At 38.9% G+C, this 72089-nt stretch overlaps 2 protein-coding genes across 5 annotated transcripts; one reads left to right on the top strand and one right to left on the bottom strand.

Annotated features, from left to right (window-relative positions):
* Window positions 1-4916: 4916 nt before the first annotated feature.
* On the bottom strand, window positions 4917-11871 carry Clec4e (C-type lectin domain family 4 member E). Its single transcript, XM_085839595.1, has 6 exons — window positions 11736-11871; window positions 10917-11012; window positions 8413-8499; window positions 8189-8340; window positions 7442-7557; window positions 4917-5667 (listed from the first exon to the last, which is right to left on the bottom strand). The coding sequence occupies exons 1-6, from the start codon at window positions 11770-11772 to the stop codon at window positions 5511-5513; spliced, it is 645 nt and encodes a 214-aa protein (XP_085695721.1). The 5' UTR covers window positions 11773-11871; the 3' UTR covers window positions 4917-5510.
* A 13670-nt stretch (window positions 11872-25541) lies between these two features.
* LOC110288140 (vomeronasal type-2 receptor 26-like) lies at window positions 25542-71574 on the top strand. 4 transcript variants are annotated; one of them, XM_085839957.1, is made up of 7 exons: window positions 25747-25849; window positions 26751-26871; window positions 27002-27249; window positions 32680-33489; window positions 62835-63059; window positions 64512-64635; window positions 68929-71574. In XM_085839957.1, exons 3-7 carry the CDS (start codon window positions 27037-27039, stop codon window positions 69819-69821), a joined length of 2265 nt encoding a protein of 754 aa, XP_085696083.1. In that variant the 5' UTR covers window positions 25747-25849; window positions 26751-26871; window positions 27002-27036; the 3' UTR covers window positions 69822-71574. The 4 variants fall into 4 exon arrangements, with proteins under 4 accessions (XP_085696081.1, XP_085696082.1, XP_085696083.1 ...); XM_085839958.1 differs by lacking the exon at window positions 25747-25849 and adding an exon at window positions 31588-31639 and having other exon boundaries at window positions 26848-26871; XM_085839955.1 differs by lacking the exon at window positions 26751-26871 and having other exon boundaries at window positions 25542-25849; window positions 26952-27249.
* The last annotated feature ends 515 nt before the right edge of the window (window positions 71575-72089 follow it).

The raw sequence follows: 72089 nt of genomic DNA, 5'->3' as shown, positions 1-72089 counted from the left end.
CATAGTGGCCTACAGCACCAACTCTAGGGTATCTGATACTTTTTTCTGGTCTACACAACACAACTTCTGCTTATACGACATACACACATGCAATACACACATGTACACATACATGTGCACGTGTACACTCATACACACACACACACACACAAAATAAATAAACAAACATTTAAAAGAAAAATACTGTCTTGGTTTTGTTTGAAATTTGATTTGTTAATATTTCCTTCATCTGAGATGAGAATTTCCAAGGAACAACCTTTAAATTTTTCTTCTCCTCATCCCCTTGCCCCCATTTTGAAAGAAAACAGTTACTTTGTAATTTTGTTAATGATTTTCTGGGTTAAATGTAGAACATTAATGTTTGGTTCAGTGTGACAGTGTGACATGTGTTTGGTGTGTGTTTGTGATAATTGGTATGTTTAAAAGAAGTAGAACTAAGTACCTTTACATTGGGTTGGACATATTAATTAAATCATAAAGCACAAGAGAAGTTGAAATAATTTTATGCATTAATGGGACTTGTATATTTAATAATATCCATTTTAATGTACCAGTCATATACCTGTCTATGATGAAATCCAGTTGTTAATAAAATATGATCCTCCATTATTTCCTTAACTGTTTCTGCAACTGTCAACAGTCTGTTTCTGCTGCTAAGAATGATCATTCCCAGAGTCATAGAGCTATCACCATAGCTTGGGCTCCCAGCCTCCTATCTGGATGAAAAGAGCAGAGTTTTCACATTCCCACATTTCACTAATAGGAAATCAACACACACACACACACACACACACACACACACACACACACTCACACACACACATTACAGTGTAAACAGTAGACACATTAATAAAAACACAAAGTAACTACAGTTCATGAATGTAAACATATGTAGGAGGAGTTGGACATTGTGGCCATTTTGGCTGCTACCTGCCCCAACTGCAGTGAATAACCTCCCACCTGTGGGGAGCCATTCCAGGCTATAAACAGGCCAGCCGGATGGAAATCTACTCCAGGCAGTAAACAAGCCCATGTTTGGTGGATGGCATGCCCCTAATCCCTGATTGGCTGAGCAAGCCTGCCTGGTGAGGTCATGTGACCTGTGGTGATTGGTGGGGGTGTGGTTGTGGCTGGAGTGGAGAAAAACACTTGTAACCAGAGAGGCTGGGGGATTTTAAGAAAGAAGCTGCCTGAGTAAAACTGCATTAAGAAGAACTGGTGGTTGCGTCCTACTTGCTGGTCAGTGGGACACGACACCCACCCACACTCTAATAAGACACTTGGTCAGCTCAGTGGGTCACACACAGGAAGAAGACAGGAGAGTGGGAGAAGGACTAATTAGCAAGGATTCTAGATGGAGAGGAAGGGGAATGAGAGGAGGAAAAAAGGTGTGGAAAAATGACTAAAATTATTATAAAATTATATTTTATATAAAATTATATATAAAATCATATTTAATTATAAAATATTGTATAATTGTATGAATGTATGAAGCCATCAAAGAGGGAAAAGAGAAAGGTGAGAACTGAGAGAAGTCTCTCTTCCTTTTAAGTCTCATGCTCTAGGTCTCTAGAGTAATTCCAACCATCAGGTTTGGTTTCTAAGATTTCTTTTCTGTGTTTTAAACATTTTTTTCTTTAGAATTCCATACATGAGCACTGAATATCCACATGTAGAAAAATGAATCTAGACATGTATCTCTCACTCCACAAAAATCAGTTCCAAATGGATCAGAGACCTCAACTTAACTGGCACTTCAAAATTGCTACAGCAGAAACTGAGTAGACTTTCAAGATATAGGCTGCTGTTCAAGGTGTGCTTTCATACTCCTGGACCTAGACGAACTCCCTTTGAGTTTTTATTTTCTCATCATTTATATCTAATGCTTAAAGTTTTAGGTGAGGGAAACTGTATTTTTCACCACTAGATGTAAAGGCCATAGATGAATCCTTGAGGACAGATTGCTATTCCCTGAAGCTGTGGGTGTCATCGGATAACACTTGGAAGCTGTCCCAGGATTTTCCCTGCTCTGCTGCAACAGATCTACATGGTTTTCCTAGCAATATATTTGAACAGTGCCAGGGTTTGATTCATGGTTTGGTGTTTTCTCATTGTTATACTAATTTTCATATAATTACTTCCATGTAAGGGGTTGATACACTACCTGAGAACAATCGGAATTCCTGTATCTAAGAGGATAGATTACAAGAGAAAGACATACACAAATAAGTTTCATAAGACACAAGTTTATTCAGAAATAAAGAAATGGAAATCTATGTTTTGTTAAGTCTGAAAAAGAGGTGGATAATTCTGGGGGTGGGGTAAAATGTGCAATTTAGGAAATAAACCTATGGCTAATAAAGTAGGAGAACTTATAAGGCCTGTGCAGTCTTCTTACAGGGGTAGAACCCTTCACACCTGAGAATCTTGAGGGGGAAAAGGGGCGGAGCTCAGGGTTATGGTTTCATTTAGGGAAGAAAGTCAGGTAGAAGGCAGGCACGACCACCCAGCTTTTGCTACCTTCTGACTTTCCAAGGTGTCATACAGTACTTCTTGCATCAATCAAAATTCACGTATGGTTTTCTAGAATGGTAGTTAATGTTCATGCTAAGTATTTCTCTGACTGAAGAAGTTTTCCATCCATACATCTTTGCACTCCATAGAAAAATTTCATAATGAGTATTATAATTTTTACTAAAATTATAAAAGTAGTATCATCCTGAGAGAAGTAACCCACACATGTTGTGCACTCACTGATAAATGGATATTAGCTGAAAAGCTCCAAATAACTTAAATACAATTCACAGACCACATGAAGCTCACTAAGAAGGAAGACCAAAGTGCAGGTGCTTCGGTCCTTCTTAGAAGGAGAACAAAATACTCACAGGAGCAAATATGGAGATAAAGTGCAGAGCAGAGACTGAAGGAAAGGCCATTCAGTGATTGCCTCACCTGGGGATCCACCTCATATACAGTCACCAAACCTATACACTGTTGTGGATGCCAAGAAGTGCATGCTGAAAGGAGTCTGATATGGCTGTCTCCTGAGAGGCCCTGCCAGAGCCTTACAAATACAGAGGCAGATGTTCGCAGCAAACCATTGCACTGAGCGCGGGGTCCCCAATAGAGGAGTTAGAGAAAGGACTGAAGGAGTTGAAGGGGTTTTCAACCCCATAGGAAGAACAACAATATCAACCAACCATACCCTCCAGAACTCTCAGGGACTAAGCCATCAACAAAGGAGTACACATGGCTCCAGCTGCATATGTAGCAGAGGGTGGCCTTGTCATGCATCAGTGGGAGGAGAGGTCCTTGGTCCTATGAAAGTTCAATAGATGCTGGGCCTGGGAGGTGGGAGTGGGTAGGTGGGTGAAGGAACACCCTCATAGAAGAGGGGGAGCGGGATGTGATAGGGTATTTCCGGGAGGGAGGGAAACCTGGAAAGGGGATAACATTTGAAATGTAAATAAAGAAAATCTCCAATTAACAAAAAAGTAGTAAAGTGACTAGTCTTCAAAAAGTTTGGGCCATGAATGTTGTATTCAAATTCCTTTTTTTTCCCCCGAGACAGGTTTCTCTCTGCAGCCCTGACTGTTCTGGAACTCACTCTGTAGACCAGGCTGGCCTCGAACTCAGAAATCTGCCTGCCTCTGCCTCCCAAGTGCTGGGATTAAAGGCATGCACCACCACTGCCCGGCTATATTCAAATTCTAATGGTGTCTTTTTTGAGGAATATGTCATTGAGAATATGAATAGTTTATTACTCTATTTTTGTGGCTAAAGTTGTTTTTCTGTAACCTAATGTACAAAACATTACACTTTTCGAGTTTCAATTGGATGATTCCCCACCTGTCCAATTTTCTGAATAGGAAATTTATGTTAAGATAAATTAAACTTTTCCCGGCCCAAGATAGTTTTGGCTCATGTTTCATCACAGCAATAGAAGAGTGAAAAGATCCAAAAGTTATCTATCATGATCACTTCAGTTTCATCCTAGAGATGGAGGGATGTCACAATATATGCAAGTCAACAAATGTAATGAACCATGCAAATAAACCCAAGGACAGAAGCCACATGGTCTTTGTGGTTTCTTTGTGTGCCCTTTGATGGAATTCAGAATCTTTTAATATGAAGCTCCTAGAGATTCTAGGGATACAGAAGAGATATCGCAATATAATAAAGGCAACATAAAACAACCCAAATTCCAGCATGAATGGCATGGAGCTCATGAAATTCCATCCCTAGCTGAGGTTGGTCAATTGGCTATTGTTGCCTGCTGGAACAGGTGGAGTGTGGGATGTGGTTGCCGAGAGGCTATGGTCCAGTAGAAAGACTTATACTCAAGTGCATTCAGGAAGCACTGAGTAGATAGAGTAGGTTTAAAACAAAGAGGAGCACATGAAATTGGGAGGGAAAAGCAGTGAGGTGGATAGGAGCAGGTTGTAGTGAGGAGAGTAAGGATGGGTTCATTAAAAGTGAATTATATAAATGCACAAAATTTTCAAACAAAAATAATTTTAAAAAGAGAAGTCAAATGTGTGGTTGTAAGATATCTTTGTGTTTAAAATAAGGTTATCAATTTCAAAATCAGATTGTTAGAAAGTCTAATAGAAGTGCTTGTAATGAGTGCTAATATGCCAAATTAATTTATTTAGTTTAATTTTCCTACTCAAGGATACATGTTTATTACAATGTGTGACTGCTGCTGAAGGTTCCTTTAGGGCTTTGTCTGGAAGAAACATGGTCTATATTGACAGAATATCATGCAATAAATGCAGTCCTGAGACAGAAAAATGTGAAAATGAATTTTAAAGGATAATTTCACTTTGAACCTACTGAGCAGATTCTACTTGCACAGTAGATACAAGTACAGGTGAAATCCAGTTGATAGAAGAGAACACAGAGAAAATGGGGGTCCAGGAAGTGTGGACTAGATCACAGTCTGTTAGAAACTGAGGTTTGACTGGCCTTTCCATATGGAGATGTCCTCGCTGAAAGCCATGCCGTTCTCCCATGCGGCAGGTAAGTTTGAAGACTCAAAGATGCATCTTCCTCACTGTTGGAGAACACAGAAGTGATCTATGTACCGATGGTGTGAGGAGATAAGCTAGACCCAAGGATGTAGAAAGAAGAGGATGACGAAGTGACCATCAAAGTCTCTTTCTACAGACATGTGCTTTCTACCTGTTCCTTCATATCAATTCTCATGAGCAAGACCGATGTGCAAGACAGATGTGAAAAGGAGAATCCCTTTCTTCTTGTTGCGTTTGTTAGAGAATTGATCTGTACAGTCTAAAAAGAGGACTTTCAGGTTATGGCGAGACCATCAGGCAATGCCATGGGCTTTTAGCAATGGGAACAAGTCATTTTACTTATGTCCTAGTAACACATAGATGTGCAGCCCTTCTGATGCCTGATGGACATTTTCTCGTGCTGGATTTTGGTTGTTGTTACATTCACTCTTGTTCTTCTTCATGCATGTAAGCCATGTCCCTTGTATTCCCTTGCACTTAGTCCAAAGGACTTATTTCTGGCATCTCACAAATCCAAGGCATACTGTAGAAACAGGGTATATCATTCCAGTTCTTCCTGGAGTTTGAAGAGTCCCTTATGGTGGCGCAGTCCTCCACTAAAACTATATTGTTGGGCTCCCCAGCATCCCAGAAGCTGTGAAGGAAAAACACAGGAGATCTTAAATATCAGAAACAGCAGGCTTAACATAGCAAACAACTTACATGTTTGTTATTTAACTATCATTTTGGGAGATGGAAATTATAATCTCCATTTTATCATTGAGAAAATCCATTTGCCTATGTCATCAGATGGTGGGACATTACTGGATTTCTATGCTGTTATGCAGATCTGTAGATTTGAACTCATAAAGGGGCATCGTGGTGAGTACTGCTGGCCTGGCATATGTGCTGCCTCTGTCCTTCTACCTCACATCAATATTACTTTTACTGCTCTGCCAGCGTTTGTTTTCCTGAGGCATCCTTCCTGTACAGCAAGCCACATCTTAGGTTTTAGGGCAGTCAAGACCGTAAATTCATAGCTGCTGCTTGATTTCAATGAAGACAAATAGTGAAAACCAACTGCAAACTCTAAAACTTGGTGTAAGGGGGGGAGAGAGGGAAGGGTCTCGGTGGGAAAAGGGTCAGGGAGGGGAAGAGGGGAACGGATCAGATATTGGGTGGGGAAAACAGAACTGAAGTCTTGAGGGCAAGCAGAAAGAATGGAAATAAACAACCTTGGGAGGTAGGAGGACAGGGGAGGGGGTAGGCCCTCCAGAATGTACCAGAGAGGTGAGAATCTCTCAGGATTCAAAGGGAAGGACCTCAGACAAAATGTCCTATAATGGGGAGAAGGAACTTGTAGAGACCACCTCCAGCAGAAAGACAGAACATTAAATCAGGGATGGGGTTGCCATCTCACAGTCAAAAGCTCTGACCCAGAATTGTTCCTGTCTCAATGAACTGCAGGGACAAAAATGGAAAACAGGCCAAGGAAAAGGAGGTCCAGTATAAGGCCCAAATTGGGATCAGCTCATTGGGAGGCCCCAAGGCCTGACATTATTATTGAGGCTATGGTGTGCTCACAAAAAGGGACTTATCATGGATGCCTTCTGAAAGACCCAACGGGCAGCTGAAAGAGTCATATATATTCACTGAACCAATGGACAGAAGCTGCTGACCCCAGTGGTTGAATTAGGGAAAAGGTGGAAGAAGCTGAGGAGGAGGGTGACTCTGTAAGCAGACTAGCAGTCTCAACTAACCTGGACCTCCGAGATCTCTCAGATACTGGGCCACTAACCAGGCAGCATATACCATCTGATATGAGGTCTCTAACACATATATTGGGTCTGGGTTCAGTCAGAGAAGATGCACCTATTCCTCGAGAGACTGGAGGTCCCATGGAGTAGGAAGGACACATGGGGTGAGGGGTGGGGTAGGTGGGGACATCCTCATGGAGATGAGGTTGAGGGAGGAGGTATGGGATGTGGAACAGTTAGAAGGTGGACCAGGAGGGGAATAAAACCTGGACTATAAAAAAAAAGATTAAATAAAAATTTTCAAAAAGTAAAAAAAAAAAAAAAGTAAAAAAAAGAATATTATGTCTTTTCCAAGTTACTATTTTTCCATTTTTTTTCTATTTTAGGGCAAAATATTCCATTTTACCCTTTTAAAAATCTGCATTGTAAGTCAACGATTCTTCAGTTCCTTATCATTTTCAGCTAATATTTCTCTTTCATTCTTTTGGTAGTCTTAGGGAATGGGAAAGCTAGAAGCCTGTACCTCCCAGTTCCTTCTTCCTGCATCCAGTGTCACCAGTGATGGATCTGAACTTGCATCATTGTAACAAAAGCCAACCTGAGCATTTCCCTCAATATGTTCTCACTTTAAGGTTATCTAATGAGACAATTTTCCTGCAGAACAGTACTTACCTCAGGGATTCTGTGAAAGGTGTATCATCCACCCATCGCCACTGACCCTCCACCACCTGGTCTGTCAGTCCAATAAAAAACTCTTTCCTTTTAGGTTTTGTGCGAAAAAGGAATTCCTATGGAAGACGTAAATTAATAATAATATATATTATTACTAATAATAGATGAAATCAAGTCTTTTCATTCTGAGGAAATGTTAAAAGTAATTAGTTTTCAGAAGAGGTGAAACAGAATTGAGACTAGATCTGATAAGCATGCTTAAAACTTTAAGATTACTGAAGGCTCTCTATTAATTTTTTTCATTGTGAGAAGCTACAAGTAACAAAATTCTACAGATGAAGACCTAAGTTCTATGAGATTCTTAGTAATTCATTCAAAGCTACTCTATTGTTAATGACAACCACATATGATGTATCTATTTATCATGAGAAATTAATCAGCCTGAAGACAACCTGTATTAGATGTTTGCCCTCACTTGTACAAAGTATCCATCAACAAAATATTGTTCTAGAGGTAGATTCTTACTTTCCCCTCCATTCTAGTTAATATGGGAACTTCTCGTTTAAATTATCATTTTAAAGATTGTAGCAATGCTGAGAGAGAATGTAAGTCATGTGGAGAAACAGTGACAGGGGCGCATTTCAGCCCACACCATTGGCAACAATTGCAGCTCAAACATCACAGGTTCAGGTGAACATATCTGAAAAGATCATGGCATCAGCACTGAAGAGTTTGTTGGCCAATTACCTGCTCTTCCTGTGTGTTGATAACAACCAGGTGAGCCCCCATGTCTGAGCAATTCCTTAAACTTGATGACCAGGTCAAGGTTGTCGTAGAGAAAAAGTAACAACTAGATTGATAATGTTTCCAGTTCAAAGGACAGCAATTCTTGACTGAACCTAGGAGGAGAAAGGCTTCAGACATTGCCCAGAAACTTTGCTAATGATTCTGTGTGCTGCAGATGGTTATACCTGATGCTTCACTGTAGCAGGAAAGCTCCTTAATATTTTTATGTGGCTGTAAGTTCTGCCTGGAAATTTGAGAGCTGCGATATGTTACTGTAAGAGGAAAGGGAAGTGGTTAATGCTTTGTGTCCTTTTCAGTGCTGAAACCCTTGCCCTCATGTTTTATGCTCATAATAAAACAGCCAACAGTGGTCACAATGTTTCCCCCTATCCCCCCTCCATACTGGGATGCCCTTCTTCAAAGAAAGAGTAATTCATATTTGATGGCTTTCCTAATTTAAGAATAAGCTTTATTTTTGATACATGTTTGCAGTACCTTCTGAGTCATGTCTAATCATCTAAACCTTCCATCCATAAAGAAATTTGTTGTGTCCTCATCCTGACCAGGTATCTCAACTGCAGGTTAACATTTCATAGAGAAGGCTGACCCAATGATAGTGGTCTGAGAGGAAGAATTCAAGAGCACCAAGGGAATGGAAAATATACACTGCAAAAATGTATAGAGATGACTGAAATTCCGTTATAGTTGAGTTTCTGGCTTAGGAAACAGCCTAGGGCTTGAGGATGGATAGAGAGAAAATTGAGATAAAATGATGCTATACATCTGGTCAAAAAACCCACAGCAGGGGACATCATAGTCCCTAACTGAGCCTATGAATACCACTACTAAACTAAATCACTGGTTCTCAATCTGTGGGTCTCGACCCCTTTGTTGTTGGCTTACCACATATCTTGAATATCAGATATTTATTTACATTACTATTCATCACAGTATCCAAATTACTGTTACAAAGGAGCAACTAAGTAATTTTACACTTAGGGGTCACCACAACATGAGAAACTGTTTTAAAGAGTTGCAGCATTAGGGAGGTTGAGAACCACTTAGCTGAATTAATGTGGAGTGTGGGACCATGCCATAAGAGAAACGGTATGAAACTGGTGAGGTAGAGCATATTTAAACCCTGGAAATCTCAGAACTTGAGAGTGTCAGGAGTAGAACTAGCTCCTTCCCTGTTTCCATGCCTGCTTCAGGGCCTGTAACCAGGCGACCCTCAACCACATGGTCAGTCATGGACCTAGAACACATCTCCATAAAAATGAGGCATCCCAGAAGCCATAGCTTTCAGCCAATGACCTTTTCCTTCCCTGGATATTTTCATGCTCTTCTCCAAAACTATATAACCCTTGGCTCACCCTGAATAAAGTCTATGCATTCAAATCCACCTCCCACAAAATACTGACAAGCTAAGATTGTCTCAGAGAGCTGCTTCATTAAAGATGTCAGACCCATAACACTAAGATTCTTAGCAAAGGCTTTCTCCACGCACACATAGCCGACTTGATCCCAACCAGATGGGGATCCTGCCTGTTCCAGACTCTGCTTCAATCTTTCAGCCCAGTCTGCAGCAGCGACTGATAGGGCCAAGGGAAGAGGCAGACTGTGGACCCCACGCTTTCAGGATTTTGCCCGGCCCTCTCCAAGCCAGTGTACCAGCAGCATCAGGACACCTTGAGGGGAAAGGTGGAACCAGGAAGCGCAAATTAATATAGTGTCAAGTTGCCATTTATATATTTGTGTTTATGTCCATAGATGAATAAACACAGCGCAGCCTCCATCGCAGAGCCTGTCATGGTGGTGACTGGCAGAGGATGAAGAAGTGCAGGACTACACAAGGTGCTGAGAATAAATAATGGATAGTGTTCATCTCTAAACCAGATATTAATCACCCATTTTATGGTGTTGGGTACACTGCAGAAGAGGGAAAGAATGTAAGAGCCTGAATAAAAGGAGAATAGTTGGGAAAACGGCATCTTCTGGACAGGACTCAGCTATTACAATCACAAATCAACAAGGCTGTGCTGGGTTTGCCTAAGAATGGTTGGAGAAGGGTACGACGTCCTGTTAGAGTGTTTCCTATTGATAGATTCAGGGAGTGGGGAAATTGCTCCCTTCAATTGTGTACTCTGAATGACCCTATCATTCTCCAATGGATGCCCTCCTCCAATGGATGCTCTCCCCCAATGGATGCCCTCCCCCAATGGATGCCCTCCTCCATGGATGTTCTCCTCCAATGGATGCCCTCCTCCAATGGATGCCCTCCCTCTGTGATCATACAGATGGCCTACGTTAAACCCAACTAAACTAAACCAAACTAAACTAAACTAAACTAAACTAAACTAAACTAAACTAAACTAAACTAAACTAAACTAAACTAAACTAACTAAATTAACTAAAAGTCATGAAACTGAGAAAGGGAGCAGGTGGGATTAGAAGTGAAGGGAGGTACATAAGAGAGGGTGTGAGAGAAAGAGTAATCGGAAAACCTTATATACACGTATGAAACTGTTAAACAACAAAATCGGTCAAGAATAATTAAATATAGCATACACAAAACTTTATAAAAACAAAACCAAAACTCCTCTTTATAGAAAAAGTGATGCACCAAGCAAGAATCTACTGCTAGTATTTGCCATGGAGACACAGAGTGAATTTGATCAGCAGAACCCACCGACACATCTAGTGATGAAACAGCCACTGAGAAACAGGATGGAGGCCCCGGCTATCATCCATGAGAGCACTTGGGAGTTTTTGAAGCATCCTTTCTCTGTAGGAAGAAGAATAAAACACAGTGGATCTTCCCAAAGCAATATACAAAAGAGATTTGAGTTGACTTTATCTTTACTCCTTCCTGTTTTCATTGCCTATATCTACCAGTCCCCAGGCTTGCCCATGCATCCGTGCCCTTTGGAGACTGCTGGTCCTCACCCCCAGAGCTAACAATCCAGGCAAGCTGTGTGGAAGCCTCTGCTTCCAGCCACTGCTAGCCTGGAAACCACACTTTAAGAAGCTCTGAGCTTTTCATTTCTACTTCCCTCATTTAAAATGCTTCTGCACTTTAAGGACTGCCCTCTGTGCTTCCTCCCTTTCTTCTCTTCTCATCTTACCTCACTTTCTCCCTTTGCCATTCTAGTCTTTCTCCTGCTGGGCTCTTCTCAGCATTTCATTTTTAAGCTTTTTGTAAATTAGACAAAACATTTGACAGCCATGCAGTGAGTACTTTTTTATGCCCGAGATACATTTTACAGACAATTCGAGTAAATTCCACAGAAGTGAAGGACTTGCTCAAAGACATTCAGAGTATCACAGAAGGTAGAAACAGTCAACAGGCAGGCTCCCCCCACTTCCCCCAGCCCTTTCTCCCAGACTCCTTAGCAAGAGCTCTGACCTTTCCTCTCTTCTGTTTTGTTTCCACCTCACTAAGTGCTTTTCTATCACTCTAGTCCTTGGCAAACTTCTAAGAGAGCCAAGGAGGATACCCAGGTTGTACCTGTGTGGTGGGATGCAGGCAATTTGGTTGAATTCATTCTTCCTTTTTCCTGCCTTTCTTCCTTTGCCTTCTCTTCTCAGTTTAGAAAGAGCCCCTGGAAAGTGAGTCTTGAATGGTGAATCCCTAGCCCTCTTTTAAAAAGTTCAAGACTAACAGACCCGGATAGCACGGTATGTCAACTTGCTTTATAGATGTGCAATTAAGTCAGAATTTCCTCTCTTGCACAAGGACAAGGAGTTTAGTGGACACCATGCCAATTCTCACTCCAGACCACAAAAGAGGAAATGATGAAGTATATGCTAAACAGCAAGAGAACTGGCAGAGAGGCCTGAAAAAGATATCTGTGTTATTTTAGTTGGTAAAAGCCTTACTTTTCTCAAAGTCTAACTTGGTCCCAATTTTCCTTTGGCACTATGTGCCTCAGTACCACATTCTGAATTCTGGTTGTTTTTTGTTTGTTTGTTGTTTCTATCAAGTATACATTTGTTCACAGACAGAGGCTGAGAGCCTCTAAATTATCTCCACCCACACCGCACAGCTGGGAACATAATGTGCATATTTACAAGTTAGTAATGAAAGTTTTCTTTAGGTCCTTTCTGTTCCTCTTCCTTTACCAGCTCTTAGGTGCTCACTGTGTGGACTCTGACCCCTTTACCAAGATGCTATCCACTGGACTGTTTCATAGATCAGCCTCACATGCCTTTGTGAGTCAGTTCAGTTTCTTAAACTGACACACAATGTCTAAGGACTCATTAGGTACTTTAATTCTATTTTTTATTTATTTGGAAATTTTAGAGGAGGAACAGATTTGAGTGTCAGCAGAAGCAATTTCAGTTAGACAGAACTCAGTGTTTGTCTGGAATGTGAGCTTGATATAGGATGTCTTTCCTAAACTTCCCACAAGTTTTCTAAAGACTCTTCAGTGTCTGTAAAAGTCACATTAGTATCAGCTGTCTTGAGGTTATGAGTGTCAGGAGATAGAAGTGCTACACATATGACTTGGTAATCCCCATGCTTGATGAGCCAGATTGCCTATGTGCTACACAATATTTTTTGCCTCAAGGAAACTTTCTATTATTTCCACAGATTGGAAATTTCCCTCAGAACTTTTTATTTTATAGACACATGGATTTTTTTCAAGTATCTTGAAGCATATTTTAAAATTGATATGGCTTGGTTGAGTTGTCACTGAAATTCCATATGTAAGGCTCTGCTCCCCAGAGAAGAGGCTTTGTGGATGTATAGAGATGAGCTCTTGCGAAATGGCCATAGCTTCAGTGGCTTTGAAAGAGTCTGAACTATTTCAGTCTTCTATGGTTTCTTGACTTCTATCATGGTGTGCCATCATTTCCAAGATCCAAACCACAGGGTTACCAAATCCTTGACCTGATACTCCAGACAAACATGCCAAAAGAAAACTTTATTTCTGTATCATTGGTCTTTTGTGTTTCAAGATTCTTTTTTTAGGCTAGACTAACTTTTGAAACCCATAAGCAAGGTAGGTTTTGTTATTCTCTAGGTCTTTTTCCTACGTTTTTTCCTTCAAAGTCTAAAAGTTTTCACTGTAGAGTTTTATGTTTGTTTCCTTGGTTGAGTTTATTTCTATGTTTTTAAAATTAGTTATTTTCTTTATTTACCTTTCAAATGCTGTCCCCTTTCCTGGTTTCCCCTCTGAAAACCCCATCCCTTCACTACTATCCCTGCTCACTAACCTACCCACTCCTGCTTCCTGATCCTGGAATTCCTCTACACTGAGGAATTCATTGAGCCATCATAGGACCAAGGGCCTCTCCTCTCATTGATGAACAACAAGGCGATCCTCTGCTACATATGTGGCTGGAGCCATGGGTCCCTCCATGTGCATTCTTTGGTTGGTGGTTTAGTCCCTGGGAGCTCTGGGGAGATTGGTCAGTTAATATTGTTGTTCCTCCTATGGGGCTGCAAACCTTTTCTGCTCCTTGGGTCATTTCTAATAAAAAATTAAATAAAAAATACAGAAGAAGATTATTTTACTGCTTTGGACAGTTATTTTATAGGGTGTAGTTTCCTTCCTGTTTTGGAGGTTTCCATTTATTATGCTTTGAAGGGCTGGATTTGTGGAAATATATTGTGTAAATTTGGTTATGTCATGGAATATCTTAGTTTCTCCATCTAGGGTAATTCAGAATTTTGCTGGGTATCTTAGCCTGGGCTGGCATTTGTGTTCTCTTAGTGTCTGTATGAGATCTACCCAGGATCTTCTTGCTTTTATAGTCCCTTGTGAGAAATCTGGTGTAATTTTGATAGATGTACATTTATATGTTACTTGACATTATTCCCTTACTGCTTTTAATATTCTTTCTTTGCTTTTAGCATTTGGTGTTTTGATTATTAAGTGACAGGAGGAATTTCTTTTCTGCTGTAGTCTATTTGGTGCTCTCTAGGTTTCTTGTATGTTCACGGGCATCTCTTTCCTTAGGTTAGGGAAGTTTTCCTCTATAATTTTGTTGAAGGTATTTACTAGACCTTTAAGTTGGTAATTTTTGCTTTCTTCTATAACTATTATCTTTATGTTTGATCTTATCATTGTGTCCTGGGTTTTCTGGATGTTTTGGGTTAAGACCTTTTAGTATTTTGCATTTTCTTTGACTGTTGTGTCTATGTTTTCTATGGTATCTTCTGCACCTAAGATTCTCTCTTCTATTTCTTGTATTCTGTTGGTGATTCTTGCAGCTATTACTCCTGATCTCTTTCCTAGATTTTTTTATTTCCAGAGTTGTCTCCCTTTGTGATTTCTCTATTGTTTCTACTTCCGTTTTTAGATCATGGATGGTTTTGTTCAATTCCTTCACCTCCTTGGTTGTGTTTTTCTGTAATTCTTAAAGGGATTTTTGTCTTTCCTCTTAAAGATGTTCTACCTGTTTACCTGTGTTCTCTTGTATTTCTTTAATGGAGTTATTATGTCCATCCTAAAGTCCTCTATCAGCATCATGAGATGTTATTTTAAATCCAAATCTTGCTTTTCCAGTGTGTTTGTATATCCAGGACTTGCTGTGGTGAAAGAAGTGGGTTCTGATGATGGCATGTAGCCTTGGTTTCTGTTGGTGAGGTTCTTGAGTTTGCCTTTCACCATCTGGTTATCTCTACTATTAGTTGGTTTTGCTATCTCTGGCTGGAGTTTGACCATTCTCTGGGCCAGTAAGCCTGTGTCAGCACTCCTGGGAGACTAGTTCTCTTTTGGTGGAACCTGTGTACAAAGGGCTGTGGAATAGCCTTAACTCTGGGTACTGATGCAACTGGAAGGATCTTGTCCCAGCTGAACCCCTGTTCCTGTGCCCTGTGTGCTCCTGGCTTGTCCTGCTTTGGACAGTTATTGGACAGAAAGTGGCAATCTCACCTCTTAGCCCGGGAGTGAGAGCCCTCCTGGGAGACCAGCTCTCTCTTGGCATGATCTGTCTACAGAGGCCTGTGGAACAGCCGTATCTCTCTGGTGCAGATGGTGACTGGAAGGATCCTGCCCCACTATTTCTATGGTTTTTTTGTGGTTGTTTTTTTCTCTCCTCTGTCTTTCACTCTTGCCATGTGTGATTATTTCCTATGTTATTAAGTAATTTGTGTATGACTTAAATTTTAGTATTTGTCATTGTCAATTAGGAATTCTTGTATGCCTATCATTTTGATGAAAGCGTTTATCATCTCTATTAGTCTTTTGGTAGATGCTTTAGAGCTTATGTGTAAAGTTACATTACATACAGCTAAATATATTTTGATTTCTTTTCATACACACACACACACACACACACACACACACACACACTCTTTCATTATTATTCTAGATAAGACTTCAAGTACGATATTGAATAAGAGTGGAGGGAGTAAACTTTCTTACATTGCTTCTGATTTCAGTAGTAATGATTCATCTCCAGGGTGTTGCCTATGGGCTCATCACAGACTTTAATCATGCTGATGGGCCTTCTATTCTTAGACTCCTTCTGGCCTTTGCAATGAAGAGGTGTTGGGTTTTGTCAGAAGCCTTTCTTGCATATAATGAAATGATCACGTTATTCTGTCTTTGAGTCCATTTAGCTGACTAATTTCATTCTTTTGATTTTTGCCTGTTGATTCATCCTTGCATCTTTACATCAAGGCCATCTGGATTACCATGAATGATCTTTTTTGCTATGATCTTAAATTTTGTTCCCAGGTATTTAATTGGTAATTCTTGCATCTATATTCATCAAGACTATCAGACTCTAACTTTCTCTTTTGGGGTGTCTTTACCTGGGCTTGTTATTAGAGTAATGTCGTCTTCACAAAAGGTTTTGAAAAATATTCTTTCTCATTTTATTGAAGTAATTTGAATAATATTTTTCATCAGCTATTCCTTGAAGTTCTGGTAAAATTCTACAATGATCTGTGTGGTCTGAAGCTTTCTATTGCTTGAGAAGTTTGTTATTATTAGTAGTATTGCTTCAATTCTGCTGCTGATTATAAATTTGTTTATTTAGGTGTAACAACAATATGAACTAACAAGTACACCCAGAGCTCATATCTCTAGCTGCATATGTAGCAAAAGATGGCCTAGTCGGCCATCACTGGGAAGAGAGGTCCCTTGGTATAGCAAACTTTATATGCCCCAGTACAGGGGAATGCCAGGGCCAAGAAGTGGGAGTGGGTGGGTAGGGGAGCAGGGTGGAGGGAGGTTATAGGGAACTTTCGGTATAGCATTTGAAATGCATATAAAGAAAATATCTAATAAAAATCATAATAAATAAATAAATTTGTTTATTTACTTCTTAGTTTAATTTGAGTATGTCATATGCATCTAGAAATTTGTTGGGGTTCGGCCTCAACACAGGATCAGAGTTCTCAACTAGAAGCAGGGATATCTGGAAGGCGCATAATAAATATACACAGACTGCTTTTTGAGTACAAGCTGACAGGCAATTTTTTAAGGCTTAAAGTTTCTCTCCTCTCTTATTCTCTGCTCTCTTTCTCTCTTGCTCATTTGCTTGCAGCTTGGGGATGCACACACTGCATTCTGCTGTGCATCCTGCTTTTCTCCTGTGCACTTTTCTTGAACTCTCACACTCATACACACCTCTGTGCATTCCTCTTTCACTCTCACACACTCTTCACACACATCTCACACACACACCACATGCACTCTCCTTCCACTCCATACTCTCCATACATGCCTCACATTCTCTCTTCACTCACTCTTCATATTCTCTTTTCATGCTCACTCCCCTTTTTCTTGCCCTAGTCTTTTACCTCCAAAAGCAGGTAAGAAAAAGACATTATATAATCATTGCCAAATCAAATTCAAAACAATAACCACGTCCCACAAAGAATCAAGAATTACAATTGTTCCCCAAAGTTTCAAGCTTCCCTATTCCAAGGCCTATAGCCAAAATAATAATAATTGCAAACCTATCATTATTTAAACTTTAACTTCAGTGCTCAGAGCTCCGAAGCCAGCTACTTGCATTTTCTTGTGAATCTCTAATGACAAATGACATGGAAAAAGTTGCCAGGCAGTGGCCAGAAAGAATCAAGTTAACCCTTAACTCAATAGTTCCATTAGCTTTTTGCTTCTGCACAGTGCACACAATGACTTTCCTAACAGTCCCAGGGTTTTGACTTAGTTTTACCAAGATTTTACGTATTCTATACTTGTTTATTTAGGAACCACTTTTAAATGTTGTGCAAAACTTGTTTCATAATTTCAATAGTTTTTTCTTTCTTTCTTTCTTGGGGTTCAGGAAGGGGATAAATTCTGTTTTCTCAGCCAATCTGCTAGTCTGTTTTTTTTTTTAAATTAGACAATTAAGACTCTTAATGTTCAGAGATATTAGTAGAGGATATGAATATGTTTCTGTCATTTGCTGATTTTCTATTGTTTCCTTAGAGCTATTTTTATTAACTTTACTGATAGTGTTTATTTATCCCCAGGATCCAGACTGAAATAATACTTCTACAGTCCTTATTATGGGTCATAAATTCTTATCTATTTTATCATACAAGGTTTTAATTTCCCCTTCAAATATAGGGCATTGTTGGGAACAAAAAAGAGGGAGGCCTGGAGGGGCCCAGGGGAAGTGGGGGAAGGGAAAAGAGGCCTCCGCCCCATCAGATTTTCCCTATTCTTTGGTCAGTCAGGTGTGGGAGGGCTGCTACCTACCCTATCCACTCATCCCTGGGTGAGCATTCTTCTATCCCACTCTTCAGGGGGTGCCAAGGGGCAGCCCTGTCTGGAGACCCCCTCCCTCGGAGCTACCTTGCTAAAGCCCCAGGGTTGCAGGAGAGAAGGAATAGAAGTTCCCAACGCTGACCAGAGTGCATAGCGGACCTTGATGGAGCAGAGACAGTCTATGGTTTAAGAGCTTTATTATAGAAATGCAGCAGAGAGGGAGAGGGAGAGGGAGAGGGAGAGGGAGAGGGAGAGGGAGAGGGAGAGGGAGAGGGAGAGGGAGAGGGAGAGGGAGAGGGAGAGGGAGAGAGAGAAAGTAGGAGAGGAGAGGAGAGAGGAGAGAAGACAAAGAGAAAGGGAAGAGGAGAAAGAAGTGAGAGAAGTGAGAAGTAAAGGAACAAAGGAGTAAGAGTAAGAGAGCGAGGTGGGGGCTTAATAGCCCTTTTATGATCTTCACTGTTGCTAGGTAACTGGGGGGGGGGAGTTTAGCCTGAAAGTCAGAAGCTTGGGCCATTGCTTACATGACTATTGACCATGCTTCTATTGTGGGGGCTATGGTGCGAGGTAACTTAGGCAGGTGTCAGAGTTCCGGGAGCATGAGTGAACGCCTACCGTGTCATGTAGGTGAATTATGACCAACAGGGTTCAGACCTCAGCTCGACTGGAGACCAGCCTGCAATTCCCCACAGGGCATAGTTTTACTATGCATAAAACTCAGGGTTGGCAGTTGTGATCTTTCAGGATTTAGAAAACATCGTTCCATGCTCTTCTGCTTTAAGTATTTCTAGTGAATATAAGGTCCGTTGTTTTTCTGATGGCCATGTACTTGTTAGTGACTGTGCCTGTGTCTGTCATAGTTCCTAATGCCCTTTATTTTGTATTTCAAGTATTTTAACTATACTATGTCATGTGAAGTTTCTTTTCTGGTTCTGCCTATTTTGTTTTCTGTTGACCTCTTGTACCTGGATGAACATCTCTTTCGGTGGTTTTGGGGACTTTTTTTTACTATGACTTTAATGCAAGTATTTTCTGTGCTTTTGCAATGGTATTATTCTCTTCTTTTGTGTCTATAATGTGAAGATTTATGATTTATGGTGTCACAAAGTTCTTCCACATTCTACACTAATACATATTTTAATTTGTTGTTGACAATTACTGAATGAAAATTTTCTCTACCTTGTCTTGTAGGTCCTGATATTCTCTCTTCAATACCATCCACTATATTAATGAGGTTTTCCACTAGGCTTACAGAGTTTTTTATTTCTAACTTTATTTCAACTTAGCTTTTCTTCAGCATTTGTATTTCTTTATTATTAACCAAGGTATCAGGACCTAAAGTCAGATACATATACATCAGAATTTTGATGACAATAACAAGCATGTTTGAGAGAGAAATAAGTAAAACAAACTTTCTCACAATTCTTTCAAATTAAATGTGCTAAAATTTTGGTAATAAAGGCACTAGAAGCAGTAAGAAATAGTTGTGAATTTTTTTTGTTTAGTTAATTAATTATTCTATATCCCCATCACAGTTTTTCTTCCCTCCTCTGTTCCATTTCATCTCTCCACCTCTATTTACTCCTCCTCTATTTCTCTTCAGAAAAGGGCCAGTCTCCCATGGATATCAACCAACCATGACATATTTAGTTGCAGTAAGACTAGGCACTTCCTCTTCTATTCAGGGTACACAAGACAACTCAGTAGAGGTAAAGGGTCACAACGGCAGGCAACAGTGTCAGACACAGCTCCTGCACCCACTGTTAGGGGTCCCATAAGAAGACCAAGCTACACAACTATAACATATGCTCAGAGGTCCTAGGTCAGTTTCATACAGGCTCCCCAGAGGTTGGTGGTGCAGTCTCTGTGAGGCCCATATTAGTTGATTCTGTAAGCTTTATTGTGGCATCCTTTGCCCCTTTGACTCTGACAATCCTTCCTTCCCCTCTTCTGCAGGATTCACCAAGCTGCCCCTAATGTTTGGCTGCGGGTCTCTGCATTTGTTTCTATTAGTTGCAAGGTGAAGCCTCTTTCATGACAACTGGGATAGGCACCTATCTATGAGTATAACAGAATATCCTTGGCAATCATTTTATTGTTATTGTTTTTTTGTTGTGGTGGTGATTTTTGGTTTGTTCCTTTGCTTGTTTGTGTTGCCATTTGTGTTCGATTCTATCATGGCCTTCTAGGCTATACAGTCTCTTGCTCTTGGCTCTCCGGGAAGTGTCAGGAATGGGCTCCATCTCATGGCATGGGTCCCAAGCTGGACCAATCATTGCTTGGCCTCTCAACAATTTCTGTGCCACCTTTACCCTAGCACATCTTGTTGGAAGTTGGATGGTGTCCAGTCCCTCTGCTAGCAATCTTGCTTCGTTGGAGGAAAGGTATGTTTCATGCCCCCATATCTCTCATTGCTAGGAGTTTTAACTACGGTCATCCTCATTGATTCCTAAGAGTTTTCACTGACCTTGGTTTCTGGCTTGTCTTAGAGACACACCTCCCCCATCCACTCCCCTTCAGCCAATTGCAGTTATCTCTCAGAATTACTCTCTTTCTCCCTATACATTATTATTCCTATTGCTCCTAAAGAGGAAATGATTAAATCCCTGTAAAATATCCAGGAAAATATGAACAAATAGGTGAAGGAAATTAATAAAGCTGTTCAAGAGCTAAAAATGGAAATAAAACCAATAAAGAAAATACAAATGAGAAAAACTCTGGAAATGAAAATATAAATAAGTGAACAGGAACTACAGATGCAAGCATAACCAACAGAATATATAAGAGATGAAAGAGAGAATCTCAGGCATAGAATATATCATAGACAAAATCAATACATCAAATTAAATGCTAAATATATGAAGTTCCTGACACAAAACATGCAGGAATTCTGGGATGCTATAAAAAGACAAAAATATAAGAATAATAGGAATAGAATGAAGAGGTGATTCCCAGATCAAAGTCCAACAAAATATTTTCAACAAAATCATGGAAGAAAATTTCCCTTACCTAAAGAAAGAGATGCCTACCTTGGTCCTGTGAAGGCTCTATGCCCCAGTATAGGGGAATGCTAGGGCCAGGAAGCAGGTGTGGGTGGATTGGTGAGTAGGGAGAGGGGAAGGGAATAGGGGTTTTTTGTAGAGGAAACCAGGAAAGAGTACAAGATTTGAAATGTAAATAAAGTAAATATCTAATAAAAAAGGGGAAAAAAGAAGAAAGAGAAGTCTAAAAGGTAGAAGAAGCTTACAGAACACTACATAGATTAGACTAGAAAAATGTCTCCTTGGAACATAATAATTAAGACACCAAATATACAAAACAAACATACAAACAAACAAACAAGCAAACAATATTAAAAGCTGCAAAGAAAAATGGCCAAGTAATATATAAAAGTTAAATTACACCTGATATCTCAACTCTAAGAGCTAGAGACTTGAAAGCCAGAATGACCTGGACAGATGTCTCTGAGGAACTACAAATATCATCCTAGACAATACACCCAGAAAAAACTTTTAATCACCATAGATAGTAAAAACAAACTATTCCATCACAAAAGCAAATTTAGAAAATACAAATCCATCCCTATAGGAGGTACTAGAAGGAAAACTCCAAGTCCAGGACATTAAGTAAATGCAAGAATATACAGGAAATACATAATTCCATACAAGCAAAGCAAGAAGAAGAGAAACACACACGTGTGCACACATAAACACAAATGCACACACAAATTCAAACATGCATGCACACACACATACACCATCACCAACAACATCAAAACAAAGATTAACAATCATTGCTCATTAGTATCTGTCAACATCAATGGACTCAATTTTCAAATAGACACAAATTTAGCAGAATGGATGTGAAAACAGAACCCATAATTCTGCTGCATACAAGAAACACACCTCAACATCAAAGATGAATATTTCCTCAGAGTAAAGGGCTGAAAAAAGATTATCCAAACAAATGGGCACAAGAAGCAAGCTGGTATAGCTTTCCTAATAGCTAACAATGTCACAGACAGTTGGAGTCTGCCGAAAGACCTTCACTCACAAAGACCTCAGAGACCGAGATTGCTGCAAATTGCAAGAGGTTTTATTTTTTATTGATCCAACACGTTGCCCCCTCCCGCCACCCCCCTTCCCCACCCTCCCAGCACACAGGCAAGAGGAGACCCCGAACAAAGTACACATTTTTTATACCTTGCAAGGGGCAGATCTAGGCAACAGGTCTAGCTGGCTTATTCTAATAGGTGTAGCAAGTGACCTTTACAGGCACTGGTTGGCTTGCATGGTGTGACAACCTTTGGCCTAGTCTCTCACTCTGCCTGCCCTTATGGTTTTTCTTTTAGCATTGTTTAGTCAGCCTTATATGGATCTGCACTTGACCTGCTAGTATAGTTTAGAAAGTCCCTTCAGAGGGGGAAGTGGCTGAGTGGTCTTGAATTTATTTTGGATTCTACACGACCATCCCAGGTATGGGGGTCCCTGGGATGTAGGTTCTTGATACAGGTGGGTAAGGATTCGGCTGTGACAAACAGAAACAAACACAGAGGCAGTTTGAATCTGAGTGTATTTTGCAGCTCTCAAGCAAGGGTTTTTATACATAGATAAACAGGTGTTACATCTCTGAAAAGCTGTTCAGTGAAGCAGTGAAAGAGAATGGACATAGCAACAATCATTTGGTATATTGAAACACAAAATCATCCAATTATTACAAATTCAAATAAGGTGTTTTCAATAAAACAGCTAGGTAGAACAAATATCATTATGATCATTTGGTACATCAAAATACAAAAATCATCTAAGGCTAGTGGCACATTTCCAAGAACAAGCTAATGAGTTTTTATGATTAGTTACTGCTTATCTGTATATCTTCAAAGCATAAATTTAAACTGTTTTAATTCTTTTTATTTAAGGCTTTCTCAAACAATATACCAAAACCTACTTCCGATGACACAAATACAGCCATATAAAATATTACTGTTGGGGAAGTTTATATTTATCAATACTATCTTATAGATGACTTATAAAGTGAAGTGATGGTTTTCCCGGAGATGAGGCCATGGTTAATGACTCCATTTCAAGGGATGGTTTTGTAGCCATAACACTCACTTAAGATCTTAGCCTAGGCTATCAGATCATCTTGTATATAGGAAAAGGAATAGAAAAAAATAAAACAGACAAGTTGCCAAGAGAATTATGGTTCAATAATTTTTCTCCAGCCAAGTGTTCCACAAATGGTTCCAGGAGGCCTCCTTCTTTTAAAGTCTACCGCCTCAGTCTGTGAAACTTGTCACACAGAGCCTACTGAGATTGGTGTGGCACAAGAAAGATTTTCAACTAAAATTAATAAAAAGAAATAGGGATCTACAATTCTTATTTATCAAAGGAAAACTCTACCAAGATGACATTTAGATTCTGCACATCTATGCCTTAAATGCAAGGACACCCACATTCATAAAGGAACCATTATTAAAGCTTAAACCACAACATCCACCCTCATACATTGATAGTGAGATACTTTAACACCCCAGTCACATCAATGGAAAGGTCATCTAGACAGAAACTAAACAAAAAAGTAATGGAGCTAGCAGATGTTATTACTCAGAAGGACCTCAGGCAAATCTATGGAACATTCTACTCAAACACAAATAATATACCTTGTTGCGTCCAACTCGGCCAGCAAGGAAAACGCAACCACCAGTTCTTCTTAAAGCAGTTTACTCAGGCAGCTTCTCTCTTCAAATCCCCCGAGCCTCAGGGTACAAGCGTTTTTATCCACTCAAGCCACAACCACGCCTCAACCAATCACCACAGGTCACATCACCTCACCAGGCAGGCTTGCTCAGCCAATCAGGGATTAAGGGCGAGCCATCCACCAAATATGGGCTTGTTTACTGCCTGGCACAGATTTCCATCCGGCTGGCCAGGGAGTCCGGAATGGCTTCCCACAATACCTGTCTCTCAGGACACAATAGAAACATCTCCAAAACTGAGATGTCACCAAATGCGTCTTAACAGATATAAGAAAAGTGAAATGTAATAGGTCTACCTCAGGACCCAGTATACATTTCCTGCACATATGGCCAAAGGATGCTCCACCATACCACAAGGATACTTGTTCAACTATGTATATATCAGCTTTTTTTGTGATAGCAAAAAATTGGAAACAACCTAAATGCCCCTCAGCTGAAAAATGGACAAAGAAAATGTGGTTCATTTACACAATGGAGTATTACTCAGCTGCTAAAAGCAATGTCATGAAATTTGCCAGTAAATGGATAGAGATATCATCCTGAGTGAGGTAATTGAGTCCCTGAAAGATGAAGGTGGTATGTAACCACTTAGGTATGGATATTAGCCTTAAAGTAAAGAATAACCATGCTACAATTCACAGACCCAAAGAAATAAGCTGAGGATAAGGTGTGATTTTCCTCATATTCTGTGTAACAAAGCCTCTGTACACACTCTAATCTACAGGTTCTTACCCCTTTAGGGGCTGTGATGAAGTGTATTTTCCATGTGAATGGATTTAATCTGATTTGCAAAACAAGTGACATATATCTTTATACATCTGAATTTCTTATTACAAATATGCATATATATATATTTCACATCAAAATACGGTAACAGTTATGCTTGGTGATGCACACTGGTATCTGCAACTACTCAGAAGATTGAGACAGGAGGTTCACAATTGCAAAGACAACCTGGGCAGCCTAGTACATGCCTTTAAAGATTTAAAAAGGCTAAGGATATGACTCTACAGTAGAGTATTGCCCAGCATGCACCATGCTCTAAGAGCAGTCTCATAGAATGTCAGCACCAAAAATGAATGAATGAGAGAGAGAGAGAGAGAGAGAGAGAGAGAGAGAGAGAGAGAGAGAGAGAGAGAGAGAGAAAGAAAGGGGAAAAAAGAGAAAATTTGCTTAACACATTGGACCTCATGCACAAGAGACATTTTTAAAAGCAATAAGTATCCCATGATTTGCTTTCTCTGAAGTAAATAATTCTGAAATCACACCAGTACTTGAAAAAAAAACAACTGTGTGAAGTAAGTATTTAGATTTAATTTTCACGATGTGTATTATTTCTATTCAGAAGCATATACAATGTAAGATGTTAAAAAAATACACATGTTAATAATTTGCCCTATATAGTAATCAGACATAATTTTTTCTAATGAGAGATTTTGTCTTGGACATGCAGAAATATGTTAGAATTACATTTATGTTAAAAGATTATGAGTCCCGCCCTGCTCCCCCACTGAACCCTTTGATGTCATCTTTCAGATGACGCTTCATGACTTCATTATGTTTCCACTGGTTAGTCTCTCTTTACCTTGGGACCTTGAGAAGTCTCAGCTCACTGAGTGTACACAATCCACAGGTGTTTGAGAGGACTTCACACTTTTCTTAATTGTGTGTTTTCCTGCTGACAGTCAGGATTCCCAGGTGCCAGGTTCCTGAGCCCTTGGAGACTCACAGTGACTCTGTGAAGGGGACATAATCTAGGGCTACGCAGGTGCAAAGCAGATTGTACTCCAGGGAACTGATGACGTGATTGGATACTGGTGGGCCTGTATCAGGACAAAACAATGCTTTATAAACTTGATCTACACTGACCAGACAGCCACATGCTTTATCAGTTTGTTGATGTGTTATCGGGATCCATGACTCTCAACTGAACAGATTTCCGGGTTTTATCCATTTTTTTATCAACGTAAATATGAGATTACTCATTGCCTTCTCTCTCTGGATTATTCTCATTGTGTTCCAGGAACAAATTTCTTGTTTCTCCTTAAGTATACCTGCTTCTCCTGGCTACTATCAAGATGGGGATTTTGTGATAGGAGGACTCTTCTCCCTTAGAGTGATGATTAGACGCTTCATAAGTAAATTTAGCTTTAAAGATGCATTCTATTTATCAGAATTTCTTTATGCGTAAGTGTTCGGCTTTTCTCATTTAAAAAAATTATTGCTTCAGGATTTCATACATATATACAATATATGTTTATCAAACCCTCCTCTACTACTTCCCCCCCACCCCAATGTCCACTGTCTCCTGTCTCTCAAGTTAATGCTCTCTCTGCCTCTCTCTCTCTCTCACACTCTCTCAACTTTATCTATTCTGTCTCGATCTCACTTTTTAATCTACTGAGTTCATTTAGGCATGCCAGTACTGCAGGAGTATAGGACATCATCTAGAGTGTAGGCAAATGGAAACTTCCTGGAAGGAAACTGACTCTCTGTTCCCCAGTAGCCACCAAGTGCCCAGAGCTAATCAGCCACGACTTTCTCTCTGTGTGTCTCCTTCTACTCATGCGGAATCTCTTAAATATGTAAGAAGGTGTTGAAAGCACTTTGAAGTAAAAAAGTTTTCTTGGTAGATATTTAGTGTATTGTACTGAAAACATGTTATTTTTCCTGTTTAAATTGACATGACACTATTTTTTAAATTGCTATGTTTGATCAAGCACTGTGTATTTTCCTGAGGTTTATTCTACTTTTGAAGACCACAAGAAATACTAAGTTTTAATGTTTGCTATTTCCCACATGCTTTTCTCATCCACTTCAATTTCTCAGACACAAATTGCACAGTAAAATGTGAAACTTGTATATTCAAAAGTATGTGTTTGTGCAAACCTTTAATCTGACAACCGCAGAAGCAGAGGCAGGTGGATCTCTATGAGACTGTGGTTAACCTAGTCTACATAGTGAGTTTCAGTCCAGCCTGGGCTGAATAGTGAGACACTGTCTCAAAAAAATTCAAAAGCAAAAATTGTGAATAAATTGTGCTATGAATCTTCATTTTAACACTAATTCTTCTACATTTTTAATATAGAATATCCTGTTTATTTCTTGGATTATTGTGTATATTCTTTATATGACTTAGATTATTAAAAATAAAAATCCAGAGTTTAAGAGGGAGCATGAGAAGAGCTACAAGGAGAAAAGAAAGGAAGGTAACTCATGTAATTATATTTTAACTAAAAATTAATATTAAAAAGAACACAAAAATTATCTTTATAATATTTCATCATAGGCATCTTACCAAACATTATCAACATATATTGGCAATGGTTTTTGCTACAGAAAAAATCAACAAGGATCCAAATATTCTGTTCAATATGTCCCTGGGATTCTATCTCTTCAATGTTGACTATCTTGAGATGAAGGCCATGGAAAGTTCTATGGCTTTGCTCTCAGGAGAGAGCCCCCCAATTCCTAACTACAGCTGCAGGCCTGAGAAGACTGATAAGCTGGTCGCAGTGATAGGAGGCATTTCAACAGGAATATCAACTCAGATCTCTCGAGTTCTAAGTCTCTACAATGTCCCACAGGTACAAAAAAAATCATTTCTTAGGTTAAAGACAGTAACATAGTAAAAAATGCTAGTTATTTCAGCTCTTGTTTATTGATGAGGTTTGGAACTAATTAAAATTTACTATTTATTCATCATTTTAACTCTGGTGTATAAGTTATTCATAAGATGAAATCATGTTTGTATAACAAATTTAATTTAAAAACCTTTAAATTTGAAAACTAAAGATAAAATAATGACAACCTGTATTTTTTTTTATTAGATATTTTCTTTATTTACATTTCAAATGTTATCCTGAAAGTTCCCTGTACCCTCCCTCGGCCCTGCTCCCCTACCCACCCACTATGATTTTTTGGCCCTGCCTTCCCCTGTACTGGGGCATATAAAGTTTGCAAGACCAAGGGGCCTCTCTTCCCAATGATGGCTGACTAGGCCATCTTCTGATACCTATGCAGCTAGAAATGAGCTCTGGGGAACTGGTTAGTTCATAATGTTGTTCCACCTATTTGGTTGCAGACCCCTTCAGCTCCTTGGGTACTTTCTCTAGCTCCTCCATTGAGGGCCCTGTGTTCCATCCAATATACGACTGTGAGCATCCATTTCTGTATTTGCCAGGCACTGGCATAGCCTCACACCAGATAGCTAACCTGTATGGTAACAACTCCAAGAAAATGTTGTTTGCCTTGTACCACTGTTAATACTGACTTTCTTTTGTATCCAGCTTTAGAGCATCACCAAGTGTGAGGAGTACAGTAATTCTACTCATGTATCTCCAGCGTAACCACCATGGACATTTTCCTCATTCTTTTACTGTGGTATCAGCTCACATGGTCACATTGCATTTCCCTTGCCAAAGACCTGTGAGTCAGACACACTCTGACTGATTGTTGGGAGTGTTTGCAATTTTCCTCTGTTGGCATTAATGTTTTAACTTTTGTCTTTAAAATTCTTTCTGTTGATCAGTAATGATTTCTTATAAACAGTGCTAGAGTAGCAGCAGTTATAATTCAAATGCATCCTACTTAGTAAAAAACTTGAAAAGGGCTCTTTAGAAATTTAACTTTGCAAATAACAGTTCTGATACTAACTGTTTCTCTCTATATTCGTGAAGTATCTCAAAATCTTTGTCAAATGCATTAGGCTGTAATTTTGTTTTTAATTTTTATCTTTTTTTTTTAACTTTTGAGACAGGTTCTCACCATGTAGTCTTGAGTGTCTTGAATTTCCTATGTGACCTCACAGAAATCCTTCTGCCTTTGCTTGTCAAGGGCTGGGATTAAAGGCATGTATGTTTGTGCCTGACTATATGCTTATTTTTATGTTTTTTTATGAATGAATTTTATTTCTTCTTTTAAACATTTGACTGAACATATGCTTATTATGACATTTATAATGAATATCATTATTTATAAGAAATGCATATATATAATTGTACTTCGCTCATTTTTGTCACAGATCCTCCTATCTGCCTCTTACTGGTTTCCAGTTTCTCACCTAACAGTTCTCTATTCTGTTTTACTACCATGAGTTGCTTTGAATTGATTTTTGCACAGGGTAGAGAGACAGGTAACTCTTTCTTGACTTTTCTACATTTGGCTAGATATTCAATTTCTCTAGCAATTTGTGGAAGTGATTGTCTTTTCTCCAAAATATATGTTTGACTATAGTTTTGTGAGTTTACTTACTGGTCTTGTCTTTAGTTTGTCGAAAAGTTTATCTTATACCAACACCTGGTTGCTATGTTACTATGGCTCAGTTTTAATAAGTTGAGATCTAGTGTTGAAAACATGTACTGTACACTCTCTTATTTAGGATGGCTTTGCCAAGTTGGGGTCTTTGTGTTTCCACATGAATTTTAGAATTGTCTTTGCTAGTTTTGTTAAAAGATTCATAGGAAGAATGGATGAGAATTATCCTTAATAATATATCATTTTGGCATATTTGTAATATTAATTTGGCCAATCTGTATGCATCAACATTTATCCAATTTCTGGCCTCATCTTTAATGCCTTTAAAATCTTCCACCTCTTTGTATAGGCTTATTCCTAGGTGCTTTTTTTTATTGCACATGGTAATACTCTCATTATTTCTATCTCTACAAATTCATTATTGATATATAGAAAGCTACTAGTTTGGATATCTATTTTGTGTTCTGTTACTTTGATGAAAGTGTATATATGGTCTGAGAAATTCATACTTAAAATTCCATGGAAAGCCCATGAGAAAACTTTCAGAAATAAACATATGATATGCAAGGAGGAATAATTTACCTTCTTCTTACCCTATTTGTGTGTGTTTTCTTACTATATCGATTTTGCTAAGATTTCAAACTAAAAATGAATAGCAAAGTGAATACTCTTTGGCCCTTTGTTTGTAGTTTTACTTTTAAATTTTGAATGTTTCATCTGGCATTCTATCCATGTCAATATCCCTATATTCAGTAGTTAAGGAGTAATGATATTTAGGATGTCGCACTACTTTGGGACTTCATGTTTCTTTGGTCTCTGTGTTTGTGTTGTGAGTCTTCTGGCTTGGATATTTCTTTTTGTTTTACTTGCATATCTTTTTATTGATCCATGGACTCCTTTTATGTCAATGCATTTTAATTATTTTTAATATTGTGCAGAAAGAGGGAGGGAAGAGAGAGAGAAAGTGAGAGGTTATGAACCATCTGGCACAGTTTCTGGAAATTGAACTTCAATCCTTAGAATTATTTTTTTGTCAGCATATGATGCATAGATTTTATTATGGCCATTCACATGCTCTTTGTTCTCACTGTCTGCATCCCAATGCTACAAAGACCCTTCCATCTTGCTGTTCTGCTCTTCCAACTCTTTCAGCTTTTAGTTCAGTGTTTTATTAATTTTCCCTGCCTAGGATTTATTTGACCATTCCAATGATTCCCTCTCTAGTTCTCTCTCTCTCCATGATTGTGTGTATGTATGTGTATGTGTGGGTGCATGTGTTTGTGTCTGGTATGTTGTACCTGTGGGTATGGTGTGTGTCAGGTGTGCAGGTAGGTATGTCAGAAAAACCCACACAGGGAGATCAGATATTCTTCCTCCATCTCTATCTACACTGCTGCTTTAAATCAGGGTTTTCACTGAACCAGAAACTTGAGATTCTGAGCTGACTCTTCGGCAAGCTCTTAGGATTTACCTGCCCCTACTCTGCTCTTTGGATACAAACACGCAGGCAACTCTGACTTGCTATGGAGATGCTTAGGATCCTAATACAGGCCCTAATGATTGGAGAGCAAGCACTTCCAACCCACAGAGCCTCCCCCCAGCCTCATTATATATATCTCACATATAATTTTAAGCTAGTGTACAAAGTGGATTTATCATGGCATTTTCATGCATGTACAGCATTATCATTTACTCTTCAGTCCCCTCAGGCTTTGGCCTATCAGACACCACATTTATAGTCTGATTCAGAGGTCAGCTCCTAGTCAGCAAGACAGTAAATTAAATCCTCCCTCCATAAACTGCCTGATCCAAGTCCCTTCCAAACTAACTATTCAGTTTGTGGCCAATGTGAACTTCCAATTCCACACTTGCAACCTGAGGCAGACTCATCCAGGCCTGTTTCTTCTGCCTGCAGGCTCTGTGAGGTGCTGTTACTTCCCATTCTCAGTCCCTCACAGGAGGTCAGTGTTCGATGATCTGTTTTCTCCTGAGATGGCAGCCTACCACAGCCCTCTCAGTTGTGGAGAGTGACAAGCTAAAGCTCTTCTGTTTGGTCAGCTCATCTCCCTGGATGAGCAGCTGTCTTCCTGAGAGCAACACCTGGATTGGAGACCTGAAAGGAGCCTGGGCTTGTCCTGTCAGCAGGACAACAGGCCTTTCTATCACAACCTCTGGCTTTATCTTTCAGATGCACTTTTGTCACATTTCAAAAACATAATTTTTAAATTTATGGTTTAACAGTAGTTCACTCAGATTTTGGAATATTTTAAGTAAAAACAATTATAAACTAGTTTCATGGGCTTTCTGAGCCCATTATCAATGTTTAGTATTATAAAAAATTGTATCATGTTGTATCATCTATTTAAATTGTTTAATTTGAGCCAGGCAGTGGTGGCACATGCCTTTAATCCCAGAACTTGGAAGGCAGAGGCAGAGACAGGTGGATTTCTGAATTTAAGACTAGACTGATCTACAGAGTGAGTTCCAGGACAGCCAAGGCTATACCGAGAAAACCTGTCTCAAAGAAATTGTTTAATTTGGTCATTTAGTAAGTACTGAGTATTTCTTTATGCTACAGTTTCCTTCCTCAATGTACTCATGTTTACTTCATTTTCTAATTTCTTCTTTCCTATTTCTCCTCTGTTTTCCTTTCTACCCCTCTCTTTCAGTCAGTTGACATGTATTGAGTGTCTGTATTCAATTGCCATGATTTTGGATTCAGTAAGTATTCACTAATATTCAAGTCCAGATGCCTGGCAAGAAGTCAATGAATAGAGCCAGGGTGTCAGATGTGGATTAGGGTATGATCTAGTAGGCATTTGATTTTAGGAGTTTCTTTAGAGAATTTGTGTAAAAGAGGGGATTGAGTCCTAATCTGAGACATGGGACACTGGGAGATTCTGATACCACCAGTGTAGAGAAAGATAGAAGATTCACTAAGGCAGACTGATAGTGTTGTCCAAAAGTTGAAATACATTCCTTGATCAAAGAAAAATATCCTGGGGCTCATTCAGGAGTACATTTTAAAGAAATGTATTGTTTCATTTCAGTAAGTGAAGTGAATTTAATAATTGGTCATTTGATTTGGCAAATTACTAATCTAGTCCTGTCCCAACCCCAGAGGAGATGCCCTAGAGTGCATAGGAATGACAGAGTACTCATGTCAATTAAAGTTTTCTGGTAAGGACAGCAATGTGATGGGAGTGACCAGAGGCTACTGTTACATAGGAACTTTACAACAGTCATTGAGGTAGATAGTTAATCTCCTATACTAAGCAAGCTTGTATTAAGCATTACAGAAAGACAAAACCAAAGGAACGTGCAGGGTAATAGAGACTTCACTAGTGGGTTTTAAAATGCTTCTTAGATTCTTCTTTATTGGGTAATTAGTTATGGAATTGTGACTTCAAGTAAAAGGCCTTTAGTGTTATTTCTCCACTTCCATATTAGGAGGAGGAAAGTTTTGGTACAGAAAATGACAGGTTTGTAAATGTACTTATTTGACTGGTATTGCCTGAACTGAGAGAAGGAGATAGACACTCTGTGACCCTGTTTGATACATTTTATAAAAGTGAAAAGAAAAAAATACACTTCATGTAAGGACTAAAAAGTAAGTGATGGATCATAAGTAACAAAGTGGTATTTCTTAGTACAGTTATTTAACTGTTTAGTTTGTGCAAGAGTGCATTAGGAGAAGATGTAAACTAAATCATCCGAAAATAAACATAATTGTAATATGTTAGTGGTAACTTTCTGTTTAGATCAGCTATGCTCCTTTTGACCAGAGCCTTGGGACCAGAGTCCAGCTTCAGTCTCCTTACCAGTTTCCTGTGCACACCACAGCTCTGTATCAGGGAATTATTCAACTGCTGCTATACTTCACTTGGGTCTGGGTTGCCCTGGTGGTTCCAGATGATATAAGGGGAGAATTCTTCCTTAGGGAAATCACAGAGGAGATGAAGAACCAAGGAATTTGTGTTGCATTTGCAGAAAAAGTTCCAGAATTTCGTGCTAAGGACACAGTAAACAGGAAACGTTTTATGGAAAGATTCCCATTGACACGTGTTATCATTGCATTTGGTGACACATATTCTCTTCTGAGCTTTGTGGATATGGTCATTCACTATGGTACTTTTCATAATGTCTGGATCACAACTTCTGATTGGGATTTCACCACATTTCCTTTTCACCAAGATAAAAGTCATATAATCTCTGTTAGAGGATTATCATTTTCTGTTCACATGGATCAAGTACTGGGATTCAAGGATTTTCTCAGAGATGTTCAACCTAGAAAATACCCTCATGATATCTTTATTCAGGATGTGTGGTCCATCTTATTTGAATGTCCATATTTGTATTGGCAGAAAGTCAGGGAACTAAGTCAATGTGAGCCAAATGGCAGCCTGAGCACACGACCTCTGCATGTTTGGGATATGAATACCTCACCCTCAAGCTACAAAGTCCATGCTGCTGTGTATGCCATTGCCCAGGCACTCCATGAGGAGCTGTCACTCAGAGTGGAAGGAAGCTCACTGGATAAAAGTGTACTCCAGGCTCCTCTCCCATGGAAGGTAACAACAGCTGGTCTTGTGTTTTCCTAGAGTGTTGGGTTCTGGCTTATAAGTTCTGCCTTTTGTTTCATGAACTTTCATAGTTACTTTCAAATTAGAGATATAATTAAAATAAAACATATTGTGGTGTTTAGTGTTGAATTAATATTTCTATGAGAAAACAATACAAGCATGATGCTGAAAAAAAAAGGTTTTCCTAATTTAAGCACTTTCAATTAATAATATTCAGTTCCTTTCACAGTCATATCTTTTTTATTGTTGTTTTCATTGTTTTGTGAAGAAACTATAGAATACAACTCAAATGCCTTGGGCAAGAGTAAATATGATATATTTTAAGGTATTTTTGGCACATTTGATGCCAATAGTTTGTTTTATTTTGGTAAACAGATCCTAGGAAGAACACATAGCTCTATAAGGCTAGAAATTTTCATCCATGACTGTTTTCCAGTGCGTATGTCTTCACGAGTTTGAAGCCAGTCTGGACTATATAGAAAGACCTCATCTTCAAAATTAGATCTGAACCCCAACTGAATTAAAATATCAAAACACTAATCATGACACATCAACTTTCCGAATGTTTCCCCTCTGCACCTGCTTATCTTTTCAAACTTACTGATTTTCTAACAATGTACCAGGGTTCCTTCCTCTACAGCCGTGTCAACACTTTATTTTATGAGGTTGTTTAAATTTGTTCATTGTTTGGCACTTTCAAACACTTATGTAAAGAATGGTGGGCATTTCCTACCTCTGTCCCATTGCATTCCCGACCCCTCCCTCCCCTGTTGGAGCTTTTTTTCCAATCAGCACTCTCCATTCTCATGGTTTAGTTTTATAAGTGGGATTCTCCGAATTTAATTAGAGGTACTCACCCAAGAGTGGCAGGTTATTTCTTAACTAAGGCTAATTATCCTTTAAAATTACATAAATCTTTTGTGTGCTTTGAATTTTGACATCAGGCATTCTAACACTTAGAAAGTTGTGTAGTTCATGGTGAGTTGCATTCCCCTTTCTCTTAGATCAGTGATGGTAAACATCTTTCCACACACCTTATGGCCACATGTATCCCTTTCTTGAAAAAAAAAAAAACCAATCTAACAGACATTTTTTCTTATTTTAACTTTTGGCTAAACAATTTCATTAGTTACCTATAACCTGGGATAATAACCCTTCATTAGGTGTCTTGCTTGTAAATATCTTATTCCATTCCAGGAATTGGTTTTACACTATTGGCTGTTTTCTTTGCTAAGATGTTTTCTTAATTTATCTTAGCTCTGGTTTTGATATCTTCATGTCTCTAGCTGCATATGTATCAGAAGATGGCCTAGTCGGCCATCAGTGGGAAGAGAGGCCCATTGGTCTTGCAAGCTTTATATGCCTTAGTACAGGAGAACACCAGGGCCAAGAAGTGGGAGTGGGTGAGTAGGGGAGGGAAGGGGAGGGTATGGGGGACTTTTGGGATAGCATTGGAAATGCAAATGAAGAAAATACCTAATAAAAAAAGAAAATGTCATCATCAAGAACAATGACATTAAACACTACCCTCTCTGTTTTAATGTAGGAGTTTTTTATTATGAGGTTTTGATCTGTTTTTACTTTATTTAGTATATAAAACAGACAAAAATCCAAATGCAGTTTATCACCCTGTTTACACAACAGCCTTTGTAGAAGAGCCTACATTTCACCCTTTTTTCCTGGTGTCTTATGTGTTCAGTTGATTTCTGCATTTCTGTTCAGCTCCTCTGTGATGTATGGATGTTACAGGTCATGCTTGTACTGCTGTAACTTTATGAAACTATTTGGAATAGGAAATGCAATGCTTTAATTTTGTTCTTGATCAAGTTTGCAAAAGGCATATCTTGTGGGCATTTTAGGTCTTCAGAAAAGCATCATTTAAATTTTCATAGCGACTGCCCTAATCTGTGAAACTGTTTGCATAATGAACTATTTTAAACAGTATTCATTCTTTTAATTCTTGATGCTGTTTCCTTTCTATGTCTTTTCAACCTCTTTCAACTGTGTCTTACAGGTTTTGCAATAGGGATATTTTACTTATTTCATTAGATATTTTTCCTAATTAGTAAAATAATTAGGAATATTGTTCTATTGTTTCTACTGGCATACATTTGTTATACATGCTATTCTGTTTCATAAGAATAATTACATTCAAGTGTATAACATACTCATTTGACTATGTTTCCCCTCGGTTCCTTTACTCCACTTTCTATTCCCTGCAGAGGTGTAGTAGTTTGAATGAGAAATGTTCCCAACAGGCTCAGAATTTGAACAATAGGTTCTTGAGGCATTTGTCTAGGGAAATTTGGATGATGGAGAGAGTTCCTACAGTAAATACATCAATGCAGAAGTCTTTTGGCATTTATTTCTCTTCATCTTACTTCAGGGCCATCCTCTCATCTTGCAGGTGAGGATGGGAACATCAGCTTCCTATGCCATCTCATATCCTTGTTGCCATGCTCCTCACCATGATAGACTCTGGGCCTCTTGCAACCATAGGCCCAAATAAACTCTTCCTTTTGTCAGTTGCTCGGGTCATAGTGCTTTATCACAACAACAGATCAGTAACTAATACACACTTGTGTTAGGCACATTTTATTCTGTACACAGTTCTGCCTTTACTCACAAGTCTTCTGTTTTTATGTACGTGTGTGTGTGTGTGTGTTTGTGTGCGTGTGCTCTTTTGTGTGTGTCTGTGTGTGCATAAGTGTGACTACAGTTATGTGCAAGTGTTTGTACATGTCTATGCCTGAGTGTATGCACATGTGCATGCAGGTGCTTATTAATATTCATGTGTATGTGTGTGTTTATGTGATAAAATGAACTCTACAAGTGAGAGGAAAAAGTGCAACATGTGACTTCTTTAGTCTGATTTTCCTTAATATGATAATTTTCTTACACCATTTTTTTCATAAATGCCACAACATCATTAGTCCTTATAGGTGGATATAATTCCAATGTTATTCCAAATTTTCTTTAAGCATTAATTAATTGATAGACACTATATTAATTACTTTCCAGTTGCTGTGACAAGCACTATGACCACGAACACTCATAGGCGAAAGGGTTTGACTTACAGTTCTAGGGATAAAGGTTTCCTTGTGGCAAGGAGTCATGGCAGGAAGCATCAGGTATGGTGACAGTGGCAGGAGATCATATTTCAATCACAAGACAAAGCAAAGAGAAGCAACTGAAAATTCTCTATTCTCTCAAAGCCCATCCCCTAGTGACATGTATTCTCCTTCAAGGCTACGCCTCTGACACTTCCTGAAACACTGACAACCTATTAGGTGACAAGTTTTCCATACCTGAATCTATGGGGGAGAGATTTATTCAATCCACCTCACACTCCTAAGCTGAGTCATGAACTCGTTATTGCTGCAATAAGCCCTAATGTCAAGTACCTCTGATACACTGACTTAAAAGTCCTTCAAGTAAACATCCAGAAGTGATGGAGTTGGATCCTAGGGTAGGTCCATTCCTGTTTATTTTGTGGAACACCCTTTCTGGATTACAGAGTGGCTGGCTAATTCACATTCCCACTAGTAGTATGTAACCAAGTTCTTTTCTGCATATTATAGGCAATATTTGTTTTTATATGGGTTTTCTATTGCTATGATAAAGTAACCAAAAGGGACTTATGGAAGAAGGAGTTTATTTTGGCTTAGGTTCCAGAGGGAGAGTCCTTAATGGTAAGGAGGCATAGCAGCAGATAGCTAGAATAAGAAGCAGTGAGATCATATCTTCAACCACATGTAAGAACCAGAGAGAGCAAGTGTGATGAGGCTACACAGTCTCAAAGTCCAACCCAGTGACATACTCCCTCCAGAAATGTTCCACAATCTAAAAATTCCATAACCTCTCAAAATAACACTTCCAACAGGGACCAAGAATTCAAATTTCTGAACCTACTGGGAACAGTGATTATTCAAATACTATATATATTTCCACTGTTTGTGTTCTCTCTGTGTGTGTTTGAGAATTCTGAGAATTTCTTGCAGTGTGTTTTGATTTGATTCATCCTCCTTTCCCCCTTCCCTTTCTACACCCAGATTTACATTCTACCCCCTTAGGAACTTTCAAGATCAATTCTTGCAGTATTAATAATTTTGGATATGTTGCCTCCTGCTGGTGCATGGTCAGTTTTCCTGAGGCGATCGATACTCTTAGAGAAAATTGACCATCCCTTCCAATCGCTTACAATTGCCAGTGGCATCTGAGGTAGGGTGTTGCGGCCCGCCCGCGGTCCACAACACGAACGGTTCACTGAGAATGGCAGTTCCCTGCAAAGAGAGGAATCTAGACGGGGCGGAAGAAACAATGGAGTCAAGACAACATCCTGATCAAGACTCAATTTAATATTTCCAGACACTCAGTTTATAAAGGAAGGGGGAGGGAACCCAATTTCCCGCCAAGTAACTCAGGGTCCAGTAGCAGGACGAACACGTGTGTGCCTCCAGGCAGCAAGGGCAGGTTCCAGCAGTGGGCGTGGCAGGACGAATGAGCCGGTAGCTCCACCCTTGAGCAGGCAGGTTCCAGGCTGGGGGGAAGGGAGGCCACATTTCCCCCCATTAGATAACAAAACAAAAATAAAAAAAAAAAAGGAGGTGGCCTGTGGCAGAAAAATTATCTATGTTCAATAGTTCTGCCTGAGTTCCTAGGGCTAAAGAAAAAACCTATTTCCGTGGGATTCCCTAACTATTCTAATGGTAAACTGTATCTGGCTAAGGCTGTAGGCTCTGACTTTATAATGCTAATTAGTGCTGAATAGGTAGCTACCTGTTTGCCTTTTAAGTAGGGCGTTGGAACCCTGGCTGAGTTTAGCTAAACAATTTTAGAATAACACTGAACTGATAATTATCCACAATTTTGGGTGACAGGCAGGGGAACAGTGAGAAGAGATTAAGACTGGCTGGCTCCTAGTACAAGGCCAATTGGCTTTTTTATTTTTTGGGTGGGAGGCAGTGAAGGGCTTGCTCTTACAACAGCAAGGTCTCCAATCTCTCTCCCCCCTATTAATTAAGTTTAAATAGGCAATGCTTAACAGAGGTGATCAAATGATTTTCTCATCCTTAGATGAGTGGGCCTTAACCTTGACTTGGGTGGACATTAGCCTGATTCCTCCCGTGAGCATTGTAACGACTCACATCTGTGGCTCTTGGTATCTTTTGGGGAGGGGAGGCAGAGCCTTAAGTATTTTTGGTTTTTAGCTGGAGTCAGATACCAACCTCTTTCAAATCAGGTGTGTCGCACAGGGAACTCAGAAACGGTCAAACTGGACCTTCCCTCCGCAGTAATCTCCTGCGCCAAGCGGTACCCATACCGTATTCATACGATTATGAATCAGTATCGCAATTCTGAGTTATTGCGAGGTCTCTATATGAGACTTGTCAACCTCAGATTTAGCAAGGCCTAGACAAGAATTATGTCAGTATTAACACCATTAATTTTGGTTAAAATAGGAGCTGAAAGTCCTTCCTCTTCATCTCTGTTATTCCCAGTAGCCTGAGGAACTAAGGACACCTTGCAGTAACAGCAAGGGTGAAAAGCCAGAGGCTAGCTAAGGGACTAAGCCTATATCTATCAAAATAAGAACTAATCTTTGTAAATATATATGAAATTTCTACTTCCCTAGCTCTCCTGGTAAATCTAAATCTTATCTTAGACTGAAAAGCCACATGCTGGGATGTCCCTGGAAGGGAGATTAGCAGAACCACCTGTTTGCTCTTAGGGGCGGGGCGGAGAACCGGAGAATGTAGATTGACCTGCTTGAGAGAAGGAAGAATACTAAACAATGAGAGTGTAGTAATGTAAATTTTCTGTTTGGAGAAGTCAAGGTACTTTATTTAGATGCAAATTGTAAAGCTAAAGTTAATCTCCGGCCTCTTGTAGGGGAATTGGCTCAGAGGAAACAGTGTTTTTTTTTTTTTTTTTTTTTTTTTTTTTTTTTGAGAGCTTCCACTCCCAGCTCAAGAGGAATTTTAGTCTTTAGAATGATACTTATGAGGAGAGACAGAATCTGTGTTTACCTGACGAATTAATCTCTCTGGTAGCCACCGTGCTTCATCTTCATCTCGTGAAAAAACACAAACCGAGCCTCTTCCCCAGATTAGAACTGGATCTGGACCCTTCCATTTATTAGTCAGGGCGTCCTTCCATTTTACCAATGCATAAGAATTAGAAGTAACTGGGTGCCAGTGGCGTTCCGCTGCAGACTGACCTTTAATGTCAGTTTGCAAAAAGTTTAGGACAAATAAGGTAAAGGCAAGATGAGCCTTTGGTGACCTTGGGGGAAATGCTCTGAATTAACTTTGCTAGGTAATTTAGAATATAGGAATCTCTAATAATTGAACTGAATATTAGACCAGTCTAAGATTGAGTTAGAATGGCTGGTCACACTGAAGAAGAGTGAAAAATCATTATGACTCTATTAAATGACTAATTTTACTAAGTCTGAATATACAGTCTCTGATGTACTATTGCCATAAAGTTAAAAGGCTAGAAGCTAGTCTAAACTGGAAAAATGACAAGCAAGGATGGATCTAAAACATGAATTTAATCCTTTAGTCCTTTTAATCAGGACACTGAGTTAACTTACCTGTCAGCTCAGCACACGAATTACCAATATGCTTCTGCAGCGTTCTGTGGAGAGAACCTGTCTTTCCCTTTCCTAATAAGGTAGCTGTTTTAGGATCAATCTATAAGCCAATAAGTAGATCCTTTTAAGATACTACAAGGCATTTATTAAATTTGACATTTTATTTTCAAATTTTGAAAATAAAGGTATGTTTTAAATAGTGTGCATGGAAATGCACTAAATAGTATATATGGGGATACAATTTCTCTCTTTTGTCTTTTAAGAGGTTAAAGTTTAAAATTTTACAATATCTAACCTTTTGAATTAATAACTTTTTGGACAAAACATTTTAAATATTTGGCTGTAAAGGGGCAGTGACTGATTGCACTTTCAATTATTTTTCTTAAGGAACGGTTATAACTAGAAGGCTAGAAAAGTTATTAAGAGTCACACGTGCATAATTTATTTATTTATTAACTAGAAATATGTATAAGCAATTGTAAATTTGAGAATTAATAGTATCTGAGGGACGAACAATTTTAAGTAATTATGAGCTCAGAGATATAGCATTGACTATCAATATAAATTAAGGTTTGATTGTTCAGCATTTTAAAACACCATCTACAGCACACAACCAGATTATTTGTGCTGGAATAGGGGCAACTGTGTGTCTTAAGACTCCGCCCCACAGCAGCTAGTTGGGCCCACGTGGCCAAAGGATCGGCTGGGAGGATGAGAAAAATGACTTTACAATAATGTTTTTCTGGCCAAAGAATTGTCTTGGGCACAACTAATTTTTAATTACCAATTAACAACAATTATAAAAGCTTTCTTTATTTTTTGTAAAACCTTTTGTAGTAAACTAAAACACTAAATAACAAAAGGATACTGTCTCTGAATCTTTTGGGTGAGAGCAAGGATTTAAGGTAAACTTCCCTTGAGAAGCATTAGTTAATAAAATACTTTCCACTTAGGAAACAATATATACTGAAAGATTAAAACTTTTGGCTTCTTGTAAAGAAGCAGAAACAATAAACATTTTTCTTACATAATGTAAAGCTATATTAGCCATACATAGAGGCAAAATTTTCTAGTGATTACCAGTTTACTAGAAGCAAAAATCTTTGAATTTAAGCATTATTTTAAACATCTGAATAGATCTGTAACACTGTTAAAAAGAAATTTTCTTGAACACAGGGAAAAACTTTTTTAGGCATTGTTTGCAAAACAAAAGAAAAGGCCACAAGCCGCTCTGGGACTGCCCAGAGCCCTGTATTGACTCAAAGGTAAAATACTTTTTAATCTGAGCATCAATCTTAAATTTGCAATCAAACTGCAAGCTGCAGTCAATGGAACAATGGCAGTTTTAACCATAATTTTTAAGTTTTTGTGCAAGGTTAGGATAATATCTACAACTTTGGGAAAGCAAAACCTATGTTTAAAACAATTTATCACTGTTAAAATCAATATTAGAAGCATTACTATCATATTACGAAGTTTGGATATCAATTAATACCTATGAATACCTATTAAAGCAAGCTTTAACGCTTTAATAAAGAGGCATTGCTTTGTATCTTATCTTAAATTTTACTATTTAGGATAGGAACCACATTAATCATTATCTAAACTAGAAATATCTTAAGAGACTCAGCCTCTAGGGCTGCCTTAGGCCACGTGTCGGAAGGACTCTAAACTTGAGTTATCAAATTTAACATTAACCATCTGTAGCAATGTAACAATTATTAATTTTAACCAACAACTTATGAGCTGAATGCGAAAACATGCAGAGCACATTTTTAATAAAGAACCAAATGAAGCAGTTAATTTTAGACCAATCAGAGAATATTAATCTTTGTAGCTACAATCATAGAATAAAAAAGCACTTTACCATTGTCAAACACATTAATCATGAACCATTTATCAGATTTGAAACTAAGAGGCTGTGTACTCGCTGCTTTTTCTTAAAACGAACATTTTTTCCATCAGGGGCCCTCCTGCCACGTGTCTGGTTTTTGGCTGAAACACGTGGCAGCTCTCGGCCTTGCAGATAAAGTTTTTTATACCATTTTTATTATCCAACATAAAACATAGAACATTCATTCATACAGACTGGACACAAACATACATGAATTGAACACGAGAACAGATTGGTGCACCAGACATAAACAAGACACAAAATGGGGCAGAGTACTCCTGCTATTTGGGACAATTTCCTCCCTCATGATGCAGTTTTTATAACTGCGGCAATCCGCCTGTATTAATTTCCTTTTAATAAACCCTTTCCTTTCTCACACCTAACAATGTAGCTTTTTTCCAGCCACGGCCTACCGCCTGTGCCTAGCTCCTCTTAAGCTTCACTGCTGAACCTAAGTGAACCAGCGCTCGGGCTTAACGCTGTCTCAGCTTAGCCCATACCTTCTCCGGTATGAATTTCCTTTATCCTTAAGCAACTCCTGAAAACTAAAGACAATCGCCTGATCCATGATTTTGAACCCTTCTTTCTTCCACCTAAGCAGTTTTCTAAAAAACTGCGGCACACCGCCTGTCTCCGTATCTAGTTCCGATTTACGAACTGCTGACCCCAAGCAGAACCAGTGTTGGGTCAGCACTGCTTCAAACTTGTTCGTATCCTACCGCATCCCCAGCAACACTTTCAAAACTGAAATTTTTTAGGCTAGCGCTAGCATGTGTACCTGTCCGTTGCTCCGATGCTCCTCCGATACGAAGATTCTTTCCTTTCTTGTGGAGCTCCACACAGCAGTCGTTTCTCTTAACATCCCTCTGCCATTCTTCAGGTCCCAGTTCTGGCGCCAACTGTTGCGGCCCGCCCGCGGTCCACAACACGAACGGTTCACTGAGAATGGCAGTTCCCTGCAAAGAGAGGAATCTAGACGGGGCGGAAGAAACAATGGAGTCAAGACAACATCCTGATCAAGACTCAATTTAATATTTCCAGACACTCAGTTTATAAAGGAAGGGGGAGGGAACCCAATTTCCCGCCAAGTAACTCAGGGTCCAGTAGCAGGACGAACACGTGTGTGCCTCCAGGCAGCAAGGGCAGGTTCCAGCAGTGGGCGTGGCAGGACGAATGAGCCGGTAGCTCCACCCTTGAGCAGGCAGGTTCCAGGCTGGGGGGAAGGGAGGCCACAGTAGGGGTGGGACTCAATGCTCAAATACTTTAGCCTGGCTTGGGCTTTTGAGGTCTCATGCATGCTATGGAAACTGAGCTCACATGTGCAGCTGCTTTGCAGTGTACAGAAGATACTGTTTTCTTGTAATCATCCACTGGCTTATTCCATGGGGATTCATTGACTGGCTTGTATTCCATAAGGTTATTATTGTATCACTCAAAACATTTTTAAATTTATATTTTGTTTATATTCTTTTTTCTCTCAAGTTCATCTATATCCCTGCCTCCTCACAACCATATGTTCTTTCTCAAAAAACAAACAAAAACTCAATACAACAATCCACCCAAAACCAGGAGAAAAAAAATCATTTCCACCCCCCCAAAACAAGAAAAAACAAAATGTCACACTGTAAGCAAATTAAAGCACACATACACAAAACCAATGGAGTCCATTGTGTTGGTGATTTGCTCCTGAACATGAGACCTTTCCTTCAGTGGTTGATATACCCAGTGTCACTCCATGGGAGAAAACTGATTTTCCCTCTCTCAACAGGTATAAATGACAGTTCAGGTGGTCATTTTTAACCTAGTTGCTAGGTTTTTATTCAGTTCATTCATTCTTTCACTCATTCATTTGCTTTTTTTCTTTTAAAATTTTATTTATATATTTATTTTCTTTATTTACATTTCAAATGTTTCCCCTTTTCCAGGTCTCCCCTTCATAACCTTCCTATCCCATCCCTCCTCTCCCTGCAACTATGAGGGTGCTCCCCCACTCACCCACTTCCATTCTCCTGCCCTGGTATTCCCCTACACTGGAACATTGAACACGCTCATACCTGAAGGTCTCTCCTCCCACTGATGTCCAACAAGGCCATCTTCTGCCACATATGTGGCCAGTGCCATGGGTTAGTACATGTGTATTCTTTGGTTGGTGATCCAGTCCCTGGGAGATCCTGGAGGTCTGGCCTGTTGACAGTGTTGCTCTCTCCAGGGGGCTGCAACCCCCCTCAGCTCCTTCAGGCTTGTCTCCAAATCCTCCTTTGGGGACCTCCAAGCTCAATACAATGGTTGGCTGCAAGCATCTGCCTCTGTATTTGTCAGGCAATGGCAGAGACTCTAATGAGACAGCCATATCAGCAGCTTTATCAGCAAGCACTTCTTGGCATACACAGTCCTTCTGGGTTTGGTGGCTGTATAAGGAATGGATCACCAGGTGGAGCAGTCTTCGAATGGCCTTTCATTCAGTCTCTTCTCCACACTTTGTCTCCATATTTACTCCTGTGAGTATTTTGCTCACCCTTCCAGAATGCATTGAAGCTTCCACAATTTGGCCTTCCTTCTTCTTAGGCTTCATATGGTCTGTAAATTGAATCTTGGGTATTCAGAACTTTTGGGCTAATATCCATTTATCAGTGAATTTGTTCCTTTGTGACTGAGTCACCTCACTCAGGATGATATTCTCAAGTTCCATCCATTTGTCTGCGAATTTCATGAAGTCATTGTTTTTAATTGATAACTAGTACTCCATTGTGTAAATGTATCACATTTTCTTTATCCATTCCTCTGATGAGGGACATCTGGATTTTTTCCAGCTTCTGACTATTATAAATAGGGCTGTAATGATCACAGTGGAGCATGTGTCCTTATTACATGTTGGGGCATCTTCTGGGTAGAGCACCAGGAGTAGTATTGATGGGTCCTCAGGTAGTATTATGTCCAATTTTCTGAGGAACTGCTAGACTGATTTCCATAGTTAATGTCTCAGCTTGAAATCCCATCATCAATAGAGGAGTGTTTCTCTTTCTCTACATCCTTGCCAGGATCTGCTGTCACCTGAGTTTTTGATCTTAGCCATTCTGACTGGTGTGAGGTAGAATCTCAGGGTTGTTTTGATTTGCATTTCCCTGATGACTAAGGATGCTGAACATTTCTTTAAGTGTTTCTGAGCCCTTCAAGTTTCCTCAGCTGAGAATTCTGTTCCCATTTTTTTTAATTTTTAATATTTTTATTACATATTTTCCTGTTACATTTCCAATGCTATCCCAAAAGTCCCCCATAGCGCCCCCCACTTCCCTACCCACCCATTCCCATTCTTTTGGCCCTGGCATTCCCCTATATTGGGGCATATAAAGTTTGCAAGTCCAATGGGCCTCTCTTTCCATTGATGGCCGACTAGGCCATCTTTCGATACATATGCAGCTAGAGACAAGAGCTCCGGGGTTCTGGTTAGTACATCATGTTGTTCCAACAATAGGGTTGCAGATCCCTTTAGCTCCTTGGGTACTTTCTCTAGCTTCTCCATTGGGAGCCCTGTGATACATCCAATAGCTGACTGTGAACATCCACTCCTGTGTTTGCTAGGCCCCAGCATCGTCTCACAAGAGACAGCTATATTTGGGTCCTTTCAGCAAAAACTTGCTAGTGTATGCAATGGTGTCAGCGTTTAGAAGCTGCTTATGGGATGGATCCCTGGATTCGGCAGTCTCTAAATGGTCCATCCTTTCATCACAGCTACGAACTTTGTCTCTGTAACTCCTTCCCTGGGTGTTTTGCTCCCAATTCTAAGAAGGTGCACAGTGTCCACACTTTGGTCTTCATTCTTCTTGAGTTTCATGCGTTTAGTAAATTGTATCTTATATCTTGGGTATCCTAAGTTTTGGGCTAATATCCACTGATCAGTGAATACATATTGTGTGAGTTCTTTTGTGATTGTGTTACTTCACTCAAGATGATGCCCTCCAGGTCCATCCAATTGGCTATGAATTTCATAAATTCATTCTTTTTAATAGCTGAGTAGTACTCCATTGTGTAAATGTACCATAATTTCTGTATCCATTCCTCTGTTGAGGGACATCTGGGTTCTTTCCAGCTTCTGGCTATTATAAATAGGGCTGCTATGAACATAGTGGAGCATGTGTCCTTTTTACCGGTTGGGACATCTTCTGGATATATGCCCAGGAGAGGTATTGCTGGATCCTCCGGTAGTACTATGTCCAATTTTCTGAGGAACCGCCAGACTGATTTCCAGAGTGGTTGTACAAGCTTGCAATCCCACCAACAATGGAGGAGTGTTCCTCTTTCTCCACATCCTCGCCAGCATCTGCTGTCACCTGAATTTTTGATCTTAGCCATTCTGACTGGTGTGAGGTGGAATCTCAGGGTTGTTTTGATTTGCATTTCCCTGATGATTAAGGATGTTGAACATTTTTTCAGGTGCTTCTCTGCCATTCGGTATTCCTCAGGTGAGAATTCTTTGTTCAGTTCTGAGCCCCATTTTTTAATGGGGTTATTTGACTTTCTGGAGTCCACCTTCTTGAGTTCTTTATATATATTGGATATTAGTCCCTTATCTGATTTAGGATAGGTGAAGATCCTTTCCCAATCTGTTGGTGGTTTTTTTGTCTTATTGATGGTGTCTTTAGCCTTGCAGAAGCTTTGTAGTTTCATGAGGTCCCACTTGTCAATTCTTGATCTTACAGCACAAGCCATTACTGTTCTATTTAGGAATTTTTCCCCTGTGCCCATATCTTCAAGGCTTTTCCCCACTTTCTCCTCTATAAGTTTCAGTGTCTCTGGTTTTATGTGAAGTTCCTTGATCCACTTAGACTTGACCTTAGTACAAGGAGATAGGAATGGATAGATTCGCATTCTTCTACATGTTAAAAACCAGTTGTGCCAGCACCATTTGTTGAAAATGCTGTCTTTCTTCCACTGGATGTTTTTAGCTTCCTTGTCGAAGATCAAGTGACCGTAGGTGTGTGGGTTCATTTCTGGGTCTTCAATTCTATTCCATTGGTCTATTTGTCTGTCACTATACCAGTACCATGCAGTTTTTATCACAATTGCTCTGTAGTAGAGCTTTAGGTCCGGCATGGTGATTCCACCAGAGGTTCTTTTATCCTTGAGAAGAGTTTTTGCTATCCTAGGTTTTTTGTTATTCCAGATGAATTTGCAGATTGCACTTTCTAATTTGTTGAAGAATTGATTTGGAATTTTGATGGGGATTGCATTGAATCTGTAGATTGCTTTTGGCAAGATAGCCATTTTTACAATGTTGATCCTGCCAATCCATGAGCATGGGAGATCTTTCCATCTTCTGAGATCTTCTTTAATTTCTTTCTTCAGAGACTTGAAGTTTTTATTATACAGATCTTTCACTTCCTTAGTTAGAGTCACGCCAAGATATTTTATATTATTGTGACTATTGAGAAGGGTGTTGTTTCCCTAATTTCTTTCTCAGCCTGTTTATTCTTTGTATAGAGAAAGGCCATTGATTTGTTTGAGTTAATTTTATATCCAGATACTTCACCAAAGCTGTTTATCAGGCTTAGGAGTTCTTTGGTGGTGGAATTTTTAGGGTCACTTATATATACTATCATATCATCTGCAAAAAGTGATATTTTGACTTCATCTTTTCCAATTTGTATCCCTATGATCTCCTTTTGTTGTCGAATTGCTCTGGCTAGTACTTCAAGTACAATGTTGAATAGGTATGGAGAAAGTGGACAGCCTTGTCTAGTCCCTGATTTTAGAGGGATTGCTTCAAGCTTCTCACCATTTACTTTGATGTTGGCTACTGGTTTGCTGTAGATTGCTTTTATCATGTTTAGGTATGGGCCTTAAATTCCTGATCTTTCCAAGACTTTGATCATGAATGGGTGTTGGATCTTGTCAAATGCTTTTTCCGCATCTAACGAGATGACCATGTGGTTTTTGTCTTTGAGTTTGTTTATATACTGGATTACGTTGATGGATTTCCGTATATTGAACCATCCCTGCATCCCTGGGATGAAACCTACTTGGTCAGGATGGATGATTGTTTTGATGTGTTTTTGGATTCGGTTAGCAAGAACTTTATTGAGGATTTTTGCATCAATATTCATAAGGGATATTGGTCTGAAGTTTTCTATCTTTGTGGGGTCTTTTTGTGGTTTAGGTATCAGAGTAATTGTGGCTTCATAGAATGAGTTGGGTAGAGTACCTTCTGTTTCTATTTTGTGGAATAGTTTGTGAAGAACTGGGATTAGATCTTCTTTGAAGGTCTGATAGAACTCTGCACTAAACCCATCTGGTCCTGGGCTTTTTTTAGTTGGGAGACTATTAATGACTGCTTCTATTTCTTTGGGGGATATAGGGCTGTTTAGATCATTAACCTGATCTTGATTCAACTTTGGTACCTGGTATCTGTCTAGGAACTTCTCCATTTCATCCAGGTTCTCCAGTTTTGTTGAGTATAGCCTTTGGTAGAAGGATCTGATGGTGTTTTGGATGTCTTCAGGATCTGTTGTTATGTCTCCTTTTTCATTTCTGATTTTGTTAATTAGGATGCTTTCCCTGTGCCCTCTAGTGAGTCTGGCTAAGGGTTTATCTATCTTGTTGATTTTCTCAAAGAACCAGCTCCTTGATTGGTTGATTCTTTGAATAGTTCTTCTTGTTTCCACTTGGTTGATTTCGCCCCTGAGTTTGATTATTTCCTGCCGTCTACTCCTCTTGGGTGAATTTGCTTCCTTTTGTTCTAGTGCTTTTAGGTATGTTGTCAAGCTGCTAATGTGTGCTCTCTCTAGTTTCCTTTTGGAGGCACTCAGAGCTATGAGTTTTCCTCTTAGAAATGCTTTCATTGCGTCCCATAAGTTTGGGTATGTTGTGGCTTCATTTTCATTGAACTCTAAAAAGTCCTTAATTTCTTTCTTTATTCCTTCCTTGACCAAGGTATCATTGAGAAGAGTGTTGTTCAGTTTCCACGTGAAGGTTGGCTTTCTATTATTTATTTTGTTATTGAAGATCAGCCTTAGTCCATGGTGATCTGATAGGATGCACGGGACAATTTCAATATTTTTATATCTGTTGAGGCCTGCTTTGTGACCAATTATGTGGTCAATTTTGGAGAAGGTACCATGAGGTGCTGAGAAGAAGGTATATCCTTTTGTTTTAGGATAGAATGTTCTGTAGATATCTGCCAGATCCATTTGATTCATAACTTCTGTTAGTTTCACTGTGTCCCTGTTTAGTTTCTGTTTCCATGACCTGTCCATTGGTGAAAGTGGTGTGTTGAAGTCTCCCACTATTATTGTATGAGGTGCAATGTGTGCTTTGAGATTTACTAAAGTTTCTTTAATGAATGTGGCTGCCTTTGTATTTGGAGCATAGATATTCAGGATTGATAGTTCCTCTTGGAGGGTTTTACCTTTGATGAGTATGAAGTGTCCCTCCCTGTCTTTTTTAATGACTTTGGGTTGGAAGTCAATCTTATCAGATATTAGAATGGCTACTCCAGCTTGTTTCTTCATACCATTTGCTTGGAAAATTGTTTTCCAGCCTTTCATTCTGAGGTAGTGTCTATCTTTTTCTCTGGGATGAGTTTCTTGTAAGCAGCAAAATGTTGGGTCTTGTTTGTGTAGCCAGTTTGTTAGTCTATGTCTTTTTATCGGGGAGTTGAGTCCATTGATATTAAGAGATATTAAGGAAAAGTAATTGTTGTTTCCTGTTATTTTTGTTGTTAAAGTTGGCATTCTGTTCTTGTGGCTGTCTTCTTTTAGGTTTGTTGAGGGATTACCTTCTTGTTGTTTCTAGGGCGTGGTTCCTGTCCTTGTATTGTTTTTTTTTTTTTCTGTTATTATCCTTTGAAGGGCTGGATTCCTGGAGAGATAATGTGTGAATTTGGGTTTGTCGTGGAATACTTTGGTTTCTCCATCTATGTTAATTGAGAGTTTGGCTGGGTATAGTAGCCTGGGCTGGAATTTGTGTTCTTTTAGTGTCTGTATAACATCCGTCCAGGATCTTCTGGCTTTCATAGTCTCTGGTGAAAAATCTGGTGTAATTCTGATAGGCTTGCCTTTGTATGTTACTTGGCCTTTTTCTCTTACTGCTTTTAGTATTCTATCTTTATTTAGAGCATTTGTTGTTCTGATTATTATGTGTCGGGAGGTATTTCTTTTCTGGTCCAGTCTATTTGGAGTTCTGTAGGCTTCTTGTATGTTCATGGGCATCTCTTTCTTATATTTGGGAAGTTTTCTTCTATAATTTTGTTGAAGATGTTTGCTGGTCCTTTGAGTTGAAAATCTTCATTCTCATCCACTCCTATTATCCGTAGGTTTGGTCTTCTCATTGTGTCCTGTATTTCTTGGATGTTTTGAGTTAGGATCTTTTTGCATTTTACATTTTCCTTGATTGTTGTGCCGATGTTCTCTATGCAATCTTCTGCACCTGAGATTCTCTCTTCCATCTCTTGTATTCTGTTGCTGATGCTGGTATCTATGGTTCCAGATTTCTTTCCTAGGGTTTCTATCTCCAGTGTTGCCTCATTTTGGGTTTTCTTTATTGTGTCTACTTCCCTTTTTAGGTCTAGTATGGTTTTGTTCAATTCCATCATCTGTTTGGATGTGTTTTCCTGTTTTTCATTAAGGACTTCTACCTGTTTGATTAGGTTATCCTGTTTTTCTTTAAGGATTTGTAACTCTTTAGCAGTGTTCTCCTGCAATTCTTTAAGGGATTTTTGTGCTTCCTCTTTATTGTCTTCTACCTGTTTACCAGTGTTCCTTTGTATTTCTTTAAGTGTGTTATTAAAGTCCTTCTTGAAGTCCTCTACCATCATCAGGAGATATGCTTTTAGATCCGTGTCTAGCTTTTCCGGTGTGTTGGGGTGCCCTGGACTGGGCGAAGTGGGAGTGCTGGGTTCTGATGATGGTGAGTGGTCTTGGTTTCTGTTAGTAAGATTATTACGTTTACCTTTCGCCATCTGGTAATCTCTGGGGTTAGTTGTTGTCGTTGTCACTGTTTAAAGATTGGAGCAGAAGGTGTGTTCCACTCACCAGCAGTCTCAAAATCCTGTGGCGGGGGTTGTGGGTAGCTGGCAGTACCCCGGTGCTGATCTGGCCGGATGAGGCCTGTGGCCCTACTCTGGCCGGTTTCTGCTTCCCTAACTAATGCAGTCTCAGGTCCCGCGCAATTGGATTGGAGCAGAAGCTGTGTTCCACTCTCCAGCAGTCTCAAAATCCTGTGGCGGGGGTCGTGGGTAGCTGGCGGGTGTTGTGGGTAGCTGGCGGGTGTCAGCCAACCCTACGCTCTAGCTACCCCGGTGCTGATCAGGCCGGATGAGGCCTGTGGCCCTACTCAGGCTGGTTTCTGCTTCCCTAACTAATGCAGTCTCAGGTCCCGTGCACAATTGGATTGGAGCAGAAGCTGTGTTCCACTCACCAGAAGTCTTAAGATCCTGTGGCGGGTGTTGTGGGTAGCTGGCGAGTGTCAGCCGACCCTGCGCCCTAGCTACCCTGGTGCTTTTCTGACCGGAAGAGCTGTTCCCATTTTTAAAATAGGGTCATTTGTTTCTTGGGAGTCTAACTTCTTGAATTCATTGTATATATTAGATATTGACTCTCTATTAGATGTTGGATTGCATAAAGATCTTTTCCCAATCTGCTGGTTGCTGTTTTGTCCTATTGACAGTGTCCTTTGCCTTACAGAAGCTTTGCAATTTTATGAGGTCCCATTTGTTGATTCTTGATCTAGAGCATAAGTCATTGGTGTTCTATTCAGGAATGTTTCCCGTTGTGTCTATGTGTTTGAGACTTTTCCACACTTTCTTTTCTATTGGATTCAGTATATCTTGTTTTACATGGAGGTCCTTGATTGACTTGGACTTGAGGTTTGTACAAGCAGATAAGAATGGATCAATTTGCATTCTTCTACATGTTGACTACCAGTTGAACCAGCACCATTTTTTGACAATGCTGTCTTTTTTCCACTGGGTGTTTTTTTTTTTTCCTCTATGTCAAAGATCAAGTGACCGGAGGTTGTGTGGATTCATTTCTGGGTCTTCAATTCTATTCCATTGACTTATCTGACTGTCATTGTACCAATACCATGCAGATTTTTCCCCCACAATTGCTCTGTAGTACAGCTTGATTCCCCAAGAAGTTCTTTTATTGTTGAGAATACTTTTCCCTATCCTGGGTTTTTTGTTATTCCAGATGAATTTGAGAATTGCTCTTTCTAACTCTATGAAGAATTGAGTTGGAATTTTAATTGGGATTATATTGAATCTGTACACTGCTTTCAGCATGATGGCCATTTTACTATATCAATCCTGCCAATCCATGAGAATGGGAGTCTGAGATCTTCTTCGATTTTTTTTTCTTCAGAGGAATGTTATTGATTTGTTTGAGTTAATTTTATATCCAGACACTTTGCTGAAGGTGTTTATCTGCTATAGGTGTATACTATCATATCATCTGTAAATAGTGATATTTTGACTTCTTCCTTTCCAATTTGTATCCTTTTGACCTCCTTTTGTTGTCTAATTACTCTGGCTAGGACTTCAAGTAACATATTGAATAGATAGGGAGAGAGAGAGAGAGAGAGAGAGAGAGAGAGAGAGAGAGAGAGAGAGAGAGAGAGAGTCTTGTTTAGTCCCTGATTTTAGGAGGATTGTTTCAAGTTTCTCTCAATTTAATTTGATGTTGGCTACTGGTTTGCTATATATTGCTTTTACTGTTTTTAGGTATCGACCTTTAATTCCTGATCTTTCCAAGACTTTTATCATGATGGGGTGTTGAATTTTGTCAAATGCTTTTTCAGCATTTAATGAAATGAACATGCGGTTTTTTTCTTTGAACTTGTTTATATAGTGGATTATGTTGATGGATTTCCATATATTAAACCTTCCTTGCTTCTCTGGGATGAAGCCTATTTGATTGTGGTTTATGATCATTTTGAGTTGTTCTTGGATTCGGTTAGCGAGAATTTTATTGAGGATTTTTTCATCGATATTTATAAGGGAAATTGGTCTGAGGTTCTCTTTGTTGGGTCTTTGTGTGATTTAGGAATCAGAGTAATTGTGGCTTCATACAATGAACTGGGTAGTGCTCCTTCTGTTTTTATTTTGTGGAATAGTTTGAAGAGTATTGGTATTAGGTCTTCTTTGAAGGTCTGAATTCTTCACTAAACCCATCTGGTCCTGGGCTTTTTTTGTTTGGAAGACTTTTAATGACTGCTTCTATTTCGTTAGGGGAAATGGGACTGTTTAGATGATTTATCTGATCCGTATTTAACTTTGGTGTCTGTCTAGAAAATTGCCCATTGCCTTCAGATTTTCCAGTTTTGTTGAGTAAAGGCTTTTGTAGTAGGATTTGATGATTTTTTTGAATTTCCTCCATTTGTGTTGTTATATTTCCCTTTTCATTTCTGATTTTATTAATTTGGATACTGTCTTTGTACTCTCTGGTTAGTCTGTCTAAGGGTTTATCTATCCTGTTGATTTAGTCAAATAACCAGTTCCTGATTTTGTTGATTCTTTGTATAGTTCATTCTGTTTCTACTTGGTTGATTTCAGGCCTGAGTTTGATTGTTTACTGCTATCTACTCCTGTTCAGTCTATTTGCTTCTTTTTGTTCTAGAGCTTTCAAATATGCTGTTAAGCTGCTAGTGTATGCTCTCTCCAGTTTCTTTTTGGAGGCACCCAGAGGTATGAGTTTTCCTCTTATACAGCTTTCATTGTGTCCCATAAGTTTGGGTATGTTGTGGCTTCATTTTCATTAAATTCTAAAAAGTCTTCAATTTCTTTCTTTATTTCTTCCTTGACCAAGGTTATCATTGAGTAGAATGTTGTTTAGCTTCTATGTATTTGTGAGATTTCTGTTGTTTTTGTTGCTATTGAAGACTAGTCTTAATCCATAGTGATCTGATAGGAGGCATGGAATTATTTCAATCTTCTTGTATCTGTTTAGGTCTGTCTTGTGACTAATTATATGGTCAGTTTTGGAGAAAGTACCATGAGGTGCTGATAAGTAGGTGTATTCTTTTGATTGAGGATGAAATTTTCTTTATATATTTGCTAAATCCAATTGGTCCATAACTTCAGTTAGTTTCACTATTTTTCTGTTTAGTTTATGTTTCCGTGATGTGTCCATTGAAGAGATTGGGGTGTTTAAGTCCCCCACTATTATTGTGTAGAGTGCAATGTGTGCTTTGAGGTTTAGCAAAGGTTCATTTATGAATGTGGTTGCCCTAGCATTTGAGGCATAGGTATTCAGAATTGAGAGTTCTTCTTGGTAGATTTTTCCCTTGTTGACTATGAAGTGCCCTTCCTTATCCTTTTTGATAACTTTTAGTTGAGTCAATTTTATCTGATATTAGAATGGCTACTCCAGTTTGTTCCTTGGGACTATTTGCTTGGAAAATTGTTTTTCAGCTCTTTACTCTGTGGTAGAATTTGTCTTTGACACTGAGGTTCATTTTTTTGTACGCAGCAAAATTCTTGGTCCTGTTTATGTATCCGGTCTGTTAGTCTATGTTTTGTTTTGTTTTTTTTTTTTTAATTGGAGAATTGAGTTGTCCATTGATATTAAGAGATATTAAAAAATAGTGATTGTTGTTTCTGGTTATTTTTGATGTTAGAGGTGGAATTATGTTTATGTGGCTGTCTTCTTTTGGGTTTGTTAAAAGAAGACTATTTTCTTGCTTTACTAGGGTGTAGTTTTCCTCTTTCTGCTGGAGTTTTCCATCTGTTATCTTTTGAATGGCTGGACTTGTGGAAAGATATTTTGTAAATTCATTTTTGTCATGGAATATCTTTGTTTATCCATCTATAATAATTGAGAGTTTTGCTGGGTATTATAGCCTGAGCTAGTGCTTGTGTTCTGCTAGTATTTGTATGATGTCTGCCCAGAATTTTCTGGCATTTTTTTTATTAGATACTTTCTTCATTTACATTTCAAATGTTACCTCAAAAGTTCCCTATACCCCCCCCCCTCCACTGTTCCACAACCCACCCACTCCTTCTTCCTGGCCCTGGCACTCCCCTGTACTGGGGCATATAATCTTCTCAAGACCAAGGACCTATCCTCCCAATGATGGCCTACAAGGCCATTTTCTGCTACATATGCAACTAAAGACCCAAGCTCTGGGGTGTACTGGTTAGATAATATTGTTGTTCCACCTATAGGGTTGCAGACCCCTTTAGCTCCTTGGGTACTTTCTCTAGATTCTCCATCTGGGGGCCCTGTGTTCCATCCAATAGATGACTGTAAGCATCCACTTCTGAATTTGCCAGGCACTGGCATAGCCTCAGAAGAGACAGCTATATCAGGGTCCTGTCAGCAAAATCATGCTGGCATATGCAATAGTGTCTGGGTTTGGTGGTTATTTATGGGATAGATTCCTGGGTAGGACAGTCTCTGGATGGTCCTTCCTTCCATCTCAGCTTCAAGCTTTGTCTCTATAACTCCTTCCTAAGAACGAATAAAGTATCCACACTTTGGTCTTCGTTCTTCTTGAATTTCATGTGTTTTGCAAATTGAATCTTGGGTATTCTAAGTATCTGGGCTAATATCCACTTATAAGTGACTGCATATCATGTGTTTTCTTTTGTGATTGGGTTACCTCACTCCGGATGATATCCTCAAGATCCATCAATTTGCCTAAGAACTTCATAAATTCATTGTTTTTAATAGCTGAGTAGTACTCCATTGTATAAATGTAGCACATTTTCTGTATCCATTCCTCTATTGAGGGACATCTGGGTTCTTTCCAGCTTCTGGATATTATAGATAAGACTGCTATGAACATAGTGGAGCATGTGTCCTTATTGCCAGTTGGAACATCTTCTAGATATATGCCCAGGAGAGGTATTGCTGAATCCTCCAGTAGCATTATGTCCAATTTTATAAGGAACCGCCAGACTGATTTCAAGAGCGATTGGACAAGCTTACAATCCCACCAACAATGGAGAAGTGTTCCTCTTTCTCCACATCCTCACCAGCATCTGCTGTCACCTGAATTTTTATTCTTAGCTATTCTGACTGGTGTGAGGTGGAATCTCAGGGTTGTTTTGATTTGTATTTCCCTGATGATTAAGAATGTTGAACATTTTTTCAGGTGCTTCTCAGCCTTTCTGTATTCCTAAATTGAGAATTCTCTGTTTAGCTCTGAGCCCTATTTTTTAATGGGGTTATTTGATTTTCTGGAGTCCAGCTTCTTGTGTTCTTTATATATATTGGATATTAGTCCCCTATAAGATTTAGGATTGGTAAAGATCCTTTCCCAATCTGTTGGTGGCCCTTTTGCCTTATTGACAATGTCTTTTGCCTTACAGAAGCTTTGCAATTTTATGAGGTCCCATTTGTCAATTCTTGATCTTACAGCAAAAGCCATTGCTGTTCTATTCAGGAATTTTCCCTCTGTGCCAATATTTTCGAGGTGTTTCCCCACTTTCTCCTCTATAAGTTTCAGTGTCTCTGGTTTTATGTGGAGTTCTTTGATCCACTTAGACTTGACCTTAGTACAAGGAGATAAGAATAGATCAATTCACATTCTTCTACATGATAACCGTCAGTTGTGCCAGGACCATTTGTTGAAAATGCTGTCTTTTTTCCACTGGATGGTTTTAGCTCCCTTGTCAAATATCAAGTGACCATACATGTGTGGGTTCATTTCTGGGCCTTCAATTTTATTCCACTGGTCTACTTGTCTGTTGCTATACCAGTACCATGCAGGTTTTTTTTCTTTGTTTTGGTTTTTTTTTGTTTTTTGTTTTTAATCACAATTGCTCTGTGTTACAGCTTTAGGTCAGGCAAAGTGATTCGACCAGAGGTTCTTTTATCTTTGAGAAGAGTTTTTGCTATCCTAGGTTTTTTGTTATTCCAGATGAATTTGCAAATTGTTCTTTCTAATTCGTTGAAATTTTGAGTTGAAATTTTGATGGGAATTGCATTGAACCTGTAGATTGCATTGGGCAAGACAGTCATTTTTACTATATTGATCCTGCCAACCCATGAGCATGTGAGATCTTTCCATATTCTGAGATCTTCTTTGATTTCTTTCTTCAGAGACTTGAAGTTCTTATCATACAGATCTTTTACTTCCTTAGTTAGAGTTACACCAATGTATTTTATATGATTTGTGACTATTGTGAAGTGTGTTGTTTCCCTAATTTCTCTCTCAGCCTGTTTATTCTTTGTGTAGAGAAAGGCCATTGACTTGTTTGAGTTAATTTTATATCCAGCTACTTCACTGAAGCTGTTTATCAGGTTTAGGAGTTCACTGGTGGAATTTTTAGGGTCACCTATATATACTATCATATCATCTGCAAATAGTGATATTTTGACTTCTTCCTTTCCAGTTTGTATCCCCTTGATCTCCTTTTGTTGTGGAATTGCTCTGGCTAGGATTTCAAGCAATATATTGAATAGGTAGCGAGAAAGTCAGCAACCTTGTCTAGTCCCTGATTTTAGTGGGATTGCTTCCAGGTTCTCTCCATTTACTTTGGTGTTGGCTACTGGTTTGCTGTAGATTGCTTTTATTATGTTTAGGTATGGGCCTTGAATTCCTGATGTTTCCAAGACTCTTATCATGAATGGATGTTGGATTTTGTCAAATGCTTTCTCAACATCTATCTAGATGATCATGTGGTTTTTGTGTTTGAGTTTGCTTGTATAGTGGATTACATTGATATAATTCCATATATTAAACCACCCCTGCATCCCTGGAATGAAGTCTACTTGGTAATGATGGATTATGGTTTTGATGTGTTCTTGGATTCGGTTACCGAAAATTTTATTATTTTTGCATCGATATTCATAAGGGAAATTGGTCTAAAGTTCTCTATCTTTGTTGGATCTTTATGTGGTTTAGGTATCAGAGTAATTGTGGCTTCATAGAATGAATTGGGTAGAGTACCTTCTGTTTCTATTTTGTGGAATTGTTGGAGAAGAACTGGAATTAAATGTTCTTTGAAGGTCTGATAGAACTCTGCACTAAACCCATCTGGTCGTGGGTGTTTTTTGGTTGGGAGACTATTAATGACTGCTTCTGTTTCTTTAGGTGATATAGGACTGTTTGGTCATTAACCTGATCCTGATGTAACTTTGGTACCTGGTATCTGTCTAGAAATTTGTCCATTTCATCCAGGTTTTCCAGTTTTTTTTGGTTTTTGTTTTTTTGAGTATAGCCTTTTGTAGAGGGATCTGATGGTGTTTTGGAATTCTTCAGGATCTGTTGTTATGTCTCCCTTTCCATTTCTTATTTTGTTAATTAGGATGCTGTCCCTATACCCTCTAGTGAGTCTGTCTAAGGGTTTATCTATCTTGTTGATTTTCTCAAAGAATCAGCTCCTCCTTTGGTTGATTCTTTGAATAGTTCTTCTTGTTTCCACTTGGTTGATTTTGCCCCTCAGTTTGATTATTTCCTGCCATCTACTCCTCTTGGGTGAATTTGCTTCCTTTTGTTCTAGAGCTTTTAGGTGTGTTGTCAACTAGTGTATGCTCTCTCTAGTTTCTTTTTGGAGGCACTCAGAGCTATGAGTTTTCCTCTTAGGAATGCTTTCATTGTGTCCCATAAGTTTGGGTATGTTGTGGCTTCATTTTCATAAACTCTAAAAAGTCTTTAATTTCTTTCATCATTCCTTCCTTGACCAAGGTATCATTGAGGAGAGTGTTGTTCAGTTTCCATGTGCTTGTTGGCTTTGTATTATTTATGCTGTTATTGAAGATCATCCTTAGTCCGTAGTGATCTGACATGATGCATTAGACAATTTCAATATTTTTGTATCTGTTAAGGCCTGTTTTGTGACCAATAGTATGGTCAATTTGAAGAAGGTACTATGAGCTGCTGAGAAGAAGGAATATCCTTTTGTTTTAGGATAAAATGTTTTGTAGATATCTGTTAAATCCATTTGTTTCATAACTTCTGTTAGTTTCAGTGTGACTCTGTTTAGTTTCCGTTTCCAGGATCTGTTCACTAATGAGATGGCATGTTGAAATCTTCCACCACTATTGTGTGAGGTGCAATATATGCTTTGAGCTTTACTAAAATTTCTTTAATGAATGTGGATGCCCTTGCATTTGGAGCATAGATACTCAGAATTGAGAGTTCCTCTTGGAAGATTTTACCTTTGATGGGTATGAAGTGCCCCTCCTTGTCTTTTTTGATAACTTTGGGTTGGAAGTCGATTTTATTCGATATTAGAATGGCTACTCCAGCTTGTTTCTTCAGGCCATTTGCTTGGAAAATTGTTTTCCAGCCTTTCACCCCAATGTAGTGTCTGTGTTTTTCCCTGAGATGGGTTTCCTGTAAGCAGCTAAATGTTGGGTCCTGTTTGTGTAGCCAGTCTGTTAGTCTATGTCTTTTTTCGGGGAATTGAATCCGATGATATTAAGAGATATTAAGGAAAAGTATTTTTTGCTTCCTGTTATTCTTCTTGTTAGAGTTCCGATTCTGTTCTTGTGGCTGTCTTCTTTTAGGTTTGTTGAAGGATTAGTTTCTTGCTTTTTCTAGGGTGTAGTTTCTGTCCTTGTATTGTTTTTTTTTTTCCTGTTATTATCCTTTGAAGGGCTGGATTTGTTGAAAGATATTGTGTGAAATTTGTTTTGTCATGGAATACTTTGGTTTCTCCATCTATGGTAATTGAGAGTTTGGCTGGGTATAGTAGCCTGGGCTGGCATTTGTGTTCTCTTGGTGTCTGTATAACATCTGTCAAGAATCTTCTGGCTTTCTTAGTCTCTGGTGAGAAGTCTGGTGTAATTCTAATAGGCCTGCCTTTATATCTTACTTGACCTTTTTCCCTTTCTGCTTTTAATATTTTGTCTTTATTTGGTGCATTTGTTGTTCTGATTATTATGTGTTGGGAGGGATTTCTTTTCTGTTCCAGTCTATTTGTAGTTCTGTAGGCTTCTTGTATGTTCACGGCATATCTTTATTTAGGTATTGGAAGTTTTCTTCTATAATTTTGTTGAAGATATTTACTGGCCCTTTAAGTTGAAAAGCTTCATTCTCATCTACTCCTATTATCTGCAGGTTTGGTCTTCTCATTGTGTCCTTGATTTCCTGGATATTTTGATTTGGGATCTTTTTGCATTTTGCAGTTTCTTTGATTGTTGTGTCCATGTTCCCTATGGAATCTTCTGCACCTGAGATTCTCTCTTCCATCTTTTATATTCTGTTGCTGTTGTTCGTATGTACGGTTCCTGATTTCTTTCTTAGGGTTTCTATCTCCAGAGTTGCCCCCCTTTGGTTTTCTTTATTGTTTCTACTTCCATTTTTAGATCCTGTAATTGTTTTGCTCAATTCCATCACCTGTTCAGTAGTGTTTTTCTGTAACTCTCTAAAGGATTTTTATGTTTCCTCTTTAAAGGCTTCTAGCTGTTTACCTGTGTTTTCCTGTATTTCCTTCTTAAACTCCTCTGTCATCATAATCATAAGAAGTGACTTTAGATCCATGTCTTGCTTTTCTGGTGTGATGGTGTATCCAGGACTTGCTATGGTGGGAGAATTTAGTTCTGATGATGCCAAGTAACCTTGGTTTCTGTTGCTTCTGTTCTTATGCTTGCCTCTTGCCATCTGATTAGCACAAGTATTTGTTGTCCTCAATATATCTTTTTGGAGGCAGTCCTTCCTATAATCCCAGTTGATTCAGGACTCCTTAGAGTCCAGCTCTCAGTCCTGAGGCAAAAAGTTTCATGGAAACTTAGCCTCCTGCGACCTTGGCATTCCCATAGCATGTATACTCAAATCCTGTTCCAATGTTAGTCTGGTGTATGAATCTGTGTGCTTTCTTGTATTATAGGTGCTTCCAAGTAATGATTTTACAAATACTTAAATCAGGTTGAATTTTACTCCCTGGTCTTCACCATTGTCCTAGATAGTCCTTGAAGCCGACCCTGAGCTTGGAATTCAGTAAGAATGTTACCTATTCAGTAACATTCAAATTCACTTCTAGTAGAGAGAGTGAAACTAATTAGGCATTACAATTTACTTGAATAGAGCTAGAAAAGCTCAGGGCTAGTCTATATAGTAATTACTTAGGACAATTGCTGTGTCACATCCAAACACAGGAATACACAATGGCCTAGGAAATAGGTGGGTCTAGTATTATTCATGAAAGGGTTAGTAGAATGGAATTTCCCTGGTGCAGGTTTTTCACTAGGCCCAGAGGAATAGCATAATCAGGTATTTACTAAGGGACCCCTGGTGATGGGTTTAACAATAGACTAGCATTGTATCAGAGCATTCACCTGGCTCCTGTGTTTAGCTGATCTTAATTAAGGGTTGTTCCTATTCTCAGTTGTAAACACTGGCATGGCTTCTGCCATCTTTTTACATATGCATTTTCTTTGTTTTGTGATAAGAACCAGTGTACCTTGAGGGATGTATTTGCCTAGCTTTCTTATTTTTCTTCTGTATTATAAGACTGGGGCTTGCTTTGAGAAAATACATTCAGATACACACTCCCGTGTGTCTGTATTTGACATTCTTGCCAACTCCTTGCTCACCTGTAACCAGAACCCCGTTTCCTGCAGATTGAAGACCCAATTGAGTTTTGTCTGCAGCACTCAGCCATTTGAGATTCCTCTACTGAGAATTTTTTGTTTAGCTATGTACCTCATTTTTAAATTTAGATTGCTTGGTTTTTTGTTTCCTAGTGTTTTCAGTTCTTTATGTATATTGGATATTATCTCTCTGTCAGATGTACAGTTGGTATAAATCATATCCCATTATGTAGACTTTTGAAGTTGTTCTTTGACTTAGAGAAAAATTTTGGTTTCATGAAGTTCCACTTATTATTGTTGATGTAAGTGCCTACACTATCAGTGTTCTGTTTAGGAAATTGCCTTCTGTGTCAATGTGTTTAAAGCTGTTCTCTACTTTTTCTTTCTTCAAAGCCAGTGTGTCTGGTTTAATGTGATTGTTAATTGGCCTTGAATTTTGTGTAGGGTGATATAGATTTATTTGCATTATTTCACATCCTGAAAATATCCAATTAGAATAGCACCATTTGTCGAAGACTCTTTCTCTTTCCATTTTGTGTTTCTGACTTCATCAAAAATCATGTGTCCATACTTGTTTGGATTTATTTCTGGGGCTTCAATTTAATTCCATTGCTCAACGTGTGAGTTTTTATGAAAATACTTTGTGGCTTTTTTTACTATAGCACTGTGGTACATTTTGAAATTAAGGATAGGGATACCTCTTGAAGTTATTTTATTATTTATTATGTTAATTCTACTGATTGATGAGTATGGGAGATTTTTCCATCTTCAGAGATCTTCTTCTGTTTCTATATTCCAAGACTTAAAGTTTTATCATACAAGCATTTTGCTTGATTCATTTGGTTACCCCTAAATAGTTGGTACTGATTGTGACTACTATTAAGAGTTTTGTTTTCCTATTTTTTTTCTCAGTTTGTCATTTGTATATAGGAAGGGTTTGATTTTTTTTAAAGATAATCTTATGTCCAGGCACATCTATGAAAGTTTTCATTAGTCGTAGGAGTTCCCTGCTCATAGGGGTTGGTTATATATTATTATGGAAATAATGATATCTTGAATTTTTGTTTGCTAATTAGTATCCCTTGAAGGAGTTCTGCTATATTACTCCTGTAATGTCCATTTGGTTAAAAACTTTTGTTATCTCCAGTATTTGTTGAGTTTAATATGAATGTTTGTGTGTGTGTGTGTGTGATATAAGCTTAGTACTGGTATGGATTAGCCCTATGACAAATATTTGATATACAAAACAATAACAAAAGCCACAGGAACATACAGTTAGAGAAAGAAAGGACAGTTAAAGTAACCAGGTTTATTTACATCTCAGTGACTTATAGTATAAGTTCTGAACATTACTTTTTACTTTTAGCTCCATCCATTCTTACAAAAGGGCCATTTTGGGAGAAGCACCAATGAGGAGAATGTTGGGAACAAGGAGGTTTCCCCAACCAAGTTTGACATCTTTAATTACCAGTCTCTGCCAAGCAGTACCAAATCTCAAGTGAAGGTTGGCGAGTTTGTCTTTGAATCTCACACTGTTCAGCATTTTTCACTAGATGAAAAACTCATAACTTGGGGTAAATATGACAAGGAGGTAAGTGTCTTTGCATTCAGCACCATGTGCTGTTCTCAGAGTGGAATTCCTCAGAGAACAGGGTTGTCAGAAGTAAGCAGCTTTTGACTGAGGAAGAGCAAAAAGAGGTAATAGCCCCAAACCAAAAGCTTCTGGTCACAGAATAGCAAGAGAGAGTTAGATCACAGGAATTCATCAGCTTCTGGGTCCCAGAAAAGTAAGAGCAAATTAATTGTTCATTAGCTTTTGGCTTTCATCCATCACTGGGTCCTACCTCAGTACCTGAGAGCTGGTGTTGGATCCCAGCATGTTATGTCTTTTCTGTCTATTCTTATGAGAGTTGTGTATATCCTATATGACACACTCTGTCAAATCTTTCTCTGATTCATCACATTGTCTGTCAAATTAATTAGATGTCAGTTTCAAACATGCATGCTTCCTTCTATCAACTAATTTTATCTTCTTTGTTTGAGATAAAAGGTATGCTAAGGGTTGAGCCATACCAAAATTATAAGAGCTATTTTCAGTAAATAACATAGTCTCTGAGTTCACAGTATAATTAAATATCCTGGACAGATATTTCTGGATTTGAATTTTAAACCTATATGCACATTCATCCCCTTATTTTTGGAGGTGTTCACCCTGAATATCTCAATGATGTGATAAAAAGATGTTATAAATAGTAGTGGTGAACATTATGTTCTTTAACAGTCCCAATAAATTTTCTCCAGTTGAAGATACTGGGTATATCAACCACTTCAAGAAAAGTCTTGTGTTGAGGATTAGTTTGGTTGCACAATAAGGGAATTAACAATATTTATACAAATCCTTTTTTTTTTCTCCAGAGACAGGGTTCTAAGTAGGTCTGGCTGTCCTGGAACTCACTCTGTAGACCAGGCTGGCCTCGAAACAAATACTTTTTAGAGTTTTGTGGGGTTTTGCTTGGTTTTCCTTTTGCTGTTGTTGGACTTCTTCATTTTCTACATTTTGAGTGATTATTGTTTTCTTAGGAGTTTGATTTGTTCTTTGAGAAACAAATCAAAATAGGTAGGGAGGAGGAGAGGATCTGGGCAGACTTGGGGGAGGGAAAGGGTATGATCAAACTATATTGCTTAAAAATTGTTTTAAATATAATAAAATATAGTATATAAAATAATAAAAATAAGTGCTGAATGAAATAAAAAGCAAGTGTTCAAAAGAGGGAAAGTGAGAAAGAAAGAAAGAAAGAAAGAAAGAAAGAGAGAGAGAGAGAGAAAGAAAGAAAGAGAGAAAGAAAGAGAGAGAGAGAAAGAAGGAGAGAGAGAGAGAGAAAGAAAGAAATATAGACAGATACTTTGGCTTCGCACTCTCTAAAAGCATGGTAGTTCTTGGTTGTTAAAAGTACATAGAAGTCCTACTGAAATCTACCATCTGGATGATAATTTTGAATGTCAAGTATTGACTGCCTTCCCTCCTCCCATGTCTCCTGTACAGATTCCTTTTTCTGTTTGCAGTCAAAGTTGTCCACTTGGATATAGGAAAACACCTGTTGAAGGGAAACCATTTTGTTGCTTTGATTGTCTGCCATGTGCAGATGGAGAGATTGCAAATGAAACAGGTATTCATAAAATGATTCTGAGTGTGGAAATTTTTGGAACTTGTTCTGAATGTGGAAATTTCTAGAAATGATTATGGATGGGGGAATGATTCACAATGGGGCAGGGGTGAGTAACACAAAGCCCGAAGACACAGTTACAGTTATATACATAACTCCCAATACTTTAAAACAAGTTTCCTCTGGATGGAGGTTTCACAGGTTTTTAGTACCAGACCTCAATGGGTGAATCTCTAATTTCATGCCTAGACTGGTCTACAGAGTGAGATCCAGAACAGCCAAGGCTGAAGATAGAGAAACCCTATCTTCAAAAACAAGCAAAAAAAAAAAAAAAAAAAAAAAAGACCAAGTCATTTTTGTTACTGTTGATTGTTTCTTTATTGGTTGGTAGGTTGGCTTGTCCAGATTGGTCTCAAACCTTTGGGTTCCAGCAGGCCTGTAGGCTTAGTTTCCTGGGTAACTAAGACCACCAGAATGTGCTCCTGCATTTGTCCTTATTTTGTCTTCTGTACATCTTCATTGAGTTCAATTTCTTTTGTTTGTACTCCTGCTTTTCACCAATCGTTATGTTACTGCTGTAGCAATAGCAATGGTTAAAGTTATTGCTCCCTGCATACCCTAAACTATGAATATTGGTCAAAGGTCAAGTCGCTGTATACCTCAAACGGTTAGCAGTCCCTGCAAATCCTAAACAATAGGTATAGTTAATACTGTTCCTGTGGAATTACTTTGAATCTTATGGGAGCTCTCATTATGAATTCTCTGGTACAGTAAACTGCCATGAAGTCACTGTACAACTAAGCACTGAGGGATCTCAGAGGATTAGTGATGTGCAGGGCTGTGAGTGATGTGCAGGGCTGTGAGTGACGTGCAGGGCTGTGAGTGATGTGTGGGGGTGGGCCAATTCAAAGGACTAGATCATAAATACTTTCCTATCTCTTTGCTCTCAGGTCCAGTTCACAAACAAACCTTGATACCAGAGCCATCTATATCCTGATACTTAGGTGAAGTTCAGGGACTGTTCTTCTAAGTGCTTCAGCTAGAGAGGGATATGGCCACTTCTCCCATTCTCACAATCCCAAAGTCAGCTCTTCTGTCTGCCCTAGATGGCAAGAGTCAAGGGAGGGTAGGAGAGAATCTCTACTTGTTTAGTACCACCATCCAGCAGATAAGAGGCAGCACTGGATCTCCCATATTCATGCTCTTTGGGCTGGCTCACCTGCAACCCCCATACCCAGGGCTAACTCCACTGTGATGACCAGGCAATATTCAGGACCTAGTCTCCTGAATACTGAAGCAGGTTAGGGGTATGGACAATTCTCCTGCTCTGTTGACCTTGGGGCCTGCACTCCTACCAATTGTAGGTAACAAGAAACAATGAAGAGGCCATCTCTCCCTCACCCATGTCACTGCATAGCAGTCAAGTGGTTCACCAGCTCTGCCATGCTGATGTTTTTGGGGCTGGATTACATGTGCTGCCAACCTCCAGGGTCAGCTCAATTGTGCTGACGAGGAGAGGTACAGGGATCACTCTCCTGTGTGCTGCATGTGGTGAAGGAATTACATCAGGATCATTCCTCCTCTGTCCTGAATGTCCACTTCTGAGGATTTTCTGTGTTCATTTCACACCAGCCTGGGGCCTCCAGGGCTAGCAAGAATTTTTCTTTGGATAATAATCATGAAGAATCCACTATTCCTCAAAACAACATGTGTATGCCACTGGTAAAACTATTTTAACTCACCTTTTGGAAGAGAAATTAAGAGTATAGATTAAACAGTACTTTACTGATATTCTTTGAAAACTTTTTGACAAAGAATCTCATAGTCAAATATGTAAAGATTTTCTGCTTTCCTTCTTTCCTTACTCCCTGTCTTTCCCTTCCCTTCCCTTCCCTTCCCTTCCCTTCCCTTCCCTTCCCTTCTTCCCTTCCCTTCCCTTCCCTTCCCTTCCCTTCCCTTCCCTTCCCTTCCCTTCCCTTCCCTTCCCTTCCCTTCCCTTCCCTTCCCTTCCCTTCCCTTCCCTTCCCTTCCCTTCCCTTCCCTTCCCTTCCCTTCCCTTCCCTTCCCTTCCCTTCCCTTCTTCCCTTCCCTTCCCTTCTTCCCTTCCCTTCCCTTCCCTTCCCTTCCCTTCCCTTCCCTTCCCTTCCCTTCCCTTCCCTTCCCTTCCCTTCCCTTCCCTTCCCTTCCCTTCCCTTCCCTTCCCTTCCCTTCCCTTCCCTTCCCTTCCCTTCCCTTCCCTTCCCTTCCCTTCCCTTCCCTTCCCTTCCCTTCCCTTCCCTTCCCTTCCCTTCCCTTCCCTTCCCTTCCCTTCCCTTCCCTTCCCTTCCCTTCCCTTCCTTCTCTTCCCTTCCCTTCCCTTCCCTTCCCTTCCCTTCCCTTCCCTTCCCTTCCCTTCCCTTCCCTTCCCTTCCCTTCCTTGTTTCTTTTGTTTTTCAAGAAAGGTTTTCTCTGTGTAGCCCTGGCTGTCCTGGAACTCACTCTGTAGACCAGGCTGACCTTGAACTCAGAAACCCACCTGCCTCTGCCTCCCAAGTGCTGGAATTAAAGGCATGTGCCACCACTGCCTGGCCTGGCCTTCTCCCCCCCCCCTCTTTTTTTTTTTTTTGAGACAATGCCTGGATATGAAATTCTGTCTGTCTGGAAATGTGTTATGTAGACCAAGCTGTTAATCCTGTTTCTGTCACCCGAGTATTAGAATTCTAGGTGTGTATTACTGTGACTTGCTGTAATTGTATTCCTAATTAAAGACGGGTCCCATGCAAGTGTCCTTCAGAGTGAATGACATCTAAGCTTAGTGAATAAGTCTTTCAATTCCACTGCATTCATCTTAAATATTCAAAGAATTATCTCTACCTGTATCTTTTTTTTTTAAAAGGAATCTAGAGGAAGAAATTTACTAACTACAGAAAACTCAAATAACATAAATGTATATAATAAACGTACATCAAAAATTAAGTTGAAAATTACTTTTCTATCAATAAACTTCTAATCAGAATTCACTTAAGTGTTTTATGGAATTTATCCAATCACTTTTTATCATAAGAATAAGATATATTCACCTCTAAAATGTACTGCCTAAAGCATTATTTCTAAAATAATGATACATCATTTGGTAAAATCAAAATCAAAGAAACAAAAGAAAACACTGTTACATTGTTCCATTTATTTATTTATTTATTTATTTATTTATTTATTTATTTATTTATTTATTTTGAGACAGGGTTTCTCTTTATAGATCTGACTGTCCTGGAACTCACTTTGTAGACCAGGCTGGCCCAGAACTCAGAAATATGGCTGCCTCTGCCTTCAAAGTGCTGGGATTAAAGGAATGTACCACCACTGCCCAGCCCAATACCACTGTTCCTAAACATAGGTATCAGTAAATGTTAGCAAGGCCTTCCACAATAATAACTAAGAGCTCCCAGAAATAAGAGCTTCAGTGATCATTGTGGACTACAAGGTAGAATGGTTGTAAGAGCCAGAGAGAGGACATCTGTAGTGAAGCAGAATTTGTCAGACACGACAGGGTACTTGAGCACATAAACTCACAGAAGCATGCACCAGACTAGCAACAGAGCAAGCCAGAAGATATCCCAGGATTGAAGGGCACAAGCTAATATTGACCCAACCCTAGCAAAGAGCTCTTTGCACATGATGACTGCTGGAGTGAAAGAGTCAGTTTTCTTCAGATATTTGGTCCTGATTCGCTGCCCATGCTATGGTAGATTGTCCTATATCCATATGGACACATGCAGCATTAAGTGAACATGGTGGGGTAAACAATCTAAGAGCACTTAAAGTTGGGAGGAACAATTGTTGGAAGGGAGGAGAGAGGAAGAAGTACAGGGCAAAGAAATTTGTGGTCCATTTGATCAAAATACAATAAACATAGAAAAAATTAATGAAGCTGCTATGAACATAAAAAAGATTTTTAATGAAGAAAATGTACAAAATCAAAGAAAAAAACTAAATGCTTCAAAGTGTATTTTCTCTTCCTTTCATAAGTAATAAATATAATTTTCATATTGTCTGTTTTCCCCTCATTTCATTTCTATATTTCTAACTCTTTCATATTGTTCAAGCCCACTCACTTTCTGAATATTTTAGGGATTCTACTATATATTTTTTTTCTCATGAAAGAAACATCACTAAGTTGTCTATTGGTTTTTAATATTATGATTCAGTGATTATAATGAGGGACATTTCCTTCAGAATTCTACAATGGTTCCACTTAAGATATACATCCCAAATGGTCTCACCAGAGGAATGTATTAAACCAATCTGCCTCCCTTTCAGATATGGATCAATGTATCAAGTGTCCTGAAGATCAATATCCAAATAAGCAGAAGAATTACTGTCTCCCTAAAATTACAACATATTTATCCCATGAAGATACTCTAGGAGCTGTTTTGGTGTCTGTGGCCATTAGTTTATCTATATTTTCAGCTATGATTTTAGGATTATTTATCCACTATCGGGACACACCCATTGTCAGAGCAAATAACAGAAATCTCAGTTATCTCCTCCTAGTTTCTCTAATGCTCTGTTTCTTTTGCTCATTAATATTCATTGGTCAACCTAGAACAGTCACTTGTGTCTTGAGACAAATGATTTTTGGGGTTGTATTTTCTGTTGCCATTTCTGCTATCTTAGCAAAAACCTTCATTGTGGTTGTGGCCTTCAATGCCATCAAACCAGGAAGCAGATTACAAATGGGGATGGTGGTCCGACTTTCATATGCTATAGTCTGCTGTGGTTCCATCATTCAAGTTTGTATCTGTGCAGTCTGGCTGGGGACATATCCTCCTTTTCCTGATGTTGACATGCAGTCAGAGTTGGGGCAAATCATCCTCTGGTGTAATGAGGGGTCCACCCTTGCTTTCTATTTTGTTCTTGGGTACTTGAGCTTTCTGTCCTGTCTCAGCTTGCTTATTGCTTTTCTGGCTAGAAGGCTACCTGACAGCTTCAATGAGGCAAAAACAATCACATTCAGCATGTTGGTTTTCTGCACCGTGTGGATTTCTTTTGTACCCACTTACCTGAGCTCCAAAGGCAAAACCATGGTAGCTGTGGAAATTGTTTCAATTTTGGTGTCCAGTTCTATCTTACTGCTCTGTATATTTCTTCCCAAATGCTATGTGATCCTACTGAGGTCAGGTGACCATTCTAGAAAGAAGTTCTTTAAATGATTTCCTCCTTAAGGCAAAAGAATTTATTGTGATTTGTGTAAAATGAATTATGTAGAATAAAGATTCAGAAGGGTAGTGTGAATCAATGTATTTCTCTTACAATGGCAATTGCTATTTAATTGAGTGTCTCTGCTATCATTGGCAATGACCAGAGCCAGTGAACAAAGCCATCACAGGTTAGACAGCTGTCAACTAGAGATGACTTCTGGTGTGTCTACTAGATGTTTTTTTTATATCACAATTCTCTCATTTTTCAACATAATGTAAGAGGACTGGACGCTATTAAGAGTGATAATGAAAGAAAATCATTTGTGTGGAAATAAATGTAATCAATGTTTAAAAATGTGCTTCCTCTCTGTAAGTCATATGTAGTTATAGTCAATACAAAATAATTCAAAGCAACCATGAGTTCTGCTACAGAAAGCTTATTATCTCTGCTTTTCCCGTTTAAAGAGCCTCACAAACAAGACAATATGTGATTTAAATTTCTGAGTCTATGGAAGGTTTTGAGCTCTTTTCTATGTTCAGGTGTAACAACATGTATGAGAGTTTAGATAGAGTCCCAGGGGAAACATAGACTTATTTACCATGAGGCTATCCAACATATTAGGGGGTATAGGGTCTCTGAGAGAAAAGCTACCCTTCATAGAGTTATGGCTGTTCTCTAGCAGATTTGGGAAATTTACTCTGTCTTCTATAGACAGCTAGTGAAAGCTGATATCATTTATATCCATTGGATTCTATTCTCAAGCAGGGAATGTGTCTGAAGTTAGATGTGGATGAAGATGTGAGGATTAAGGCCTGGGATTCAGTGGAACATGAGCAATTGTGGAATCATGCATTCTAGACCATGTGGATTTTCAGCTATTTGTCTTTAACTAGCCAAGAAATAGCTTTCAACATGATTTCCAGATCATGCCAAGGGCAAACTTAAATTGTAGCTTGCAACATAGGGAGCGATCACTGCTCAGCATGTCAAAACATGCTCTGAGAGGACTACAGAAGCAAAGTAATTTTGTTTACATTCTAGAACTAAGTTTACTTATGTCATCCATAGTTTTAAACTGAAGAGAATGTTTGCATACTGAAATATTGTACCACTGTATGTAAAGCTAAGGAATATTTAATGTATTCTTAGGCTATTTGGAGTCTCAATTATTGCTTAACTTTCATTTATTTAAAATTATACAACATTGGATTGACTTGCTTCTATTTGGCCAAAAAACTGTAGAGAAAATTCCATTGGAATCTGCTATGTATGATATGGGCAAAATAAAGTTTGTTCAAAATGTATTCCTTGGTGGGCAAAGAAACACTTGTGTAAAAAGTGTCTGAAACTATGTACTCATGGGGGTCTTACCACTTGAAAGAGGAAGACACTTCACTCTGAAATGCTGCTCAGCACTTTGACACCATGAATGGAAATAGTCCCCTGTTTTCTAAAGTCAGTTTCTCTCTTGATGCCTTATACCATCATGTTGCAAGCCAAGCACAGCACTGAGAGCTAGATAGAGTGTTTTAGGGTCAGTTCTTGGTGGATGGCAGGTATCTCACATCCTGTTTGGAGCTTATATAAAAGATTAAGTAATTGTTCATCAAAGATATGTTGCTAATTAATATTCAGACATTCAAGCATTTTGTAAACAGGCAGAGTGTGGAAATCACTATGTGGTCAATGGAGACTCTCTATTATTCAGTAATTTCTCAAAAGCAATACATATCTACTACCTGATTATGATTTCTAAATACATGGAGTCACAATATCATGAAATCACATAAACTGTTTAAAAACTTTTTATTATATAAATAATCTATTTGTGCAATTTTGCATAAGAAATATTACAAGAGTTAAAACCACCCTTTTCCATTTTTCAACAATTTCAATAAATGCAATTCTCTGGAGGGGACCCTCATTGTAAGCCTGTGTTAATTCTTTCCTCTGTCATAAATATCAATTTTCATTCTTAAATTATACATTGTTAAGATTGTCAGTTTTTAGTTATATATAAATATGGTACTTTATATTTACTCTGGATTATTGCATTTCTTAAGTTTCCTTTAGGAGTTTACACAAGTAGTGGCATAATTTAGCTATATTCAGTCTTTTCCAAGAATGAATATTAAATCTTTCTATGTCAAATTATGTTAATCTTCATGACATAATTTGGTACTTTTATCATTTTCTATTGGAAGAGAAGTTTCTCCTATTTCTGTATTAGTTTACTGGTATATGTGCATATAGATTATCTAGAACTTCAATTTATAATA

This window comes from Mus caroli, unplaced genomic scaffold (assembly GCF_978045245.1).
Source record: "Mus caroli unplaced genomic scaffold, Mus_caroli_1 scaffold_7, whole genome shotgun sequence".
Lineage (NCBI taxonomy): Eukaryota > Metazoa > Chordata > Mammalia > Rodentia > Muridae > Mus > Mus caroli.
This window is presented reverse-complemented; position numbering and strand designations above follow the sequence as displayed.

What these genes read in the sequence shown, in the direction of transcription:
- LOC110288140 (XM_085839955.1), top strand. Translation starts at nt 25,635, where the DNA reads ATGAGATTACTCATTGCCTTCTCTCTCTGGATTATTCTCATTGTGTTC. An exon ending in TTATCAGAATTTCTTTATGC is followed by an intron (nt 25,850 to 26,951) that starts GTAAGTGTTCGG and finishes ATTTCATCATAG; the next exon opens with GCATCTTACCAAACATTATC. An exon ending in GTCTCTACAATGTCCCACAG is followed by an intron (nt 27,250 to 32,679) that starts GTACAAAAAAAA and finishes CTTTCTGTTTAG; the next exon opens with ATCAGCTATGCTCCTTTTGA.
- Clec4e (XM_085839595.1), bottom strand. Translation starts at nt 11,772, where the DNA reads ATGAATTCAACCAAATTGCCTGCATCCCACCACACAG. An exon ending in CTGCTACAGTGAAGCATCAG is followed by an intron (nt 8,341 to 8,412) that starts GTATAACCATCT and finishes TTCTCCTCCTAG; the next exon opens with GTTCAGTCAAGAATTGCTGT. An exon ending in TCAACACACAGGAAGAGCAG is followed by an intron (nt 7,558 to 8,188) that starts GTAATTGGCCAA and finishes CGTCTTCCATAG; the next exon opens with GAATTCCTTTTTCGCACAAA.